Source organism: Gorilla gorilla, chromosome 7 (assembly GCF_029281585.2).
Source record: "Gorilla gorilla gorilla isolate KB3781 chromosome 7, NHGRI_mGorGor1-v2.1_pri, whole genome shotgun sequence".
NCBI classification, from domain to species: domain Eukaryota; kingdom Metazoa; phylum Chordata; class Mammalia; order Primates; family Hominidae; genus Gorilla; species Gorilla gorilla.
Genome location: NC_073231.2, coordinates 114,814,260 through 114,886,348, shown reverse-complemented (window position 1 = coordinate 114,886,348; position 72,089 = coordinate 114,814,260). Strand labels below are relative to the sequence as shown.

At 37.5% G+C, this 72,089-nt stretch overlaps 1 long non-coding RNA gene across 1 annotated transcript; it reads right to left on the bottom strand.

Annotated features, from left to right (window-relative positions):
- Positions 1 to 47,821: 47,821 nt before the first annotated feature.
- Positions 47,822 to 70,852, bottom strand: LOC129524002 (uncharacterized). Its single transcript, XR_008667658.1, has 3 exons — positions 70,793 to 70,852; positions 49,832 to 49,883; positions 47,822 to 47,884 (listed from the first exon to the last, which is right to left on the bottom strand). It is a non-coding gene; the product is annotated as an uncharacterized lncRNA (long non-coding RNA).
- Positions 70,853 to 72,089: the final 1,237 nt, after the last annotated feature.

The window sequence follows — 72,089 nt, the reverse complement described above, 5'->3', positions numbered from 1 at the left end:
ATATAACCATCCTTTCTTCTGCAGACACCAAAGTAATGCAAGCTTACTTTCACACATCTGCCCCGACTGCCTGCTCCTGGCCACCATCTATGGCGCACTTAAGACGAATGCTTCCCTGTGGAAATGGCTGCTTGTGCTCTGTGTGCCGACACCTTCTGCCACAAAAAATTTAATTATTTTTATTTTCTTTCCACTGCAGTTTCTAAATGTTGACACGGTGATTTCAGGACTAGTCTCATCATTTTCAGATCTTATGATGGCCATTTTTTATACTTCATAAATCCAGACAGGCAAAATTTTGCTGAACATTATGCAGCTGTTGGGTAGCAGAGAACTGCCCTCTCAGTGCTGTCGATGAAAATACAAAGTTTTTTCCATTTATTTCTGGCTCCTGCTCCTTCAGGAAAGTATGGAGCTGAGGAATATTTTTAAAGAAGGAAGTGTGGAGAATATAGAATAGGAATGTTCTATTTGTGAAGAAATTTGAAAATTATCTAGGGTTTTTTCTATGATGATTTGCTTTCTTTTTTGTACATGATTGATTTAAAAATCTTTCAAATCTGTTTTCCCAAGAGGGCCCAAATCAAATGGACTTTTTCTTTAGAGATACCAGCCACAAAAAGAAAGGCTGCACCAAAATATTTTCTCCAGTGTAGACTACACATACATCTATTTGGAGAATTTCATAGTGGAGACCACTAACCATACTTTTTATTGCTGCTTGAAAGTTGTGTCAGACATTTTCTGAGATTAGTTATTTTCATAGGGTTGTGATTCCTATGAAAACTTTTTTAGATTTGTGATTCCGTACTAAGTTGTATTATAATTCATTTTTTAATGCTTAATTATTTATTCATTAGATGCATAAAAACAAGACTTTGGGAGGCAGTTCTAATCCTGGCCCCATCACTTACTAGTTTTGTGATTTGGGGTAAATTTAAACTCTCTTTGCTCAGTTTCTTCCTCTGAAAGAAATAAGAGGGTAATAATTGCACCCACCTCATACAAATATTGTGAAGAATAAAAATGATAACAGACATAACACTCCTAGAATTATGCCTAGCACAGAGTAAGAATTTAGTAAATGTTATCTCTTTTCATTCATTTATTCATTTAGCCTTGACTTCGTGTGCCTCATAATGCTCAGGCATTGGCCCTTTTTATTTACTAGCTGTGTGACCTTGGGCAAGTTGCTCAACCTGCCCGAAACTCAAGGCTTCTCATCTGTAATATGAGGATAATAAGAACATACCTAGTGGTGTTGGTGTGAGGAGAAAATGTGCTAATAAATTTAAAGCATTTACATCAAGGGCTGACACATAGTAACTGTTCAGTAAGTGTTAGCCATTATTATGTTTGTAATGTGCCAAGGCCCTGTAGTAAGTTCTGGGTTTCAGGGGACAACTGCTGTCATTGTCCACTTACAAACTGGTAAATGAGATCATTAAGCCAGAGTGTGATCATTGTGATGACAGAGGTGTGTACAGACAGTGCTTAGTTGAAGGTAACAAAAATAAAGCCTTGTCTTTTGGCGTCTAAAGACAAAACTTAAACATTCTACTGTTATAAACTTATGGAGATAATTGAAGGTGAAAAAAATTAATGTAGACACAAACTTTACACTCTTCACAAAAATTAACTCAAAATGGAACACAGATGTACAATGCAAATGTATAAAATCTAGAAGATAGACACAGGAGAAAATCTAGATGACCTTAGGTTTGGTGATGACGTTTTAGTTGCAGCATCAAAGGCACAATCCATGAAAGAGTTGACATCCTGAGCTTCATTAAAATTGAAAGTTTCTGTGCTGCAAGAGTCACTGTCAGGAGTATGAAAAGACAAGCCACAGACGGGGAGAAAATATTTGCAAAAGAGATACCTGATAAAAGAATATAGTCCATAATAGGCTGGGAGCAGTGGCTCACACTTGTAATCCCAGCACTTTGGGAGGCCAAGGCGGGCGGATCACCTGAGGTCAGGAGTTCAAGACCAGCCTGGCTAACGTGGCAAAACCCCGTCTCTCCTAAAAATACAAAAATTAGCCATGCATGGTGGCACGTGCCTGTAATGCCAGCTATTCGGGAGGCTGAGGCATGAGAATTGCTTGAACTCAGGAGGCAGAGGCTGCAGTGAGCTGAGATTGCACCACTGCACTCTAGCCTGAGTGACAGAGCAAGACTCTGTCTCAAAAAAAAAAATTGTTTCCATTACTGGGTATATGCCCAAAGGATTATAAATCATGCTGCTATAAAGACACATGCACACGTATGTTTATTGCAGTGCTATTCACAATAGCAAAGACTTGGAACCAAGCCAAATGTCCAACAATGATAGACTGGATTAAGAAAATGTGGCACACATACGCCATGGAATACTATGCAGCCATAAAAAAGGATGAGTTCATGTCCTTTGTAGGGATATGGATGAAGCTGGAAACCATCATTCTTAGCAAACTATCGCAAGGACAAAAAACCAAACACCGCATGTTCTCACTTATAGGTGGGAACTGAACAATGAGATCACTTGGACACAGGAAGGGGAACATCACACACCGGGGCCTGTCATGGGGTAGGGGGAAAGGGGAGGGATAGCATTAGGAGATATACGTAATGTAAATGACGAGTTAATGGGTGCAGCACACCAACATGGCACATGTATACATATGTAACAAACCTGCACATTGTGCACATGTACCCTAGAACTTAAAGTATAATAAAAATAAAATTAAAAAAATAAAAAACAACAAAAATTGTCCATAATATACAAAGAATTCTTAAAACTAAACAATAAGAACACAAACAACCCAATTAAAAATGGGCTCCAAAAAAGACCTGAACGGACACCTCACCAACAAAAGATATATAGTTGGTAAATAAGCATATGTAAAGATGCTCCACATCATACATCATCAGGGAAATGCAAATGAAAACAACAGTGAGATGCCATTACCTACCTGTTAGAATGTCCAGATTCCAGAACACTGACAACACCAAATGCTCATGAGGGTGTGGCACAACAGAAACTCTTATTCATTGTGGGTGGGAATGTAAAATGATATAGCTACTTTGAAAAACAGTTTGACAGTTTCTTATAAAGCTAAACGTCCTTGTACCATACAATCTAGAAATCATGCTACTTGGTATTTACCCAAAGGAATTAAAAACTTACGTTCTCCAAAATTTGCATGCAGGTATTTATAGTAGCTTTATTTATAATCGTCAAAATTTGGAAGCAACCAAGATTTCTTTCAGTAGGTGAATGAGTAAATAAATGGTGGTACATTCAGACAATAGAATATTAGTCTGTGCTGAAAATAAATGAGCTACTAAGCTATGAAAAGCCATAAAGGAAACTTAAATGCATATTACTAAGTGAAAGAAGCCAATCTGAAAAGGTTATATACTATATAATTCCAACTGTATGACATTCTGGAAAAGGCAAACCTAGACAGTAGAAAGATCAGCGATTCCCAGAGTTTGGGAGGTGGGAGGGGTAAATAGATGGAGCACAGACAATTTTTAGGGCAGTGAAACTATTCTATATGCTGCTACAGTGGTGGATACATGTCATTATACATTTATGCAAATTCATAGAATGCATATCACCAAGAGTAAATCCTAATGTAAAACTATGGACTCTGCATAATAGTGATGTGTCAGTGTAGGTTTATCAATTGTAACAAATGTTCCACTCTGGGGAGGGAGGATGTTGATAACAGAGGAGGATGTGCATGTGACGGTGCAAGATGTATGTGGAATATTTCTGTACTGACCTCACAGTTTTGCTGTGAACCTAAAATCACTTTAAAAATTAAAATCCACTTTTAAAAAGCCCCCTATATATATAATTATTGCATATTCTAATCCTTGATAAAAGAATCAACTGGTGATTATTAAGAGAATATTTCCCAAAGTGTTTTATCAAAAACACAAAGTCCTGGCTGGATGCAGTGGCTCACGCCTGTAATCCCAACACTTTGGGAGGTCGAGACTGGAAGATGGCTTGAGCCCAGGAGTTTGAGACCATCCTGGGCAACATAGTGAGACCATGTCTCTATAAAAAATAAAAAAATTAGCTGGGCATGGTGGCATGCATCTGTACTCCTAGCTACTCAGGAGGCTGAGGTGGAAGAATTGCTTATGCCCGGGAGATTGAGGCTGTAGTGAACTGTGATTGCCCCACTGCACTCCAGCCTGGCTGACAGAGTGAGACTCTGCCTTAAAAAAAAAAAAAAAAAAAAAATCAAAACACAAGTCCTGCTAATCTCAAGTGATAAGGATTTTGTGGTTTAAATACTTGGAGAAATTATGGATTACAGATTTATTTACTGCAGAGCACTTCATACTCTTTTAAAATAGTAAAGTGTATTGGGTGTCTCTTGGCAGGGATAGAGTATGAGCATTTCCCAAGTTTATTTGATCATGGTACTCCCTCTTTCTCTCCCCCCCCCCCACCTTTTTTCTGCTCTCTCTCTCTCTCTCTCTCTTTGTGTGTGTGTATTATTCTGTGCCTTTGTCCAGTAGAATGCATTTTGGGAAACGATGATCAAACGTTTATCTTTTTATATTCTCATCTAACACTCATATAAGTCTGCTGCATTGCCTCTTAGCAACGTCCCTGCTGGTGTTCTGAAGGTCAAAATATAATATTGTGCCAGACACAAACATGTTCTCCCTATTTTCTAGACCTTAAAAGAGTACTAGAGATTTTCTTTTGAACTGCCTACAGTGAGTTAATCATGAACATCTGAAAATATTTTTTAAAGGAAATCTTTCTCAAAGCATCAGATTAACACTTTGAAATTGAAAAAAGAGCAAATAATAAGAAAAAAAGTGATAGTTGAAATCCATTGCAAATATATACTTCCCAACAGTCTTTCATCTTAGATTTGAAAGAATCCTGTTTTATGCATTAATAAAGATTTCCCCTCTGCCTGCTTCAAGCTCACTTTCAGGTAATCCTTGTACAATGTTCATAACCAGAAAGATATGTTCATAACAATAACTATTCATGTTGTTTAGGCAAGAATATGTTGCCTGAAAGCAAATGTATCTTTTTGAAGAATGAAGCAAATGGCAATGACCAAGGTCAGCTACTAGAACATGCTACCCATGGCCATGAGTTGTAAAGTGCCTACACAGATCATCAAGAGTCCACGTGGCATTTTTTTCAAATCGAGGTCTACCTAGGAATTCAAACAAACAAAAAAAACACTTTTGGTCTAAACTGTTGTTTTTATAGCCACCCCTGAAAAAGTGCATTCACGTATTCCTGCAAAAGCTCAAATGCAAATTAACATTTCTAAAGCTTGTGAACAGTTTTATGGCAAAACCCACGCAATGCTGGCAGGCAGCTTTAGTCAGTCTTCTGTCCTGAACTCTGAGTGAGTCATGGAACTGAGGGATCTATCTAAACCAGGGCTTCATAGCTAAAGCAGATGGCAGGCCTATTTGTACGTGGCAGTTTGGGGATAATCATTCAGTTCTTAATAGAGAATAAAGATGGATTTAATAAATTTAGTAAAGCCTGTAATTAAATGAGTTAAAGGTCTTTAAAACTATCCAATAACTGATTCTATTTTTCTAATTTGTTCCCTCAAACTAAATTTGATTTATCAGGCCGACACAGCTCCATGTACATTGAATTATTGAAGAAAGGCAGCAAAATCATTCCAGAGCATAGAGCTTGGATTGCACAGTCTTGAAGGAAAGAAAAGAGGAACTAGAGCCTGCCCTTTAATAGTTCAGTTACTTTTAATTTGTCTTCAAAGCAGCAGTGTGAGTTTAGAAATGCCCGGTTCTGCTCTTTCTTTACATTATTGGGAACTTATGATTTTTAAAATATTTAAGACATGAATTGTAAAGGTGCTCCCCTTTTTTTTAACAGCATGTACTTCGCTGTTCAGACTTAATTGCTTAAGAATATTCTGTGAGAAAAAAATTAGAAGTTTAACATTTGTATGTATTTGTTCATCAATACCATATTTCTCTTCTGGTCACTCCCAGGGATCTTAACCTGATAGCTATAAAAACTTAAAACCGGCCGTGCGCGGTGGCTCACGCCTGTAATCCCAGCACTTTGGGAGGCCGAGGCAGGTGGATCACGAGGTCAGGAGATCGAGACCATCCTGGCTAACACGGTGAAACCCCGTCTCTACTAAAAATACTAAAAATTAGCCGGGCGTGGTGGCGGGCGCCTGTAGTCCCAGCTACTCGGGAGGCTGAGGCAGGAGAATGACGTGAACCCAGGAGGCGGAGCTTGCAGTGAGCCGAGATCGCGCCACTGCACTCCAGCCTGGGCGACAGAGCGAGACTCCGTCTCAAAAAAAAAACTTAAAACCTACCTGAAACCTAAGACCTACTTCAGACCCTATGCTGTAGAGCTATTCTTAGTATCTCATTTTGCAGAAGAGGAAACTGAGGCAAGCAGGTGGTAAGAAATTCACCCAGCATTGCCCACTTAGTGTGGAGCAGAGCTGGGATTTGAACTTGCGTGCTTTGTCCTTGGAGCTTCTACTCTTGGTGTTGATGCTTAGGGCCTCCAGGATGCCTACAGCATAGAAGAGACTCGTTCTGAAATCCCTCCAACTCCTTGAGCCATTGATTTCTCATTGACCAAGCATGATGGAAAAAAGCAAGCACACATGTGAGTGCCAAAAAATGCCACAGTCTGAGTGGAATTCTAAAAGATGAACTCCCAAATGTTTTGAACCACGGTAACCACCTTAGCTGTGTCTTCTTCCCTCATAGCTATTTTGTAGTGTTCACTGGGGTGCATAAATGCCACTACATTTGTAAGACGTTAGCCCCATTACGTTGTGGTCACTTTCTGTATATAGTAATCAACATGGCTAAGTGACAAGCTAATGTCAACCAACTAATTTTCTTTTTTTAATGCTGAAGAAGGAAGGAAGTAAAAGCAAAGATGGAGCACTGCATTGGCTTCATTAAGATTATGCTTCTAGGAAAATGTTGTGATGGTAGAATGAATAATTATCTTTAACACCCACAGACGAATAGTGGGTAGTTCAGTCTCACATGCTGTGACATAAAACAGATACTAACTCTGTGGTCAAAGTAAATTCTACATAGCTCCCTCTATTTCTGTAGGTCCCCAGGATTCCTGTCAAGTTTCTTTTCTTAGAGATCTTTCCTTCTCTTAACTGCAGAAATGCCCTCGGATAAATGAATGAACCCCTGTTTGATTGGCCTCTGCACTCTCCACAATCTGGTTCAAATTATGGTTGTTTCTTGTGGATTGCAATGTGCCAGCCTTGGCCCTATTGAAACTCCTTTTTGAATGAATCTCTAGCTCATGTGGTTGGTACTCTCAGATAACCAGCATCCAGAGTCCCACCGAGCTTTTATAACACTCTGCACAACTTTTACAGTAATTTTATGCCTTCGACTGCAAAATTTGGGTATCTTTTATTTCCACTGCCGCTGCTTCAGCTTAAAAGTTTGAGGGTTTTATAACCTTCCCATTGTAAGTGCAGAGCTTCAAAACTATCGACAATGTTAAATGAAGCCACCTGTCACAAAATTAACTGGTGTAAAGCTCATCATTATATTTGATAACATTTTCATCTCTAGGAAAGAAAGCAATGTTTCATCTTGGTAAGTATGATTTGTATAGACAGTCTTTATTCCTGGCAAATGTTGCTATCTGCCTCCCAGTATTCTTTTTCCCTTAAGCAATAGGCATGCCTCTAGGCTATAATTCCCAGCTTCTCTTTAAGCTCTGAGATGTAAATAGAAGTTGCTCTTTGGGACTTCCAGAAGGGCTTAAAGGAAGCAGTAAGCTAAGAAGTGAGCTCTTCGGATTTTTTTCTCTCCCTGGGGAGCAGGTGTGATGGCCGGAGATCTAGCAGCTATCATGGAGCATGAAGTAACTCTGAAGATGCTAAGGCTTATCTTCATAGAAAAAACCTAAGTCCCTGATGTTCATAGGCAGACCTATCCTAGCCTTCCGATTTCTTTATTTCTTTTGTGTGAGAAACAAATATATTTCTATTTTGTTTAAGGCTATTAAACTGTTTTTCTTTCTTTTTTCATCTTTTTGGCTTAATACTATTTACAGACAAACTCAGTTCTAACCAATAGAGCAGTTAATTTAAGTGAATATTCAATCAAATGTTTAATGGTATGGTATAGTTAAGATGTTAATAAGAATTTCTTTATTAAGACTTCTAAAAGAATACAACATTGTTCCTCAAGTTTCTGGTCTAAATTAGGGTGAGTTTTTAATAACTGACAAAAAAGAATGTAACACAAAGTTGTCATGACCAACTGGAAGATGTGGGGGACAGCTTTGAAAAAGGTCAACTGGCCTAGGCTGAACGGCAGTTCTCAGAATTCCCTTGCCTGTGTGTTTACAGAGAGAGTGGGCCATGAGAAAGATCTCTTAGAATATTTGGAAAGCAGAAGCAAAGCCTTGGGGATTTTGTAGCTTACACAATGTTGTTGCATATCGTGGGGTCATCTCGTTAGCGTGAGGCAGCAGCCAGGCCTGCAACTACTCCACCTTCCTCTGGATCCTCCTTCAGCTTCTTGGAATCCTGGGCCACATGTGTGTGCTTAATACCATGCTGAAAGGCTGGGATTTCTGTAGACACCCACATCATCAAGGTCAGAGGCAACAGGAACTGACATAGACTTCAGTCTGTCTTTGTGGACTCCAGCCCTTATATAGGGATTCTAGCTTTTTCTTGCTTTCCCTGACTGATTGACATAGTTTGAATACTTGTCCCCACCCAAATCTCATCTTGAATTGTAATCCTCAATGCAGGCAGTGGAGCCTGGTGTTTAGGTCATGGGGATGGATCCCTTCTGGCTTGGTGCTGTCTTCGCAATAGTGAGTTCTCACAAGATCTGAGATCTGGTCCTTTAAAAGTGTATGACACCTCCCTGCCCCATTCTCTCTCTCTTGCTCCCATTCTCACTATGTGATGTTGTTCTTGCTTCCCCTTTGTCGGTTTTTGTTGTTGTTGTTGTTTGAGACAGAGTCTCACTCTGTCGTCAGGCTGGAGTGCAGTGACGTGATCTCGGCTCACTGAATCCCCTGCCTCCCGGGTTCAAGCCATTCTCCTGACTCAGCCTCCCAAGTAGCTGGAACTATAGGTCCATGCCCAGCTAATTTTTTGTATTTTTAGTAGAGACGAGGTTTCACCATGTTGGCCAGGATGGTCTTGATCTCTTGACCTCGTGATCTGCCCTCCTCAGCCTCCCAAAGTGCTGGGATTACAGGTGTGAGCCACCACGCCCAGCCAGCTCCCCCTTTATCTTCTGCCATAATTGGAAGCTTCATGAGGTCTCCCCAGAAGCTGATGCCACTATGCTTTCTGTACAGCCTGCAGAACCATGAGCCAATTAAACTTCTTTTCTTATAAATTAGAAAAGAAGTTTCTAATTCTCAGGTCTCAGGTGTTTCTTTATAGCAATGCAAGAATAACATAACACACCCACTTTACCTTTATCTTTTTTTCCTGACTAATGCGTGAGTGGACTTCAAACTGTCACTAAGTACAAAGAATATAATCTTACAGAAACCACTTTGCCAGCTCTCACAATTGCAGAAGGTCAAATCCCTGAGACAAGTTCTTTCACATTATAGGTTGCTCTAGTTGTTCTGCTTTTCTGATTGCATCCTAACTGATACAATGCACCCTTCCAAAATAGTTTGAAATTGAGGAGGAATAAATAAATGTAAGTTATGCCAATTAGGGATAAAATGCCCAAAATAGAGCTAGACAGAGTGGAAAAGCAGGAGTCCTCTGTGTCATTTTTGATCTTCCTCCATGATTATTTAATTCAGCAAATATTTATTGGCTAATAAATAAATGTAAGACACTGTGCTATGCACTAAAACTTAAATGATAGGCAATAGATTTGGTCTTTCCAACCTGGTATTTATTGTGCTGGGTATTGGGCATACAGTAATGTACAAAACAAATGCTCCCATGGAGGCATTGTAGTTCTCAACTAATATTCCAGTTGGTTGAGGCATTCAGTAAACATGTACAGGCCGGCGCGGTGGCTGACGCCTGCAATCCTAGCACTTTGGGAGGCTGAGGCGGGCGGATCACCTGAGGTCAGGAGTTCAAGGCAAGCCTGGCCAACAAGGCGAAACCCTGTCTCTACCAAAAATACAAAAATTAGCTGGGCTTGGTGGCACGCACCTGTGATCCCAGCTACGCGGAAGGCTGAGGCAGGAGAATAGCTTGAACCTGGAAGGCAGAGGTTGCAGAGAGCTGAGATCACACCACTGCACTCCAGCTTGGGCAGTAAGAGTGAGACTCCGTCTCAAAAAAAAAAAAAAAAAAAAAAAAGCTATGTATTATATATAATATGTACATATCAGACTGTAAGTGAAATAAAGAAAAATCAAGTAGAAAGAATAACCCCTACATTGCATGATAGTAGCAAAGATTTAGAGACAATATATGCAAAGTGCCTGACTCAGGGTAGATCTTCCAAAAACCATAGTTATTGTTTTTATTAGGATTGTGGCAGAAGAATAAAAAGGAGGAGGATTGTGGTAAAAATCCGTAGAGGAGGAATAATTAGAATTCAGTAACTGATTACTTTTGTTGAATTCTGGCCTCTACAATATGAGAAAATTAAATGAACAAAAGGCATTATTCTCTTTATTGATGAGAGAGTAAAAGAAAAACTTTATTGGGAGAGCCAGACAAGATAAGGCAGCCTGAAATGTGTCAGGAAAGAGTGTAAATGACCATAAGGGGTAACAGGAGAGTATCCATATGGTTAAAACCCTATGTACGTTGCTGAATCTATATCTATCTGTGAAGTGCTCTAATGAGAGATTTAAACAAGGTAAAACAAGGTTTCATTTCAGCTGGAAATAATCATCCCGCCTTGAATAACTGCAAGTTATTCACCTTGAACAGCTGCAAGTCACTGATTATCTCCCCTTTGTGTGATGAGGGTGAGCCACACCGAAGAATTCGTGAGGTCTGCATAGAGGGTGAGAAGGCAGCCCCAGCAGAGGCCGTGTGGAGGTGAGGAGTGCTGTGTCTGACCAGATGGTCACCATGACCTCAGGTGACTAGAGAGGACGTTTCAGCTTAGTTGGCTGAGTGAGACATCCTTGATTGTATTCACATTTGTACTGTATTATGTGGAAACCAATTCTTTAGCTTTCTAGTGAAACAAATATTGCTATTCTGGCAATATTTCCTTGCAGAAAACAAGCTATGAAAAGGTTAAGATGAAAACACAAAATCTTTTGATTTGAGGCACTGAGGAAGCATATTATTAACTAAAAATATTTAGAAAATAAGGCATTGAGATATAAACAAAATCTATTTTTTTTACCCTGGTGTATACCAGAAATGTCAAAAGTCCTGACATCCTATTTTGGTAAAGAAGTTATTGAAGACTAAACATATTTGAAACCTGGACGTAATTTGAGGTTAAGGTTTTCAATAGGAGATTCTATGAAACTTACGGGGAAATGAATGCATAGAAAGGTAAGCCTCGGCCGGGCGCTGTGGCTCACGCCTGTAATCCCAGCACTTTGGGAGGCCAAGACGGGTGGATCACGAGGTCAGGAGATCGACACCATCCTGGCTAACATGGTGAAACCCGTCTCTACTAAAAATACAAAAAAATTAGCCGGGCGTGGTGGTGGGCGCCTGTAGTCCCAGCTACTTGGGAGGCTGAGGCAGGAGAATGGCATAAACCCGGGAGGCAGAGCTTGCAGTGAGCCGAGATAGCGCCACTGCACTCCAGACTGGGAGACAGATCGAGACTGTGTCTCAAAAAAAAAAAAAAAAAAAAGAAAGGTAAGCCTCTTTTCTAAGGTAAATGGAGAGACTAAGCACAGTATTTTTTAGGAAACCCTTGCTTGACATTGTGACCCAGGATCACCTCCACCAAAACATTTATAATCCTCAGATACCGCTCTCTGAAGGCAGTAACCAATCTTATTCAACATCTTGTCCTTGGAACCTACAACAGTGATTGGCTCAAAGCAGGAAAAATGATAAAATACTTCCTTTTTTTTTTTTTTTTTTAAATGTTACTTTAAGTTCTGGGATACACGTGCAGAATGTGCAGGTTTGTTACAAAGGTATACATGTGGCATGGTGGTTTGCTGTACCTGTCAACCCGTCATCTAGGTTTTAAGCCTCACATGCATTAGGTATTTGTCCTAATGCTCTCCCTCCCCTAGCCCCCCACCCCCTGACAGGTCCAAGTGTGTGATGTTCGCGTCCACATGTTCTCATTGTTCAACTCCCACTTATGAGTGAGAACATACGGTACTTGGTTTTCTGTTCCTGTGTTAGTTTGCTGAGAATGATGGCTTCCAGCTTCATTCATGTCCCTGCAAAGGACATGAACTCATTCTGTTTTATGGCTGCATAGTATTCCATGGTGTACATGTGCCATATTTTCTTTATCCAGTATCATTGATGGACGTTTGGGTTGGTTCCATGTCTTTGCTATTGTAAATGGTGCTGCAGTAAACACACGTGTGCATGTGTCTTTATAGTGGAATGATTTATAATCTTTTGGGTATATACCCAGTAATGGGATTGCTGGGTTAAATGATATTTCTAGTTCTAGATCGTTGAGGAATTGCCACACTCTCTTCTACAATGATTGAACTAATTTACACTCCCAACAGTGTAAAAGCATTCCTATCTCTCCATAGCCTCGCCAGCATCGATTGTTCCCTGACTCTTTAGTGATTGCCATTTTAACTGGCATGAGATGGTATCTCATTGTGGTTTTGACTTGCATTTCTCTAATGACCAGTGATGATGAGCTTTTTTTTCATATGTTCATTGGCCGCATAAATGTCTTCCTTTGAGAAGTGTCTGTTCATATCCGAGGTGCTGCTCTAGACTTTTCACCTGTATCCATTCATGTGGTCCTCACAACACTTGTATTTGGTAGGTGCTATTATTATTTCTCTTTTGCAGATGCAGAAATATAGGCACAGTGAAGTTCCACAACTAACTCAGGGTCACATAGTTCATAAAGGGACAGCCAGAGGTTTGCTTTTAGAAGCGAGGTGCATACCAGCATATTGTACCACTTATTTAAAATGGCTATTCTAGAAAAACAATATCTTTAAAACTATGTAAGAAAATGCCCACTTGTGAAAGTAACACTTAAAATGATGTCTTCTTGTCACCTTTGAACTGAGAAGACATATGTACTACAGATGCTTAAGGGAGGGATTGGATATTCTTTTATGGCAGAGAATATTGGAATATTGGAGATATGGCAGAGAATATTGGAATACCACAGGAGGTATGAATTTTTATTATTGACTATAAAATAAAGTTGCTTATGGATATGGTTGGACATGAAATATTTGTGAAAAAGAACAAAACTTTCATGTGAAATACTTCATTTTAACTTCTTAGTTTTAGTTACCACCATGAATTGATAGGAGCACCATTAGCAAATTTGTACTGAGTTTTAAGATCAGCAGAGATAACGTGAAGCTTTGCCTTTATTAACACCTTGTCTGCATGACCATTATTACTTTGGATAGTCACAACAGCCCTACTGTGTAAGGACTAATATTTCCTATTTTAGTTTATAAATGAAAACCTTTAATATTTGACTGACCTGCTAAACTTACGCAGAGTGAGAGAAAACCAGGACATTATTTGAAACCAGAAATTAGGAATTAAAAGTCCAATGCCATTTTCACTTTGCTTCATATTCTAATGATTTGGATATTTTATAGACAAAATTGGAATAAATTTGTCCAATATGAATAATGGAGAAAGGTCAACTGTTCCAGCTTGCGTAGGATCTAATAGGTTCTCTTGATGTGGGACTCTCAGTTCTTAAACCTAGAAAATTCCCAGAAAACTGGGATGAATGCATCACCTTCTGTAAACCTGATTGTTTACTTGACATAAGAAACAAAACAAAACAATTGTTGGTTGTAATAGCCATGTGTGTATATTAAGAAAAACCATGAAAAGATTAGCATGCTATTAGGTGGGTTGTGACTGAGCATGAATTAATAAGGAGATGAGAATATTTATTATTCCCAAGAAAAGCTGGAAGAAATAAAGATGGCAAAGTGTAAATGCTCCCTTTTCAACTGATTATAAACACAGGATCATAAAGTCTAGGAAGATGGAAAAGCTTTAAGGGAAGGGAAATTAGTGATCAGTGAGGTTTGCAGTATTGTTCAGAGACAGGTGGGATATTTTTCCTGATTATTTAATGGGAGTCTGATGAAGCTTGGAACAAAACCACTTTTTTAGAATTAAATTGAAAGGATGAATGCAATTCTATAGTTATATCCATATGGAGTTGGAGAATTAACTTTACAACTCTTTCAAAATATTAGCTAACATTGTTTGCAAGCCTACCTCTTCCCAGGCACTGTAAATGTTTCACATTCAATTCTCACCACAATTTTGTGAAGAAGGTTCTTATTCCCATTTACATGATACATGAGGAAACAGGCAAGTCTATGGCAAAGCTTTAATACAAATTAAGCCAAATAGTTCTAGATTCCATGTGCTCAGTTTCTATGCTGCATCCAGTCAAGGGTGTGGCAGGAAGTGGGGGTACATCTGTTTATGGATGGCTCTCTCTTTGAAATAGAGTGGTCAGATAATCAGACACGAGTAGGCAAGGGAGTCTCCTGGAAAAAGAAATCTTGGAGACATTGTCTACTGATATAGTAGTGTTTACTGACAGTAAAAAAGGCAATGGGCTATACTGGCTTTTGCTATACTGGCTACTTGTGGTTGGGTTTTCTTTTAAGTCTTAAAGGAGACTTATTAGGCCCGAGTCGGAGATAACCATGCTCGGGATTTTTCCCGCTGACGAACATGCACAGTCCTCCAAAAGCTGGCCCTTGGGCAGCCTTTTGCTCATTATAACAGTAAAAAACACACCCATGGGTGGAGATTTTAGATGCTAATGAGACATACGACATGTGTGCTAGCATGTGCAACCACAGAACATGTGTGCTCAGAGACTTCCCAAAACACCACATACTATACATCTCTTAACTAAATTCTTCTTCCAAATTAAACAAAAACTCAAAAACTGAAAATTACCACACTTCCTAATAACAAAATCACTTCCAACTGTGCAAGAAGTAAGGGAGAGGGAAGGAGCAGGAGGGGGAGGAAGGTTAGGGGTCAAATCTTGGAAGAAATACTGACTGACGCATTCTTAGTGGGTATCTTGAATGCATTGTTCTCCCTTTCTCCTTGTGTTCTTATCAAGCAGGGTCCTACCTTCCATAGCAGTCTTCTAGCTTCCTTTACCTCTACCTCCTTAAAATGCCTAAATGAGATTTGAAGGAAAGAAAATGTCAAATCTGTATAGCAATTCCTGTCCCCTCTATACACACAGTTTTCCTGAGGAAATCTGTGGTTCATTCTGCATTATTTTTCTGTTTTAAATGGAATTTTGTTGAGGTAGAGTTTTCATTATTGGAATATGATAGAGAGTTAATGTCTAATTTACTATAGCCATGCTCCTTTAGAAAGATTCTTTATAATTTTTGATATTCAAGATGGAGATGAATGTTCTCTGTGGTTGCTTATACTGAGAGCTACAGGTGTCAGTTTATTTTTATAGAATATTTGCATAAGAGCTGTAGCACACAGAGTATATTTCAACTATGCAGCCATAAACTTTAAGAGAAATATTCATTCTTGGTCTTTCTGTTAAGAATATTTTAATGGGCTTTTTAAATAGGGACAGATTATTTCAGACTTTTCCAATGATGATGAAGTATCTTTTTTTATTATGAAAGAAAGAAAGGTACTGACATTTGGGTACTAGGAGTAAAGTTGATACGTATTCCAAATGATTAATTGCATGTTTTAAAGCTTACATAGGCTTGGCACTTGTGGGTATAGAGGAGAAAGCAGAAGCTTTGGAGTTAGAGACACTTGAATTTTTACCAACCTATCTAACTTATAGTAGTGTGATAATTATATCACGGAACTAAAAAAAAAAATCTAACATATAGTAAACAAGTAGTAGGCATATGTTTATTACATTGACTTACTGTCAATATGTCTCCTAACAGCTCTAGATTTCCTTATGGGCAAAAGAGACCAAAAAACCAATTATTATTAGTAAGGACACATTTATTAAAGTTTTCCCTGCCTCTGAATTTAAATATGTCTGCTTATACAGACCATCAATTTGAATGTGCTCTTCCATCCTTAGACAAATGTGAATATGTTGAAAGAAAGTGTTGTGCTTATAGGTTTCATTCAAATAGACTTTAATTCAAATCGTGTGTAATTTCAAGTCCAGCCAGAGCCCAAGACTTTCAATTGCTTCTTAAGGGCTGGTCAGGAAATAGTCACTGGAAATATACCACATGAACCCAGAGATGGCTTCTTTAATGTTCTAGTAATTAAGAATTAAATCTGTGAAATACAAAAATTTTTCAGCAGTTAAAATATAAGCTTATTAAAATTAATAAGAGTTGACACTCGACAATTTCTCTTCTTGCAAGTCTTTCTCAACTGTATCTGGACAAGGCAATAGGGATCTAAGAGCAACAGGGAAGGATTAACTTTTTTTCTAGTGTACTTTAAACTTGATATTATTACCCTTAAGTATTCAGACAAAGAAAATGCATGGTCTTGTATATGCTTGTTTTTCCATTTGTGTGAATCACCTGGAAATCCTCCCAAAGTACAATTATTACTAATAAATTATATAATTCAGATTTCCTTCTCTTAAGGGAGATAGTAAATTCCTAAGGGCAATTACAAGAAGCTAAATAATGGTTGCCCTTTAGAACCTTTCTTTTTTTGTGTTCCCATTCCTTCTGCTTTTATTTTTGTTCTTTTACATCTTCATTAGAGGCATTTATTGTAATTGGACATTTTTAATTAACATGAAGCTCTCAGAAACCATTGCTGCAGGCACAAGAAAGAAAATGTTAATTTTCAGATTGAGTAACAGTATTTTTAAATTAAAGGATGATTTTATGGGCTTCCCAACCATGACAGCTAGGAAAAGTTACTAAGATTTTTATGTGTTTTAAAGTATTATGTTTGCATAGATTCAAAATGATAGATATATTTCTTGTGATACCCCCATAAATCCATGCTTATATGTGGAAGGTGGCTTAATTCTTTATTAAGTCAATTTTATAACATGCTAAAGAATGCCAACCCGCCCTATGAAAAAGGAAGCCGTTTACTCAATAACTTTGTGATGCCAAATGATTGTGTTGACCAGCTCTGACTCAGAATTATACCTCTAGCTTCCATCATTTATTAACCGCCTTACTCTTAATTCTTGCCAGAGTGGTCTATTTGCAGTTCCCAGAACTTGTCATATTTTCCTAGGTTTTATTTTTTCTTTTGTGTATGCTTTCACATATGTTGTTCTCTCTACTGGAAACATTCTCTCCCATTCAGTGAAATGCCCACATTCCCTGGCTAATACATGTATCTGTGATTCAATCATCCATTCATTCTTTGGACATTCAAGTACGATCCAGCACTAGTGTGTGTACAGAGTGTGGGCGGGAGAGGGGTATAGCAATGAATGAGACACTCATGGCTCCTCCCGTAGGGGATTTACAACTCTGACGGAGGGTGGTTTCTACATTATTTTTCTTCTTGTGTTTCTTCTTAGCTTTGCTCCTGATGGGATGAGTTCGTTAGTCTAATAACTTTGACCTTAAGTTTAGAAAGACTTAACACTAGTCACAGAAAAAAGGCTTTTTTGCCTCCTAGATTAATTTACCTAAGAAACCAATAAGCCAACAATTCTAAGGGTTCCCCCATCATCTTCACAAAAGGATCAGCGGGGGCAAGGCCGTTCCTGCCTTGACCACTATCACCTCTGTGGAACAGGAACACTGAGTTGGTGACAGAGGAATAAAAAGCAAGTGAGGAAGAAAGAGGATAGAGGAAAATCTCCGATGCTCGTCTGGTCTCTGAATTAGAAGTCTCTCCTTGGAGTTAGCACACCATTTTGCCCTCATTATAGTATATTGTAATTACCTGTCCCTTTGTCCATTTTCCCCAGTATGTTCTAAGTTCCCTACCAACCTTTGCATTCTCAGAAACTGATCTGGAGCTTAGCACATAGCAGACACTCTATAAATATAACTAATGGATGATCCAGAGCAGCCATTAGCTATGGCCGTGAAGGTAACATGCTGCACAGCTGCAGAGGCACCATTTACATAGATTATAGTGTGAATGGGATTCTGCATTTGCACAACCATATGCTGTGACCCTGGAAATGAACTAACAATGTTACTGTCTAATAAATGATTATCTGTGGTAGCGAGTCTAACTTAAAATACTTAAATGAATAACACAAAAATGATTCAGACACATATAAGGAAAACTACAATCAAGCGAAACAAATATTAATGTACAAAACACTATAGAAAAAAGATTAACTGTGGTGTGCTGGGCTGGGAAGACTTCATAAATGAATTGATGTTTAGGCAGAATTTTGAAGGACATTATAAAAAAAAGGTAACAGTATGTCCCGAAGTGCATAATCATAAAATGCCACAGCAGGTTCTGAGAACTGTAAGTAGCATCATATAGACGGGGAGTAGGAAAAATTAAAGTAATAGTGGGAAACACAGCTATTTAGAAAGACAGAAAACTGAATATGAAGGACCTTATGTAAATAACATGGAAAAGGGGCTTGTATGTAATTCTAAAACAACAAAGAGTCATTGGAGAATGTAATGTGGTTTTACAATGAATACTCTCGTAAGGATATGGAAGATAGGTTGGCTGTGTATAGATTTGTATGTGTGTGTAAATATGTGTGCACACATTTAAAAAATCAGCTTTATTGAGGTATGATTTACATACAATAAAATTAATCCATTTTAAGTGCACCATGCAATGAGTGTTGACTACATTACACATTCCCAGCCTCTGGCAACTGGGGATTTGCTTTCCATGCTACAGGTTTGCCCTTCTAGTATTTAATATAAATGGAATTATACAATATACATATTTTTGTATTTGGCTTCTTCCAGTTAGCATAATGCTTCTGAGATTCATCCGTGTTTTATGTGTCAGCAGTGTGTTCCTTTATATTGCTGGGCAATATTCCACTGTATGAGTATACTGCAATTTGTTGATATCTATTCACCAGCTGATGGACATTTAGGTTGTTTCTATTTGGGGCTTTGTGAATAAAGCCATTATGAATATTCAAATATAAGACTTTGTGTGTTCATATATTTTTAATTTTCTTTTGGGAAAATATCTAGGAGTAGAATTGCTAGGTCATAGTATCAGTGTATGTTTAACTTTATAAGAAACTGCTCAACTTTTCTAAAATGACTATACTATTTTTTATTTCTAACATCTGTGTATGAGAGTTTTAGTTGCTCCACATCCTTACCAACACTTGGTTTTGTCAGTCTTTAGTTTTAGCTATTCCAGTATGTATGTAGTGGTATTTTGTTGTGTTTTTAACTTGTACTTTTCTAATGACTAATAAAGTTTTTGAACCCTTCAGTTGCTAATTCCTATAGCTTCTTTTGTAAAGTATCTATTCAAATCTTTATGGTCGTTAAAAAAAATGGGTTGTCTTTATTTTCCAGTTGAAAGAGAAAACAATATGTTTTAGAAACAAGTGCTTTATCAGATATATATTTTGTAAATATTTGTTCCTAATGCACTTTTCCACTTTCTTGATGTCTTTTGAAGTATGTTTTTAAAATTTTGATAAAATTCAGTTTATTAGTTTTTTATGGTTCTTTGTATTCTCTCTAAGGAAAATGGTATAACCCAAGGTCACGGATCTTCTCTTATGTTTTCTTCTAGATGCTTTATAGTTTGGTTCTTAAATTTAAAGATAGGATCCTTTTTTATTTTTTTTTTCTGAGATGGAGTCATGCTTTGTCACCCAGGATAAAGTGCAGTGGCATGATCTCGGCTCACTGCAACCTCTGCCTACCAGGTTCAAGCAATTCTCCTGCCTCAGTCTCCCGAGTAGTTGGGATTGCATACATGCCCCACCACACCCGGGTAATTTTTGTATGTTTTAGTGGAGATGGGTTTCCCACATTGACCAGGCTGGTCTCAAACTCCTGACCTCAGGTAACTCACCCGCTCGGCCTCCCAAAGGGCTGGGATTACAGGCGTGAGCCACTATGCCCAGCCTTAAAGGTATGATACATTTTGAGTTAACTTATTTATAATGTGCAAAATAAGGGTCAAGATACTTTTTAGTCTTCTTTTTCACAATCTCTTTGGCTAGAGGTTTATCCACTTTATTATTTTATCCGAACAGTCAGCTTTCAGTTTTATTGATATTCTCTAAATTTTAAATGTTGTATTTCATTGATTTCTACTCTTTCTAATTTCCCTTGTGCTTTATTTGGGTTTAATTTGCTCTTCTTTTTCCATTTCTTAATGTGGAAGTTTAGGTCATTGACTTTAGACCATTCTTATTTCATAAAATAAGCATTCAATGCTTGCAATTTTCTGCTAAGTACTGCTTTAGTGGCAGTCACACAAATTTTATGTTGTTTTCATTTCCATTCAATTAAAAATATATTCAAATGTTATGTCAGGTTTCTTCTTTGACATGCATGTTATTTGGAGTTGTGTTGTTTAATGTCCAAATTGTTAAACATTTGTAAGATGTATTTCTGTTATTGCTATCTGATTAAATTCTGTTGTGTTCAGAGTGTATACTTTGCAGGATTTCAATTTTATTTTAACAATTATTGAAAATGTTATGTAACCCATGATGAGTTCTATTTTGACAAATGTTTTCTGCACACTTGAAAACAATGTGTGGTCTTCAATTGTTCAGTGAAATGTTTTATAAATGTCAATTGTTCAGTGAAATGTTTTATAAATGTCAAGTAGGCCAAGCTGGTTGATAGTGTTCAGGTCTTCAATAACCTTGCTGATTTTCTTTCTACCAGTTCTATCAATTGCTGAGAGAGGACTATTGAAATCTTCAGCTATAATTGGTAAATGTATCCATTTCTTTTTTTCAGTTTTATCAGTTTTTTTGCTTTATCTGTTTTGAAACTCTACTGTTAGTGAATATTTAGGGTTGTCATAAGTGAGTTCTTTGTTATAAAATGTGCCTCTGTATATCTGATAATATTCCTTATTCTTAAATCTACTTTGTATATCTGATAATATTCCTTATTCTTAAATCCACTTTGAAAATAATATATCCATTCCAGCTTTTTGGGGGAGCTTGGAGTTTTATGGTATCACTTTTTCTATCATTTGTACTTTAAACCTATGTGTCTCTTTATAGTTAAAGTCAGTTTTTTGCAGGCAACATGTCATTGGGTCTTTTTAATCCAGTCTGATAGTCTATGCCTTTTTGGGGGGAATGTTTAGACCATTTACAGTTTGTGTATTTATTGTTATGTTTGAGGTTTTTGGTTTTTTTTTGGGGGGAGGGGACAGAGTCTCACTCTGTCCTCCAGACTGGAGTGCAGTGGAGTGATCTTGGCTCATGGCAAGCTCCGCTTCCCGGGTTCACACCATCCTCCTGCCTCAGCCTCCAGAGTAGCTGGGACTACAGATGCCCGCCACCACACCCAGCTAATTTTTTGTATTTTTAGTAGAGACAGGGTTTCACCATGTTAGCCAGGATGGTCTCGATCTGCTGACCTCATGATCCATCTGCCTCGGCCTCCCAAAGTGCTGGGATTACAGGTGTGAGCCACCATGCCTGGCCTGTTTGAGTTTTAAACTATAATCTTGTTATTAATTTTCATTTGCCCAATCTCCTATAATCCCCTATTTGTCCCTTTGTTTCTACTCTGTTTTCTTTTGGATTACTTGAAGTTTTTGTTTTACTTTAATTTTACCTTTAATGCTGGCTTATTAGCTATATGTGTTTTAATTTTTTAGTGGCTTCTTCAGGGCTTATGATATACTTTTTTTCACTTATGGCACTCTACCTTTAAAAAATATTATACTATTTCACATGTAGTGCAGGAATCTTTAAATGGCAAACCTGTTTTTGATGCCATTGTTGTCATACATCTTACCTCTACCTATGCTGTATACCTTATAATACATTGGTCTTATTTTTCTTTAAACCATCAATTATCTATTAAAGGAATTAAATAAATTGGAAAGAATGTCTTTCATATTTACCTACCTACTTAGTATTTCCAGTGTTCTTCATTCCTTTGAGAAAGCTGGTATCATTTATTTTCTTTATACGTAAAGAACTTCCTTTAAACTTTCTTTTACTGTAGGTCTGCTAGCAATAAATTCTCTTCGTTTTGGCATGTCTTAAAAAAAGCCTTTATTTCCACTTAATTTTTGAAATAAATTCTTGCTAGGTAAAGAATTCTAGGTGGAAAGTTAATTCTTTCATTACTTTAAGTATGTCTCTGAATTTTCTTCTATCTTGGGTAGTGTCTTATAGCATTTTGTGTTGCTATAACAGAATACCTGAGACTGGGTAGTTTATATAAAAATGAAGTTTCTTTGACTCACAATTCTAGTGGCTGGGAAGTTCAAGATTGGGCATCTGGATCTGGTGAGGGCCACAGGCTGCCTCAGCTCATGGTAGAAGCCAAAAGGGAGTTGAGGTATGCGAAGAGATTATATCATGAGAAAGGAAGCAGATATGAATAGGTGCCAGGCTCTTTTTAACAACCAGTTCTTGAGGAAACTAATAGAGCAAGAACTCACTCACCCCTGAGGGAGGGCATAAATCTATTCATGAGATATCTGCGTTTATCACCCAAACACCTCCACTGGGGATCAAACTTCAACATGAGTTTGGAGGGGACAAACACCTAAATCATAGCAGGTAGTTTGTGATGAGAAGTCTGTGGTAATTCTTATCCTCATTCCTCTATATGTAATATTCCATGCATACAGACCTTGGGATTTGTTAAGTTTCCTGGAAGTATAATTTTATAATTTATAATTTTCTCTTTTCTTTTTCTGAGATTTTAATAATAGATGTCACTTGATAATGTCCTATAGGTCACTGTGTTTGTTTCTTTTTCAGTTTTTTTCTTGTCTCTCTGCTTTATTTTTAATAGTTTGTATTTCAAATTCATTGATCTTTTCTTCTGCACTATGTTGCTCTTAATCGCACCCAATATTTTTTAACTCAGCTCTTTCTAGGTCTGTTATATCTTCCATCATATTCATGATTTCCTCTACCTACTTGAGTGTATTGTTCATGACATTCATGTTTTCCTCATCATATTCATGTTTTCTTCTACTTATTTGAACATATAGGGAATATTTAATATAACTATTTAAATATGTTTGTCTGCTAATTCCTTCATCTTGTTATTGGTACATCTGTTTCTATTGATTGGTTTTTTTTTCTTGTTATGTGTCATTTATTTTCCTGCCTAGTAATTTTTTATTGAGTACCAGGCATGTTTGAATTTTATATTTTCAGAATTGAGTTTTGTTGTATTATTTAAATGGTGTTGGAATTTGTCTCAGCATATGTTTAATTGGTTTCAGTTTCATGCCTTTCCAGCTTGCCTTCAAGATATGTTAGGGAAGATTGAGAGCAATCTTTTTTATTTTTATTTTTTATTTTTAGGCATGTAGCCCAAGGAGATTGTGCACATAATATAATAGGGCTTGGTTAATGTTCTTGTGTAGTTAGTGTCTTATTCATTTTGATAGCTCCAAGTCTGAGTGTAGTGCCTAGCATTTGGAAACTTCTCTACAGATATCTGTTAAGTGGGAAAACAGATGGATTAATTTTTTGATTTGTTTAGTTAAAAGAAAAGAAGCTTCCTTTGAATTAAACAAAAATATTTTTAAGTTTGTCAACAGGTAAATAAAACTACTAGTAGATTATTGCTTGAATATGTTAAAACAGTTTTCTAACAAGTGTGCTGGTATATAATTTTGGCTACATTTGAAAACAACTAATGAAAAGTTATTCACAAATAACTACTTGTTTATAAATGGGTGTCTAGGTACTGAAGAAGCTTTAGGAGAGTAGAAACAACACTGGTCTTCAAAGCAAAAAAACTAAAATTGAATCCAGATTCCCTTAATGATTAGCTGAGTGATCTTGAGCAAGTTACTTATGACTTTCAGAGGTATGCTGATATGGTTTGGCTCTGTGTCCCCACCCAAATCGCATAATCTCATCTTGAATTGTATTCCCACAATTCCCACATGCTGTGGGAGGGATCCAGTGGGATATAATTGAATCATGGGGGCAGTTTCCCCCTACTGTTCTCATGGTAGTTAATAAGTCTCACGAGATTTGATGGTTTTGTCAGGGGTTTCCACTTTTGCATCTTCCTAATGTTCTCTTTGCCTGCTGCCATCTATGTAAGACATGCCTTGTTCCTCCTTGCTTTCTGCCATGATTATGAGGCTTCCCCAGCCAAGTGGAAAACTGTAAGTCCAATTAAACCTCTTTCTTTTGTAAATTGCCCAGTCTCGGGTATGTCTTTATCAGCAGCATGAAAACAAATGAATACAGTAAATTGGTACCAGTAGAGTGGGGCACTGCTGAAAAGATACCCGAAAATGTAGAAGCCACTTTGGAACTGGGTAACAGGCAGAGGCTGGAACAGTTCGGAGGGCTCAGAAGAAGACAGAAAAATGTGGGAAAGTTTGGAACTTCCTAGAGACTTGTTGAGTGGCTTTGCCCAAAATGCTGATAGCAATATGGACAATAAGGTCCAGGCTGAGGTGGTCTCAGATGGACATGAGGAACTTGTTGGGAACTGGAGCAAAGGTGACTCTTGTGATGTTTTAGCAAAGAGACTGGCAGCATTTTGCCCCTGCCCTAGAGATTTGCAGAACTTTGAACTTGAGAGAGGTGATTTAGGGTATCTGGTGGAAGAAATTTCTAAGCAGCAAAGCATCAAGAAGTGACTTGGGTGCTATTAAAAGCATACAGTTTTAAAAGGGAAACAGAGCATAAAAGTTTGAAAAATTTGCAGCATGACAGTGCAATAGAAAAGCAAATCCCATTTTCTGAGGAGAAATTCAAGCCAGCTGCAAAAATTTACATAAGTAATGTGGAGTCAAATGTTAATCCCCAAGACAATGGGGAATATATCTTCAGGGAATGTCAGAGGTCTTCATGGCACCCCCCCACCCATCACAGGCCCAGAGGCCTAGAAGGAAAAAGTGGTTTTGTGGACCGGGTCCAGGGTCCTTGAGCTGTGTGCAGCCTAGGGACTTGGTGCCCTGCATCCCAACCATTCCAGCCATGGCTGAAAGGGGCAATGTAGGGCTCAGGCCATGACTTCAGATGGTGCAAGCCCCAAGCCTTGGCAACGTCTATGTGGTGTTGAGCCTGTAGGTGCACAGAAGTCAAGAATTGAGGTTTGGGAACCTCCACCTAGATTTCAGAAGATATATGGAAATGCCTGTATGCACAGGCAGAAGTATGCTACAGGGTTTGAGCCCTCCAGGAGAACTTCTGCTAAGGCAGTGCAGAAGGAAAATGTGGGGTTGGAGTCCCCACACAGAGTCCTTACTGGGGCACTGCTTAGTGGAGCTCTGAGAAGAGGGCTACCATTCTCCAGACCCCAGAATGGTAGATCCACTGACAGCTTGAACCATGCGCCTGGAAAAGCGACAGACACTCAACACCAGCACATGAAAGCAGCCAGGAGGGAGGCTGTACCCTGAAAAGCCACAGGGGTAGAGCTGCCCAAGACGATGGGAACTCACCTCTTGCATCAGCATGACCTGGATGTGAGACATGGAGTCAAAGGAAATCATTTTGGAGCTTTAAGATTTGACTGCGTCACTGGATTTTGGACTTGCATGGGGCCTGTAGCCCCTTTGTTTTGGCCAATGTCTCCCGTTTGGAATGGCTGTATTTATCCAATGCCTGTACCCCCATTGTATCTAGGAAGTAACTAACTTGCTTTTGATTTTACAGGCTCATAGGCGGAAGGGACTTGCCTTGTCTTGGATGAGACTTGAGACTGTGGACTTTTGAGTTAATGCTGAAGTGAGTTGAGACTTTGGGGGACTGTTGGGAAGGCATGATTGGTTTTGAAATGTGAAGACATGAGATTTGGCAGGAGCCAGGGGCAGAATGATATGGTTTGGCTCTGTGTCCCCACCCAAATCTCATCTTGAATTGTACTCCCATAATTCCCACAGGTTGTGGAAGGGACTCAGTGGGAGATAATTGAATCGGGGGGCGGTTTTCCCCACATTGTTCTCGTGGTAGTGAATAAGTCTCAAGAGATCCAATGGTTTTATCAGGGTATTCCACTTTTGCATCTTCCTCATTCTTTCTTTGCCTGCTGTCTTCCATGTAGGATGGGACTTGCTCCTCTCTGCCTTCTGCCATGATTGTGAGGCCTTCCCAGCCAAGTAGAACTGTAAGTCCAGTTAAATCTCTTTCTTTTGTAAATTGCCCAGTCTTGGTTATGCCTTTATCAGCAGTGTGAAAACGGACTAATACATATGCAAACTATGGCCCAAGGACCTGCCATCTGTTTTGTAAATATAGCTTTATACGAACACAACCAAAACCATTAGTTTAATTATTGTCTATGGCCACTCTTACATTACAGCAGCAGAGTTGAGCAGTTGTGACAGAGATGAAATGACCCACAAAGTCTAAAATATTCACTCTGTGGTCCTTTATTTAAAAAGTTTGCTGACCTCTACATTGGAGCCTCAGCTTCCTTATCTGTAAAATAGGAATGATAGTGCCCTCTGTGCAGGATTATTGTCAGGATACTTACTATGTTTATATGTATGAATATCTTTAGGCTAGGTGTGGTGGCACACGCCTATAATCCCAGCACTCTGGGAGGCCAAGGTGGGCGGATCATGTGAGGCCAAGGATTTGAGACCAGCCTGGCCAACATGGCAAAACTCTGTCTCTACTAAAGATAAAAAAATTAGCCAGGTGTGGTGCTGGGCCCCTGTAATCCCACCTACTCGAGAGGCTAAGGCATGAGAATCACTTGAACCCGTGAGGCCAAGTTTGCAGTGAGTTAAGATCGCACCACTGCACTCCAGCCTGCTTTAAAAAGCAAGACTACATCTCAAGAAAGAAAGAAAGAAAGAAAGAAAACCTTTAGTGTAGTGCTTAGCGCATAGCATTGCACAACAAATGCTTATTAAATTTGAATCTAAAAGTTCCACCCTCCTTCTGATGGTTGCTTTAAAAACTGAGCTGTTGTCTTTTTAATCTTACTTTTACAAGTTGAAACAGTTAAATATAAAAAAGTAAAATTTCTCTTTTAAAAACATTGTTATTTGCTTATTCATCATGACTTTGTCAAACAATATAACCTTTATGCATCTTTGTCATAAACGATTAAATAACAATAGGAATTTTTAAATGCTGTACTTAATGCAGTGCTGAGCACCACAGACTTTTCTACAAACAGAAAGGAGGTAATGGAGTATTTCTGAGTTTTTAAGTGGTAAAGTTTATACTTATTTTTATACATCAGCAAACATAAAAACTTGTAAAGTAAATCAAGACTAGTGGTGTTTCTTTCTTGAATGGCACTGGTGAAGATACGAAATTATTTTTTATTTCTGTGCTTGATATTTAGAAATATATTGATGAAAAATGAAAGGTAATCTGAAGACAAAAATCAGTAGGAATATTCTATATAAGGTACTGTTCCAGCTACTGCATAATTCTCAGCTGCTTATGCCAATTATGACAAATAGGTAAATAGGAAGAGGTGAGTCACCAGGAGATATTTCCTCCTCATGGAATTGCTTTTATTAAATTGTGCTCTACTGTGATCATCAGCCTATATTGAGGTAAAATGTAAGAACATTATTGAACACATTATCCTATCTGATTTTAGTGCAATAATCATGGTACTTGTCCTAACAAATTGCTGTTTCCATGTTATGGATGCTGTGCTTTGAGTAACTGAGCAGGTTTCCATTTTCTAGTGAATCTGGTAGAACACTCAGGGTCAAATTGTGTAGAGCAATCATGTAGTTCTATTATGTGCACTGTAACATCATTCCTACTAGGATTTTGTTTCCTTTGTTTCTTCCTTTTGCTCTGCTTTTATTTATGCTAAGTGTATTTTATGTAACTTTGCAAGCCACATTCAATTCTTTCTAGAACAAGATTGGTTATAACTAGGTAGGTAATAGGGGAAAATAGCGAGTAAAATGCTAATACAGCTATTTGGTTCTCTCCTTGAAATCCTTAAAAATAGCACAACCAAACAACTTCCAGCTTACCACTTGATAAATCTCACAACTTAAAGAGAGGAACATAATTGCTTAGATCTCTACATCATGTAAAAAGATTGAAATAATTTTTGTTGCAACTGATGCACTGTCTTTTAAAGTAAGCCTGTGATTTAAAGCAAATTCTTCTTTAAATATCAAAAAGAAGGAATGCTTACGGTCTATATTTAAATCGTTCAGTCACACTAATTTTATTTGCTTGACAAATATGTTTGCAGTTAGTTATATTTTTAAAAGCTGTGCAAGTGGAAGTATAAAAAATTACTTAGTTTTGCTCATGAAAAATTCTGTGTCATTTATTAAACTAAGTGGCTATTTGTTAAGCACTACTATGCATCAAATACTTTTCTCAGCACTGTGGATACAGCAGTGAAGAAGACAAAGATCCTTCCTTTTGATACTATAGAACACCTGTATCATCGTAGGTGGTTCTAAGCATTGAAAAACAACTGGAACAAATGTATATCAATATTACCTTATTGATACTTATCTATGAAGTTTGATGCTACAAATGCAAGACATTTTTAAAGAGATTTGTTACTTATTAGAGGGAAATCATAGAACTCTCATTTGACTTTCAAGGTACAGAGTCAGGTAGATCAAGGAAAAATGAGATATAAGTCCTAATGGCATGTGACTCACTCAGTGGCTTTGGTCCCCTGAAAAGCCATTGGTCTAGAGGTGGTGCCATGATGTTTTTCTTTAAGAGGGAGGCTCACGCTTCCCTGGAGGGTGACTAAAAAGACAGATAGGAAATTAAGACTGGTAGAACCAATAAGTATATCTTGGAGTAGGCTAAAGTAGAGGGAAAACCTATAAGTAAGTAGTTAGGGCTAATGTCTAGTCAGTGGAAGTTAAAGATTAACAGAGGATAAATGGAGCTGTGGCATCAGAAATTACTGTCTGACTGTAAAAATAAAACTTGTATTTATTCATACTCCATCTGTTGTTTCACGCCTTTTCCTTTTGTTCAACTTACTCTACTGCCAGGAATTCTTATACCCTTATCCTTCAGGGACCTTGTCTGAGATTCCAGGTTGAACAAAATATTCCTTACCAGTTCCCACACTACCCTGTAGCTATCTCCATTGTTTCTTTCACCACATTACCTATGAAACTTTCCTTTGACGTGTGTGTCATTTTTATTAGACCAAGACGTTAAGTCTTAAGAAAAGATTTATTGAGTTAAACTGAATGAATCAGGCAAACAACAAAAAAACAGGGAGCATGAAGGCGTTATAAATACCATGGATCAAATACTCCAATACCTACATGGCCTGGAAGACAATAGAAATAAATGAATGTATGCTCCATCTAAGGGAAACAACTGTTCCAATCCAGCCAGTTGTCATGTGGGAGCGCAGCCTCATATTGCCAGATTGGAGGTTTTGGAGAAGCCAGAATGATGGATTTTTAGTGTAAATATTCCTATCTCAGATGTTAGTGGCAATAAATCCAGTTTTAGATATTCTCTTTGGGCCAAACAAAACCTGGCTGTTTCCAGAGTGTGGCTACAACTTGTGTCTGGGCCATAAGATTTCTCCTAGAGTTTTTCACTTACAAACTATAGATAACCATGCTTGATATCCCAGACCAAAAAAAAAAAAAAAGAAAGAAATTTATTGGAAGAACACTGGAGTAAAGGATACTCAACACATTATAGGAATAGCAGAGGCTGGGCGCAGTGGCTCATGCCTGTAATCCCAGCACGTTGGGAGGCTGAGGCAGGCAGATCACGAGGTCAGGAGTTCGAGACCAGCCTGGCCAACATGGTGAAATCGTGTCTCTACTAAAAATACAAAAATTAGCCGGGCATGGTGGCGCGTGCCTGTAATTCCAGCTACCCAGAAGGCTGAGGCAAGAGAATCACTTGAACCCAGTTGGTGGAGGTTACAGTAAGCCAAGATCACACCACTGTACTCCAGCTTGGGCGACAGAGTGAGACTCTGTCTCAAAAAAAATAAATAAATAAAAAATAAAAAATAAAAATAAAAATAAAGGAATAACAGAATAACCAGATCCAAGGCAGTACAGAATCTGGGTAGTGCTAGGGAATTTTGGAGGCAAAAACCAATGGCCAGTTGCTTTAGACAGCAGCAGAGGAGTATCTGCGCTCCAGGAGGCTTCTGGTTGTGACAAGCAGCTATGACTTGAATTATGGGTAGAATTGCCAGATTTAGCAAGTAAAAATACAAGACATAGTTAAATTTGAATTTCAGATAAACAGCCAATAATTTTAGTATAAACTTATGCTAAATGTGTATTATGTAATTTATAAGTATATTCCATGCAATATTTTTACTTTGGCAATCCTAATAAGTCAAAGTCAGGGTCTGATTTGTTTGATTTGGGTCACGTATTTTTCCTTAGTCTCCTGGGTGCACCATCTAGGAAGACTGTAAATAATGGAGGAAAGATACATCTCCAAACGGAAAGGAGCGAGGAATGTTAAGATGTCAAAACAGATGTCAAACTGTATCCACCCATTCATCATCCATCCATTTATCCATCCATCTGTATTATCTATCATCAGTCTATACATTTATCGTGGCTGCTTACACACACACACACACATAATTGGGTGACATTGAAAATATTGTTTAAATGTTGAAAAGGTTAGATCAAGGTCCTCTGCTGTGCTGCATTTTACCTGTTTAGTTCCTGGATTGTGGCAAGATCTGTGCTTCCCATGGAGGATCCAGGAAAGCTGTAGGAGGGGAATAAGGGATCTTGGTAGCAGCTATTTATTGCTCAGTATAGAGGTATTAGATGGCACAAGGATAAGCCTTTAGGAAAGTTACTGTGTTTGTTTAGAAAAAAATACCTTGATGGGATGTTTTGACAGACTGGGCAGTGTTATTAAATAATGGAGGAAGAGGTAGCTAAAATATGCTTTGTAAGAAGTTAACATGAAGTTGAGTTTATGAGGAAGAAGTTAGAGGGGAGGGGAAGAAAAATATAGAGAATAAGGATGCACAGTCACTGGCTGGAACTTATGGACAAAGGTAGTCAGTGAGGAATGCTTGGTGGCATGAAAGCTAAAGGACTTACAGACAGAGTCTGACTCTGCCACCTAGGCTGGAGTGCAGTGGTGCCATCACAGCTCACTACAACCTCAAGCTCCTGGGCTCAGGCACTCCTCTCACCTTAGCCTCCTGAGTAACTAGGACTACAGACACATACCACCACACCTGGCTAATTTTTTGTTTTGTAAAGAAGAGGTCTTGCTAGGTTGCCCAAGCTGGTCTTGATTTCCAAGCCTCAAGCAATCCTCCCACTCTGGCCTTCCAAAGTGCTGGAATTACAGGTGTGAGCCGCCATACCTGGCCCAGCTAAAGGACTTTTAAACAGGGATGTTAAATATTACATTTTAAATTGGTTACTGTGTTAAAGTAGCATACAAAATACCTTATGAAAATAGTTTTGCAAGAAATATTGTAAAAGAAGGTGTGTTCTGTGTCTGGGATGGCAAAGAAAAGAGAGAAGAGAACAGTCCCGGAAATAAGAGGTGAGTGAATTTGAGAATTCGTGAGTGCAGCAATTCACAATGTAGGCACTAGGAGAAATGCGGTCTATCAAGAATTCTTTTGAATTTGTTATATATGGTGGGAGGGAAATCCAGCGTTTTATAAAAATTTAGTTAAATACTGGTATATAGGGTAACTCCAGTTGATATTTGGTTCATATGTATGACTCAGAATAGGTAACTTATATTCTGCAGTTGTAGTTTATTAACCCCCAGTGCTTTCTTTCTAAGCATTGTTATTATCTCTGTTCTCAAAGGTGGTTGAATCACTCAGTCCGTTTTCTGGTTTCCAATAATTTCTCCTGTGTCACTCTTTATTCCAAATCCTCAAATCTTCAGTCCTCCTCTTTCTTGTGAGTTGCATAGGTTCTTTGATGCCCTTTTTGTTTACCCAGAGTCTAGTAATTATGATACAAGGACTTTCTATGTTAATTGAAAGATACTCTCTGCTCCTGATATATCTGCTACTGTTCATATTCTGTTGTATTTCTTTAATTTTCTCTTTTATATCTACATATTCTACCATATATTAATACTACCATGAATTAAGAAGCAATTTCCTTCTTTTTGGAGCATACGACTAAGAGCATTGGCCTTAGATGAGAGCACCTGGGTTAAAAACATTGGCTCCACCACTTATTATCATGTTTCTAGATCTCTGTGTCTCAGTGGCCCCCTCCTATAACAAAGATTTCATGGTAGTGCCTCCTTCATAGGTTTCTTCTTTTTAACTGGGTCTCAGATCCATAGAATTGAATTAATTATGATCCTTGATTTATGACCCAGTCTCATTATTGTCCATGCAAGGCCATTTCCTAACCAGTTATCTAGGATAATCACCTATAAAACTACCACCAGAAATTGAAAAAATGAGAATATTGATAATGGCTAATATCTCCCTATATGTTTCTTTCCCATCTTGTCCCTCTTTCTCTCCTCTATGTAAAGGCACCACTATCTCAAATGTGGTGCTTATCATTTGCTCACTTTTTAAATAATATATTTCTATTACATCTAGTCACTCAAAACCTTTTGGATGTTTTTAACTTTATAAGAAAAGGTAGCATAATGCACATAATCTTTTGTGACTTTTTTTTCACTTAAAATTATATTGCAAAGAGTCATCCATGTCTTTGTGTCTAGGTATAGTTCATTTGTTTTGACTGCTACATTTTAGCATATGTGCGCACCACAATATCAGAATTTATTTATTCATTTTCCTTTAAACTTAGTTGTTTCTAGGTTTCTGCTACTATGCAACAGGGCTGCTATAAACATCTTTGTATAGATTTCCTGGTACCTATGTGCCGGAGTTTCTCTTAGGTATGTGCTTAGCAGAAAAATTTCTGGGTCATAAGCTCTGCATATCTTCAGCAAAGCCAAACTGATGTCTAAAATCCTGAGATGTTTGGAGTTAATTTTGGAGTATGGTTTAAAGAAGAACTTGATTTTATCTGTTTTCCTGTTGATAACTTTATTCTAATTCCATTTGTTTTTCATTTTTTAATTTTTTGAGACGGAGTCTTGCTCTGTTGCCCAAGCTGGAGTGCTGTGGCACGATCTTGGCTCACTGCAACCTCTGCCTCCTGGGTTCAAGCGATTCTCCTGCCTCAGCCTCCCAAGTAGCTGGGACTATAGGTGCTCACCACCACGCCTGGCTAATTTTTGTATTTTTTTTTTTTTTTTTTTTTTTTTTTAGTAGAGATGAGGTTTCACCGTGTTGGCCAGCCTGGTCTCGAACTCCTGACCTCCAGTGATCCACCCTGCCCCCCTCCCCTTCGGCCTCCCAAAGTGCTGGGATTACAGGCATGAGCCACCGCATCCAGTCTAATTCCATTTATTGAACAGCCTTTCTCCCCAAATGGCCTGGCATGCCCAAAGTTTCACATATGTGTGGGTATGTCTCTGAATTCTATATTCTACTGGCCAATTTTTCTGTCTCTGTACCAAGATATAATTGTCATAGCTTCAAAATGAGCCTAGCTATTTAGTAATGTCTGAGATATTTTGGACCCATTCTCCTTTCATATTTATTTTAAAATCAATGCTACTTCTCATAAACATATATACCTCTTTACTTAGTTTTTTAAAATGTCTTTCAATGAAGTCTATACATTTCCCAAAATATTTTTCAAATATTTTGCTAAGTTTAATTCTATGCCTTTTATTTTTGGGGTATTATTTCAAAGGGAAGCTTTTTTAAAAAATGATTTTCAAGAGTCATTCCTATTGTATAAAAATGGATAGCCACGTTAGTAACTTCTTCCATTATTTCTAATAAATTGTCTGTAGATTCTTTTGGACTTCCTATGTAAATGATAATGTTGCCTGCAAATAAATGTTTCTTTAAGAATTTTCAATCCTTATGACCTTCCTTACTGTTTCTTGCTTTAATTTTTTGGCTAAGTCCTCCAATAAAATGCTAATAGAAATGGTGAAAATGGCATCTTCATCTATTTTCTATTTTTTTCCAATTTAGGGTGATGTGTTCTGTAGGGTATATTGTTGTTTAGATATCTTTTATTACTGCAATTTATGGAGAGTTTTATCCTGAATTTAGGTTCATTTTTATTATTTTTATCAGAGGCGTTTATGAAAAAGGGACTGTGGCTTTTCCTGTAATGTCTTAGCGTAGTTAATTACATTTATAAATTCTATAAATCATCTCCGCATCCCCGGAATATACTCAAGTTATTCGTTACGTACCATAACTTTTACATATTGTTCAACTGAAACAATTCTTATTTGGTTTAGAATATTTTGTACTTATGATTAGGAGAGAAATTGAGCTTGTTTTTCTTTGTCTGGCTTTGCTCTCCAGTTCGCTTTCTTCACAGAGTTATTTAGTAATATTTCATCTTTCTCTTCCTTAAAAGAGTTTGTAGGAGATTGGTGCCTTAGAAATTTAACTCTACTTGCCTACAAAACTATCTGAATCTAGTGATTTCTTTGTGGAAAGATTTTTGGCTTTTTTTTAATGGTTAAAGAATAAAGTTTTCATTTTTTGAGTCAGTTTAAAATTATGTTTTTCTAGGAATTTTTTCAATTAACTGTTCAAAGGTGGCATATAGTTGTTGATGGGATTCATTTATTTGTTAGATATCATTGTAATCTACAGCAAGATTGCATGATTTTTCAAAGTTGACACTACTGACATTTTGGGCTGCATAATGCTTTGGGGTGGGGGCTGTCCTGTGCATTGTAGGATGTTTAGCAGCATCTTTGGCTTCTACCCACTAGATGCCAGTAACACTCCCTAAATAATGATGGTCAAAAATGTCTTCAGACATTGTCAATTATCCTCTGGAAGAGCCAATCATCCCTGGCTAAGACTCACTCATAGACACTCTTGTGGCCTTTTTGATTCCTACCATTATTTGTTTGTTTCTTCTTTGCCCCCCCTCCCCAATTTATATGCCTTGCCAGAAGTTTGTCCATTTTGTTAGTCTTTTCAAGGAATCTGGAGGGTTTTCAAGGAATCTTTGGGTTTACTTGTTATTTTACTAACTTCCTAAGTTATATACTTAGGTCATAGACTTTTAGCCCTTCTTCTCTTATTTTATGTTCATTTGAAGTTAAAAATTTTTCACAAAGCATGACTTTTGTTGAATTCAACAAGTATCTTTATAATCATTCAATTATAGACTCACCTAAAATATAAGATCATAAAAGATTGAAAATAAATAGAAAAGTAAATATTGAACAAATAATTTTTTAAAGCTGCATATTACTATATCAATACTATACAAAACAGACTGTAAGAGATAAAGCATTCTTAGTGATAAGATCTCTACATATTGATGAAAGTTTCCATTCACCGAAAAGCTACAAAAATTCTAAATATGTGTGCTCATATTAAAAAAGTACATATTTGAAGGAATTTCTGACAGACATATATAATTCTACCACCATAGTGGGGTATTAAATACCTCTCTCAAGTATTGACATGTCAGGATGATTTTTAAAATTAGCAAGAATATAGAGGAATGAACAGTAGGATAACAAATTTGACTTTGCAGGCATAGATGGTATGTTGCAAACAACAACTACAGAATGCACATATATATGTTTTCAAGTACATGTAGAACATTTACAAAAATTGATCATGATATTAAGAAATGTCAAAGAATAGGTATCATTTAGATTACATTAACAAAGAAATTTTGCTAGAAATCTATAATAAAAATATCAAAACCCACATGTATTTGGAATTTAAATAACTTATTTCCAGATAACTTATAGGAGAAACCATAATCAAATAACACTTCATTTCTGTCTCCCACAAACAGTTCTGATAATAGATTGTCTTCTTTCCTCATGGATAAACTTTGGGTAACCAATGAAACAGTGCTAAATGTATAGCATGTGGCTCTTGGTCAGGGCCAAGAGGGTGGGGTGGTGAATTTGTAGTGCCTGGTGACTTCCATGGTTAAATACTCCCATCATCACTGACTTCAAGCTACTGGTGTGACATCACTGCACGTGGGTAGAACTGGGAAGAGACGTGCCCAATGGCCCTTGCCAGGCTCCAGCAACACTAACATGACCCATAACTTCAGTTTCAGTCCTGTAGTTACTTTAAGTGCAAAGAATATCCATTCAGAAATTAGAGTCAGAAGGCTTCAAAAATAGTCAAAACCTGACAATGATCTTATATTAAATGTTGTTTCCTCACAGTCTCCTCCAGCCTGCCAAGATCATTGGGAAAAGGGGCCATCTCCTCTTTGCCTTCCTCCTTAGAGATCTCAACAGCAATATAGAAGAGCGAGAGAGTAGAGTAACTCACTAGGGTAGGATGGGGAGTGCAATTGGTGGAAAAGATCACATGATACTCACAAATGTCTTAATCTAAAAGGAACCTTCTGAGTAATAGATGTACAAATGCTGAACCTTTTTCCACTGAAGATGGAATGGGTATTTTGGAGCCTCCCTTATAGGATCTCTAGCTTGATCTCCTGTGAAGTGGCAATGGCTCATCTTTTGCTGGCCACTCCTTCCACAGTGCTTTGTTCATTCATCCAGTCCTTCAATAAATGTTTATTGAACATCCGTTCTAAACAGTAGAACAAGCATTATCCTAGGTACTAGGAAAACAGCACAAACAAAAAACAAATACCTGTATTTTCCAGGTTAATTTTTTGTTTTGCAGGAAAAAAAAAAAAATGACACACGCTTTGACCCACCTTAAGGGGTCATTTTCAACAATTGGAGTCACTTTCACCAGGCTGCGGAAACTTGTCTTCTCCCTACCATCAAAGCAGCTCCTGTGCTTGTCTCTGTTGCCTTCCAGATTTCCATAGACAGAGATCAGAGCTCGATCCACTGTGTCTCTAATATCAAAGGCTCTCTAAGTGATCTTGTTGAATCCCCCAAACCTCCTTCAATCACTAGACTTGTCTTAAGAAGGCTGGACCCATCCACCATTCTCACTTGAAGAAAGAGGGGTTGGTGCTCAAAACGTAGACTATGCCAAAGAAATCTTCCTACAAAATCCTTTACCTCATTGCACTCTCTTGGAACTGTCATCACCCCTTTGTAGAAAAATTTTTGGTTTTGGTTTTGCAAAAACCAGCTTTCAGCAAGCTGATTTCTAACAAATTTCTGCATGTGGTTGTGTCTTGAGCGACCTCAGTATCTTATGCAGTACTTTTGACTTCACTCTAAACTAGAATGCCTGGGTTTAAATTGGAATCTGAGACTCATGACAATAGCTGCGTGACACTGGACAAGTTACCTGGCCTGTCTGTGCTTCAGTTTCATCCTCTATAGAAGGTTTTACAGAAGTTCCTGCTTCGTATTTTTATCATGAGAATTAAAGTCAGAAAAACTCTTAGAAGAGGGCCTGGCCCATTATATGCTATTGGTATTTTATAGCATTTCTCTATGCCTCAGTTGAAATTTGTAAATTAGTATCATGTTGGGTTATCCTATTTCCTCATAACCTCTTTTATTCTCCTGTCCTTAGACTGATTTGGATTCTAACCTATAATTGCCATCGAGGCACCAATCCGTACCTAAACTTTGGATACTGATGACATTTTCTTACATAAAAGCTTTTCTTCCTTCCTGCTTACTAACTACAGCTCACATAATTATGAAAAATGAGTCTCTTCATCAAATTTCCCTAAGCCTATGTTTGAAAAAGCAGTATCTAAATAGTTTCCAAGCAAAGCGAGTGTGGCAACAATTTTTCTTTTTTAGTGGCAGCTAGAAATCAAAGCTTTATGAGGGAGGAAATTAGTAGTAACTTTCAATGCTTGTTTCTTTATTTTGACTCTTAAGCAGATAATTCTTCATTGATAGTGACTCTTTCGAAGCTAAGGCAATAATTTCTTATAATGTTAATGATGTTGTGAATAATACTCCATTCTCAATTTGTGACATATTCAAGGAAACACATCTTTATTTAATTGCTTTTTCTCTGATTTCTCAAAGGTTCTAATAATTTTGAGTGCACAATGTCATTAGAATCATAATTGAAATAATAGGAAATTAGACCACTGATTTCTTGATGTGAGACTTCTGGAATTGCAAAGCAACAAAGTTCAGCATTTTACCTACTTAATAGATTTCAGTTGCCAGAAAAGTACTTCTGCGTTTTACCTCACTGAAGGTCATGGAATCTTTGAATATTCTCTGGTAGAGATCAAGCCAGGTTGTAATTCATAGAGCTTTAGGTCATTTTTGTGAGCAGAAAAATTCCCAGCTATAAAAAAAGTAGAAAATTCCTCTAAGGAGTAAGAACCTCATATATTTCAACAACAACAAAAAAGCTAAAGCTGTTTTTGTGGAATGGTTATGAAACTCCACACGGTACAAAAATTTAGCAAAAACATTTTTTCTGCATTAGTTTTATCAACCAAATAACTGATTTTGTAATTTTTTCTTTTCCTGCTTGTTTGAGTCAATCAAATCTATCTGTCATTTTGGCGTTATAACAACCATCAATTCCTGAATGTATTCTGTGGGTTGCTTACTGGTCCTGTGGGATACTCATTCATTCCCTCATGCACTCAATGCTTACTTATTGAGCACCTGCTCTGTGTCAGGGATTGATATTGGGGATAAAGGAGCAAACAAAACAGAAAAGATCTTTACTCAAAAAGTTTACATTCTAAGAATAGAGATGAGAAATAAGCTAATAAATAAGTGATCCTATAAAATATCATGTAATGAATAGTACTGTGAAGAAAAATAAGAGAGAGTAAAAGGCTAACATGTGAAGAAGGAACTCGTTTTATGTAGGAAGTTTTCTTTAGAAAGGTTAAAAAAAATGTTGTGGGAAAATGACATTTGAGCAGAGATAAGAATAGAGTGAGTGAAGCAAAAGGATAGCAGTGGGAAGAATCCCTAAGACAAAAGGGTGTGTGGCATATTCTAGAAGCAGCAAGGTAGTCAGCGTGACCTATGAAGGCATGCATGAGGCAGATATTGATCAAGGTAAGAGACCAGATAATGTAGGGCTTTGTGGATCTTGGTTTGGACTGTGATTTTTATGCTGAGTTGATATGAAGCCATTGGAGTCATTTTTGAGCAAAGGAGTGACATGATCTGATTCATGCTTTAAGTAAAAATTTCCCTGTGATTGCTAGTTGGAAAATATGGGGATTGGGAGTGAGGGGAAGGATATTAATAGAGTTTTTTTCCTAAGGTTTTTGTTGTCAAACAAGTTTTGGAAACACTACATTAAGTAAGAAAATATGAAGGAATTTTTCAGAGTTAATATGTTCATATATCTTGTATATCTCAAGTAGTTTGTAGAATATGAAACATTCTCAACTGTAAGCCCAGAAATCTTTTCTGAGACCCTCTTAAGAGATTAGTGTTCCATTGTGATTTAGGGCAATGATGATGTAGACACCACCTAAATAAATCCTCTCTCTTCTGAGAAACATAGAAGCTTTCAAATATCACTGAGAAAAAAGTTTTCTGTTAGAGTTTCTCATAATTTATTCTATGACCTTAATATCTGACCCTGGTGAGATTGTTTCCTGTTTTCAGCAAGGCTTTGTTAGAGTCGATTTTTTTCAGAGTTCTGTGCAGAGTATCAGGACACTACGTATAATTCTAAAGCCTACATAGTCTTGGTCTATACCTGTAGTGTCCAGCTTTTGATTAAATATCTACCTTTGTTCATTTACCAGAGGAAATAGGAGCATAATGGAATCTTGCACATAACTGGGAAGACAAGTCAGGCTTCCCACAGAATGGCTAGTTTTTAATGGGTGGAAGAACTCTGGATTTGTCAAGAGAAATGTTATGCCCTTTTGGGTAGAATGTTACCCTGGAGCCAGTTTTTCACACTAGGAAGCATGCTCATTATTTTAAAAGTAGTTCTTTAGCTAATGGATACAGTATAATCATGGAAACCTTAGATTATGCTCACCCCCGTGACATATGTGTTTCCTAATTATCTGTGAAAGCAAACTTAACATGTAACTGTGTCATTATTCATCACATTTAAATGTCCGTGAACAGACACTGACTAATTATCTACCAATTTTTGCCTATCACTTTGTTGAATTAAAATGTTTTTAAAGGTTAATTGTCAAATCCTTGGGGAGAATAAAGACTATCTAAAGGCTAAGTTTCCAAATTAAGTAATATGTCCTTATCTCATTTAAAAACATTTGCTTAAGGTGGTTTGGATTTGCTTTGTAAGGGGTTTGGTCGCTGGGAAAACTTAAAGCAAGAATAGTTGTACAAGGATAGAGTGAAATCACCCACATCCTTGGGCCCAATTAGGCTTGTTGCCTTTCCTTGGGAAAGAAGGTAAAACATGCAGCAAATAGAGGGGCATCATGATATGATACAGGGCTTTGGGATCATGGGCCCTGCACCTGGAATCCCAACTTCGTCACTTCCCAGATGTGTGGCTCCAGGTTGTTATTTGCATTCTAAGTCTCCATTCTCTCTTCTAATAAGGAGATGGCAATAGCTCCTTAGTGGGGCTGTTGTGAAGATAAAACAAGATAATCCATGTGCAACTCATTTCTCCCTATCCCTGGGCAGAGTGTTTGTGGTTGCCAGTGTGCCAACCTTGAAGCAGAACTTAGCTGGTCACATTTACTAGAAGGAAACTGCTGCAAAACATTAGTGAGCAATATATATTTCACTAAATATTTTGGAGGAAAGCTCGAGGTGGGTCTTTACATGGCACAGGATATAGCATTTTTCTCCAAAACTCTCAGTTAGTTATTTCCTGTTGAGTGGGCAGAGACTGCTCATGGTAATAATATGCCCATACACCTCTTCTTCCTAACAGTAACGGAAGCCTCAAGTTTTATCTGAGAACATGCCTGCTCTCCTAAAGAGAATGATGATTTGGGATTTAAGTTTTGTGTACCTCTCTTGCATCCAGGTGGAACGATGTAACCATGTAACCAACCACGAACAACAATGATGTGTGTAATTGCCCATACTGTCAATGTTAAAGCTGTTTATCTTAGACACTTTTCCCCAAATCTCATATCCTGAAGAGTAGGAACAAGTGAAACAACTTTAGAAACCATTAAGTTCCCAACTATTTATTCTTAAACTGTTAAGTGCTAGCAAAATAAACCAACTCATTTAAGTCACTACATTTTGGGATCTTTTTGTTAAAGCAGCTTAGTCCGTATTCTAACATATTACCAAGTTCAAATATATTACCAAGGACCACAGAGGGCTTTGAGTACATCCAAGTGAGCTTTGTGGTTGACCTTGGCACTTATACAGAAATTGCCAATGAAAGAAAAATAAAAAATAACAGGAAATGAAGACACGTCTGTTTGGAGGCCCAGCTACCTGATATGTTAGGTTTGGTCACCTTAATCAATCTAATAAAACTAACTAACTTAATCAATCTAATAAAACTAGCCAGTGTCAGAGCTGGAATTTGAATCCATGTCTTCTGATACCAAGCCAGTGGTATATTCATCATATTATATTGCTCTGCTCTCTCTTTAAGCAAGAACTAGGACTTGAAGCAAGTGAATTCCAGAGTGTATCGGATACTATCTGAATTCAATCTGATTAAATATTCGATTAAAAGATGGAGGTACACGGTTCTTAGGAGTCTCTTATTGTACCAAATTCAACTCTTTTTGTTTCACATCAATTTCAGGAATAAGAACTTCAGAGGTCTGGCCCTGATAAAGCATGCCCAATTCCCTATGAGGCAATGGCCCACAATAAAAGACATTTTCTTATTTTCACAAACCAGCATGCATGATAGCATGGTCTTGGAAATCTATGTTAGAATAAAGTCTCTCAGGCAAAATGTATTACTCCCAGTTGTACATTTATTTTAATACAAAAACTAATTTGTCACCATAAAACCTACTATTGAGTTCTTGTACTGCCTCTTAAAAGCTATGTAGCTTTGGCAAATCTCAATCTCTCTAAGCAACTGTTCAGTCATCACAAAATGGGCATTATAATACTTGCCAGGCCAATTCTCCTATCCATGTTTCGCTAGGTTATAAACTTTTGGGGGTTAGACACTGTGTTTTTCTGTGTGCCTAGAAAGTATTTGACACAATGGAGAGATCAATTCTTCACTGAATTTATGAAATTAAAATATATTAATGAATATGAATGTTTCTTGGAAATTCTAAAGGTAATTGAAGGTACTATTTTAAAATAAAATTTTTCTATTTTAGAACAGTTTTAGATTTATAAAAAATATACACTTGTGATGAGAGAATGAAGAGTTTCCATAAAATATTTACTCAGCTTTCCCTAGTATTAACATCTTACATTAGCATGACACATTTACTACAATTATTAAGCCAATATCAACACATTATTATTAACTAGAACTCATACTTATTCGTATTTCCTTAGTTTTTACCTAATGTCCTTTTTCTCATTCCTTGTTCTAGAATCTCATCAAGAAACCACATTACATTTAGTCATCATGTCTCTTTGGGCTCCTTTTGACTATGACTGTTTCTCAGATTTTCCTTGTTTTTGATGACCTAGACAGTTTTGAGAAGTAATAGTTGGTTATTTAGTAGAATGTCCTTCCATTGGAATTTCTCAGGATTAGAGGAGAATTATGTGTTCTGGGAAGGAAGACCACAGAGGTAAGGTACCATGTTTATTACATCATATAAAGGGTACATACGATATAAAGGGTACATACGATCAGCATGACTTATCCTTGTGGGTTTGAACTTTGATCACCTAGTTGATGTAGTGTTTGTCAGATTTCACCACTGTAAAGTTACTCTTTTTCATCCCCTTTTATTATTCTGTATTCTTCAAAAGGAAGTCACCATGTACGTCCCACACTTAAGTAGTGAGAAGTTATATTCCATCTCCTCAGTGGTGAAGTACTTGCGTAATTTGTTTGGAAATTTATTTACAGGAAATCTGTCTATTCTCTCCCACTTATTTACTTATTCAATCATTTATATCAGGGTATACTATGGATATTTATTTGATACTGTGGGCTATGATCCAATACTATTTTGTTGCTCAATTGTAAGTGTTAATTTTCACTATTAATGCTATTACCCAGCAGAATATATGGTGGATGAGTATTCTGCTGAATTCCATTTGGTAGTCAGAAAGGTGATTGTGAGGTTCAGGATTTGTGTCTATTTTGCCCACCTCTATACTCTCAGAACCTAGCTTGGCTCATGTCACGTGCCCAACAGATACTTTTGAATTAATATCTGATACTGCTGAATTATAAGTGCCAATGGTTATAAAGATCATGGGTATAAAAATTAGTTGTTGCAGAATTCATAAACAGGATCACAAATGTTTGGTAGTCATAGAAACAACTTGCAAATGTATCACCGGACTCCTGAATGTTCTTTCCCACCCACACCACACTCTCCCATCTCTTAGAATAATCACAGCTGGAGCAGAAAATGCTTCTCTTCAGTGAACTCCATCTCTAGGAACCACAGAGAAACATCCTATGCAACACTGAGAAGGCTCATGTATTTTGTAAAATTCTCAGTTAACATAAAATGACCTACAGAGTTCTCCCCAGCCAGGTTCTGAAGTCGAGTGCAAGCACATGGCTGAGAGAGCAAGCAGCCTGTGAGAAGAAAGCAAAACCGTGCTTCTTACCAGCCTTCAAAGCGCCCTTTATCTATCAGTGGTACAAGCACTCAGAGTTTAGAAAGGGAGCTTTGGACTATGTATCCTGTCATCCACAGTAAGATAATGAATCTTAAAGTTCCAACTGATGCCAGTTAGAGCAATATAGGCATTAAGTTAAGTGGAGTCCACCCCTCTGGTGGTGATCCACAGTAGATATTTGTCTACAACCAGGGACAAATCCAAGCATTGGCTTTGATTTATCGTGTCTGGCAGTTTCTGCTGCTGGGATCTTGGCCAAAGCCAAACTCTCTTCCTCTGTCTGTCTTTATCCATCTCATTTCTCAGTTAACATTTTGAATTACTCTTCTTCATGAATCCCTAAATATGACTTTTGGAATTTGACTTATAACAACTTTGTTCCTCCCAACATCTGTTACATTTTGCTTCTATAGTCAAGATTTTGCCAAATTCTAATGCTCTCTGGATCAGAAAAATCTGGGACTATATTATAGCATTATTATAGTATGCAGCCCATTGTAGGGGATAAATAAATAATAGACATTCATTTATCTGAAGGTATGTGAGGAGCCCTTTTCATGGTGTCAATGTAATAATATACAAATAAGAAAACCAAGTGGGAAAATATATTAGAAAATGACTCTTTAGGAATTACTCATATCCTTCATTGATCAAAGGTTAAGCAGATCAAGGTTTGGTCAGTTCATATTAGCCACTCAAATTCCATTTCTATGATGTCTAGGAATAGTTCAATTAGTGAATTCATTAAGACACAGCAAAATTGAAGGAGCTGAGACCAGGAACTAGACTCCCTCCTAGGTATGAGTCAATAATGGGAATAAGAAATTTTATTTTGGATTTCACCTTAAATTCTGAAATGAGTGACATCAAATAGTAGAGGCAGAAGTTGATTTATTCAGAAACAGAAAAGGAGCCAGAAAACCAAATCTGGAAATTAAGAAAATATAAAGTAACAGAAAAGATAAGGAAAAATCAAGGTAGAGTCAGGAATCAAGTCTAGTGGGTGTGAGAATTGTTCAAATAACCAAGACAAAACTGGGGTCTTCGTATAGGAAAAATTAACTAAAGATTTGTTTCAACTATAGCCACTTTCTAGAGTAAGTTATAGTTTGTAAGAATAAAATTTTATCATAGCCTCCCGTTTCCACACTACTGCCTCTGCAAACCCACTCTATTGACTTATCTTTCTCTGCTCCTGCAAGAAAGCTTAGGTAGATTCCACAGCTTCTCTGCTCATTCTAAATTGTTTGCATAAACAATCTCAATTTTTAAGATAATAAACAATCCAGTATAGCCTAATATTAAAACTCCAAACCCTCTTTCAGTCTAGAAACATCTACACTCCTCCTCATCCCCACCCCAACCCACCTGTTGAGCCTGGATTCAGGTTAGGGACCTGTAGTGGAAGAAAAGCCAGGATTAGCTGCTTCTCCACCTCTCTCTAAAACTGCCTGGCCTCTTTTCCTCCCTCATTTATAATTCTGCTTCAAAGGCTATAGGGGAAGAGCAAGGGCAGCAGAGTGAAGGGGAAAGGGATGGAGGGATGCTTTGATGAGTAGTTTTCATCCATCATTTATGCCTTCTAAGATGTCAGATACCCAATCATTCTTTCTCTGATTGTTACTTTTGTAGATATTTGGAGGTGTCTTCCTCCTCTGGAGGCACCCCTAGCAGTTTCCTTAATAAAAGTGATTTCTCAGCAGGCTGGCTGCCCTGCACCTTAGCTGGATCACCACATCCTTCAGGGAGTTCCCAGGGTATTCAAGTCTAGCTCCTTTCATAGGGTCCACACCAGTCTCATTGTTGAGGAAGTGCAGAGGCCTCCAGGCAAACTTATTTTGCCTCCATTGGCCAGCCCCCTACCTTTGGACTTTGATTTTTCCAGAGATCTGTGGCAGTCTTGGAGTGGCTCCTTTGAAATCACCCTCACATGGCTTGAGAAGGTCAGTGACAGTGAGGCCTGGCAACAGTCTCACAACTCTCTTCTAAAGAAATTATCTGTATAGATTTTTAAACCAATTTCATCACATCTACCTCTCTTATATAGCCTGGAGATGGACAATGGGCTAAGCATCACAAAATTGAGGTCAGTCTCTTGGCAGGTCATGTGTAGACGGTCCAGTGCTTATTGCTTATTGTTTTTGGCCTTTGGAGCAGGGCCAATATTCCAAGTCCACAGGAAAAGTCACATCTAACATCTGGTTACCCAGCAAGATGCCTCTATAAAGACTTTTTCTATGACAGTACAGTATTTTCCGCTGTTATTTCATTTCCCTTTGGGGATCTTCAAGGTGCTTGATAGCTTCCCAGGCACTGTGTAAATTTCTTCTTCTAAGACATTATAACAGCTTCATGGTTAAAAGTACATGGTTTCTCTTTCACCATGTTCAGCTAATAAGTTCTGTCCCTTATTTTGTGAGTTATCCTATAAAAACTATTTAATTCTCTCTGTGCCATACTGTCAACATTTATGAAATGGTCATAATACCTAACTCATTGGGTGGTTGTGAAGATTAAACGAAATAATGTATGTAAAGTGTTGACCTCAGCAGCTGGTCTACAGAAAGCGCTCAGTAAAAGGTGGCTTGAAAAAGGTGACATTGTGGAATGGATCAGCCTGTTTAAAGCAAGGATTTTATTTTATTTTATTTTATTTTATTTTATTTTATTTTATTTTATTTTATTTTATTTTATTTATTTTTGAGGCAGGGTTTCACTCTTGTTGCCCTGGCTGGAGTGTAATGGCATGATCTCCGCTCACTGTGACCTCCACCTCCCGAGTTCAAGCAATTCTCCTGCCTCAGCCTCCTGAGTAGCTGGGATTGCAGGTGCCCACAACCATGCCCAGCTAATTTTTTGTATTTTTAGTAGAGACGGGTTTCGCCATGTTGGCCAGGCTGGTCTTGAACTCCTGACCTCAGGTGATCCACCTGCCTCAGCCTCCCAAATTGCTGGGATTACAGGCATGAGCCACTGTGCCCAGCCCAGGAAGTCTCCTTTTATGAGGCTCTAGGGGAAGTTAAACAGGGTTCATTCTCTGTACTGAAGGTTTGGGCTTATGGTTACCCTGCTGTAGTAGAATAGAAGCAAAGTTATATTGATATATGCATGGCTTAGATAGTATATTTTAGTGAAAAAGCAAAATAAGCCAGAGATATTTTGACAGATCATCTTGCTTTAAGAATTTTATATGTATATATACACACACATATGTATAGTTTTAATGATCAAATCTTGTTTCTATGTATGATGAATTGTTTGAGGAAATAACTAAGTTCTGCAAGGCTACCTCTTTGGGATCTAGGAGGAGATTGTCTGGGGTAAGCACAGCATGTGGTGAAATGCATCTGAGTCGAAAGACTGGGAGAAAAAGCCTCACTGGTCACATTTTGAGCATGATTGTTCTACCAGCTATGAACTCACTGTTCAGATTCAGTCTCTATCTCATCTTCAAGAATATCCTATGAGACTTTCCTATTCTGCTAAATTTCACATCTAATATTTCTAAAGAGGCTGTCATCGATCAACTCTGTTATTCTAACTTTAATAGTCATAAATGTGGTTTAATAAACTCCATTTCAGGAAAGCCACAGACGCAATAGGCCTCCTCTACACCCTCCGATTTGCTACCAGCAGGTATATCTAAAGTAATTTAACATGGGTTCTCAAGTTCTTTTTTTTTTTTTTCTCTTAGCTTTCTCTGGCCTGCACAGATTAAGTTCTCTTTAGGAATCTATTTCCTGACATTCAGTACTTTTACTTTGGTTTTTTAGGTAGTAGTCTAACTACATGGAAATCAGTTGCATTTAAGAATGGTTTAAGGTAACATTCATTTAGACCTGAAAGGGTATTCAGATACTCACCTGCAACCCAGTTTAGGAGAAATTATACAGCTAAATTATACAGGTTAGAACAGGGTTAATATTGATGGATTCAAGTCAATCCTTTGAGTGTGGAATCTTTCAAGACCTCCAGAGATATATTTAGAAGGAGCAGAGCCTGGAGTGAACCACCGCTGTGCTCCCTCTTGCAGCCCTCCTCATAATATTTGGTATATAAACTTGTTTAGTATAGAAGCAAGTATATTAAAATGTCTTTAGAACCTGAAAATAAAGAATAAGTAAAAAGACAAATGAAGGTTGAGTAAAATGGAAGTTGGGAGAGAGATTCTCATCTACCTTGTTATGTGATGAACACATGGAGGAGTGAATTGGAAGACAGATAGACCATCCCTTCCCCAATTCTCATTTATCCCAAGAGGAGGGATAACATTTAAAATGTGTTCTCTTAACAAAAAACCTGGACATAACTGTCCTAATTAATCATAGAAACAAGAGGAGCACAACTGCTTCTGGGGAAAAACCAAAATGCCTGTTAAGAGTTTGAAGTCTGATTTTGTTACTCGGGAGTTGTGTGAGCTGAGAAAACCCCTCAATATCTCTGAATTTCACTTTTATCTAATATAAAATGGGTACATTAATGCATATAAGCAGGATTTTGTTATCATTAAATGAGATAATATATAATACAACTTTATAGACAAGGAGTAACCATTTGAATAGATTATATGTTATTTTCATCACTTCACAGGGGGTCTCTTCAATATAAAAGATACAATGTAAGTTTCAAAGATAGGGGTATCTAAGTTCAATATTCATCAGAACGTATCAGGGGTACCTTAGCTATCAGCAAACATCAGGCTCTGGTATCTTCTGTGCGAATTAGGCTGTAACATAAGAAGTTCATCCAGACCCAAAGGCTATTTAATAGCCAAATAAATTCATTCATTCAAAAACATATATTGGGTGCCTGCTCTGTAACACTATGCTAAGTGCTCTGGATATAATTTTTGCTTGAGCAAAGGTATCTAACATAAATAGGATTTATTCTGCTACAAGTGATATCAATGGAGATAATCAGTTCCAGACATTCGAATTATGGTTGCACTTCTGACCTCATCTGCTCATTACTAATAAAGGGAAGGAAGTTTGCAAGGGAGCTCTAAATATATGCTGCATCCAGGTGTAAAATAATAGGAAGGATGGGGACTGTGACATACTAGAGAGCTCAAATCCAACCTGAAGATAGTCAAGTTTATTTCAAATTCAAGTTAATTAGAAATAAACTACACTTTCTGATATGATTCAGATGTTCTCCCAGCTAATTCTCATGTTGAATTCTAATCCCCAGTTTGCAGGTAGGGCATGGTGAGAGTTGGTTGGATCATGGCCGTGGATTTCCCATGAATACTTTATCACTATCCCCTTGGTCATAGTGAGCTGTTGCTTGGTTAGTTCATGGGAGATCTAGTTGTTTAAAAGTCTGGGACCTCTCTGCTCTCTCTTGCTCTTGCCATGTGATGTGCCTGCTCCCATCTCACCTTCTTCCATGAGTAAAAGTTCCCTGAGGCCTTCTCAGAAACTGAGCAGATGCTGGTGCCACACTTCCTGCACAGTCTGCAGAACTGTGAGTCAATTAAACCTCTTTTCTTTATAAATTACCCAGTCTCGGGTATTTCTTTATAGTAAAACAAGAATGGCCTAATACACTTCCCAAATAAAAGATGACTGCAAGTTGAATTTGGACTGGTCATTCCAGATGTATGGGTCTCTATTATATGGTCAGTTAGAGATTGTTTTTGCAAGAAAGAATTTGCAAATTCTAACATTCTCCAATGTTCTTGAGCTTTCTGTTTTTTAAAAATCATTCTTACCAATATTGATACATGGCAGGTATAGTTGAAAACAAGAACTGTGTAAGTCACCTCTTTTCAAATTCCACTTCAAATCAAAGAGAAGAAAGAAATGAGATCTGTCTCCAATTGAGGTTCACAGAAGAATCATGCTCTTTTTGATAAAACTCATCAGAAACACAGTAAGGCTCTTGCTCCCAGCCATAATGTTAGGGCCTGTTGGGTTGGCAGTAATATTTAAAAAAAACAAAAAAACAAAAGAACAAATGATAAGGTTTTCTTTGGCCTGAATAACAAAACACAGGACGGTCACCAGCCACTACTAAGAACTCACATGCTTGTGGGCTGTGCTACTTACTGTGAAAAGCATGCCAAGCGCCTTTGATGAGATATCCATTTGGAATCATTTCCTAGCGGAAAAAAATAAGCAGAGTTTAATTTCCTGTAGAAGATGAAATTTTATGTTGGATGATAATGGCATAGACAGAACTAGTAAAGACAAACATGTGCATAAACATCGATGCAGTTCAAGAGGTAAATGCATTTAATGGGCATCACGACCAAAGATAACATTTTTTAGTTTAGTAAAGTTTCCTGTAAGAGTCAAGAATGAGAGAGCATTGGCACAGTTTTCCTTGTCATGTTAATAAGATGGCAAAACAATTCAACTTTTTGGATATTATTGTGTTTCCATAAAGAAAAATCTAGGATGTTTATGATGTGTATTGCACATTCAGATGAATGCACACAGCAATACAGCAATCCACAAGCCACTTCTTGAGAATCTCATGGCTTCCTCCCAAATTTTCTCTAGTGCTAGCCTCTGGCTTGTGTGACAGGGCTCAGTTTCCTAAAGCCTTTTGGGAATTTTCATCTGGAGGTTTTAACGATGTTGCAACCTTTACATCCTAAGACAGAACTTAGCATATTGGCCCCAGGTCTTCTTATCGTTCATACTTCCTATTCTGGTTACTGCCATTTCTATTTGTCTAGTCTCCCAGGCTAGAAACCTTACAGTTTTCCCTTTTCTACATGCATCTAACTGGTCATAAACATTTATTTTATTGTTACAATTATTCTTCATCAAAAATGTGTTTTGAAACCTAAATATGTTATTTATCTTCTTTGTCACCTCCTTAGTTCAGACGCCCATTACTTCACATCTGGATTTTTGGGAGGTAAAAACAAAATCCTAAGTAAATATGTACAACTGCATTTTAAACATGCAGAAATAGTTGGGGATTAATACTATACATCATACAAAAAAATCAGATAATAACAAAGCAGTGTGTATGAGTGCACAGAGCTGGCCTAGTATTCTCAGCGAGGTCTCAGTCTTTCTAGCAGTTGGGCTGGCACTCATGTCAAGGTGTTTTCTCCTTTGAGCATAAAGCATTTCACAGAACACCACAATGAAATAAGACAAAAATGAGAATTCTGCATAATCACGCCTGAGTAGAGACCAACAGAGGAACACTGAACAAACCACAGAAAACATCAAAACAGAAAACCCTTTCCTGGCTAGTATGAGAGACTAGTTGATTACTAACTATAGGCTAACTCCACTTTGTTCCCCCATATCCTAGATAAGATTTGTTAAAATATGCAACCACAGAATTACCTCTATCTTCTGAGAGCAGATAATCTAGAGCAAATGCCCATTTCCTTAATCTCTCATCAAAATCACCCAGTAAACACCCATCCCCTATAAGTCCCTGTCAACACTTTCTTACTAAAACACCCGAAATCCCTCTGATGTGTGCCTCCCTTGTTGCAACAAGACAATAAATTCAGCTTTATTTGATTACATGTGTGTTTCTGACGGTCTTTGACAGGGGCCAACACTGGTATTAAAATATAATTGTTTACCTGAAGGTTCTTATATCAGTCAAGGATGCCTTCGAATGCAAATAATATAAAATCTGATTTATAGTGGCTTGTGGGAGCGAATTTTTTCACATTACAAAAAATCCAGAGAAAGGTGGTTGCTAGATAGGTTCTTTTCTGCTTATTATCTCATGATCATGTGACTGGTTGCTACTGTACTTTCAGACATCTCTTCAGAATGCCAGGCAGAAAAGGGGGTTAAGGAGTGAAAGGTTTCCTTCTTACGAGTCTTTTCTTTTTAAAGATGCTCTCTCCTGCAGACTTCATTATGTCACATTAGCTGGGATCGACTCAGACAAGGAAAATGAGAATTATATTAGAATTAGTTAGACCAGACTCAGGGGCTGGGAAAAGGATGTGTCTTTCTAAAACCAAGGAATCTCTTCAGGTTCTCTGACAAAATCAGAGTTGTCAACAAGCCAAGTAATGGCTTTCTATTTGATATGTGGTAAGGCAAAAAGGCTTTAAGTGATCTGACCAATGCCTAATAGCCTTTCCTTGTCTTTTTCATTCTCATTTCATTGAATGAGAATACTTCTGTCAATTTTCTTTAACATTTATAGCTCCTTTAAAAAGTCCATATATTAGGAAAAAATGAAGTATCTTTAGGATATTTGTCAATGGTCTTTTGTATATCAAAGGAATAGCCATGACTTTTAGGCAAGTTAGGTCAGAAAATTCTCGAAAGGAAGTATGTGGGCTGGGAACTAATTTAGCTTACCAAAACACTTTCCTTCCCTCCACTTAGTGGTCAGGTGGGGAGTTTGCTCTGTGTTAGGACAGGATAAAAGGGTTTCCCTGGTTCTCAAAAATCAATCCATTTGAAGCACTCACCCAAAATTTCTTTTGCAAATTAAAAATGCTATTTGTTTCCTGGAATAGTCCAGATCTTGTTACTTCTCCATTTAAGAACTTTTAACCTTTCTTCTTATCATACGTAATGCCTTTCTGATAACCCAAAATGCATTCCTGAACTTCCAATATTATATTACCTTGTCATGTTTTTGAAATGTCAAAGATGTGTTATTTAAACATATCCTTTTCTTAATAGAGTTGTTGCTTTAATGTGACTGTCTCAGGTTCCATGTTTTTAAAATATAATTGCTTCTCAGGAAACTGATATATTGATTATACAGAACATTTGGAATCAATGAGTTATAATCACACTTTACTCACAGTCTTTGGTTCATTGTCGTAAATAAAGGACAACCATGAAACAGCAGCATACCAGGACTGGACTTATATATATAACAGAGCTCTGTTACAGTTGCACTAAATCACCACTCTCAGGAAAAGATGGATCATCAGAAATCAGAATGAGGATATCAATGGGGAAAAAGCACACAATTTTCCACTTTTGCCAAACTTGATTTTTGCCTATGGTAGATGTGTATATACAGCCACTTCCAAGGAATATTTGAGAATTTCCTAGAAAAGGTTTTGGATATGAGCTCTGAAGGTAAAAACAAATTTTTGTTTAACTTTCCTTCTTTCCTCTCTTCCTCTGCCTTTCCTTCTCTGCTTCCTCCTTCTTTTTCTTTTGTTCTTCAAAGTATCCTTAAATATGTAAAAGTTCTGAGAATCAAATTGTGGAGTGTTAGACAGAGTTCTCTTCTGATTCTCTCAAAAGGAAGTTACATAAGGAGAATATGCAAGTGAAAAAAAAAAGGAAGAGAAGTGGTGTTAGCAGAGGACGTATTGTCCTTTCTGGTAGTGGTTTGCTTATAAGGGCTCAGTCATTTGAAAAGATCTTCCACAATCCCTCCTACTTAAACTGCAGACACATCAAAAGTCAAACTAACAGGAGCTAGAATATAAAAAATATTTAAAAAATACAAAGAGGCATATATATATATGTGTGTATACATATTATATAAGTATAAATAAGCTATTTGAATTACAGAGAATGTGCAGAAAAATTTTGATTAAAAAAGATGCATGAAAACCTAGTAGATTTCAAAGAAAACCCTGAAAGTTTCAAATTATCCCGGCATCTTAGTATTTTTCTTTTGAAGAATTACCCTTTGGTAGTCTCATTAACTTCAGTGGACTGGACCACATGTACAATCCACCTCTCATACCTGGAAGCTTTGTGTTGAGAACCAGTCCTCTCTAAGACTCTTGTATCAATGGCAAGTGCAGTACTGCTCTTACTGCCTGCTCTTGAGGATTGGGAAATCAAGAGTTGTACCAGCCGTCATGAAAATGAGAAGTATGCTACCTACATTTTGAATTATTTAGAGGAAACACATTCTTTAGCTCAAACAGATAAGCATTTTAGTTTAAGTGACAATACTAAATGGCATGCTTCTTATTTTCCAAAGCAAGACAGACAGATATTTTTAACCCTTTGAAGACCAAGGAAAGAAAAGAACCCCTAATTTTTCTATAATTCTAAGCTTCATGTTAATATGAAATATTCTATAAAACAAAGCTGGTAAATTCACCCACATTTGGTCAGAGAGGTTTCAATGTTTTAAGAATGAAGTGAATAAGGTATTTGTTTTTTGGAAAAAATAGTCCTTGCTTTTGAAGTGTTTATGGTAAAAACAATAAAAGTCATAGATTTGTATGGTCATTATTGTTACTCAATTTTTTTCTCCCCAGTGATTGATCAATAGTAGGAGCTAAATACACCTGTGAAAGGATGGAGAACATGACATTATAAGATTTACAATCTATTGTTCTAAAGAAATGCCTTCATAGGCATATTATATGAAAGGGCTCAGACTCAAGGACAATGTTTATACTTAACAAAGATTGTTATATTAATTCATGAAAAATAGTGTGTGTAGAATTTAAACTTCTGAGGAAAAAAAGTGGAGATGGGTGGTATGGAACCTAGCTCGGCATTGGTTGGGTGGAGATAATTGAAATATCAGTTCTACCATTATGTTTGTTCCTATGACACAACAAATCTTTAGTAAAGAGTACAGAAGCTATTTACTGCCTGGTGAGATTAAATTTATAGCAGAAATCAGTGATGGAGCTAAGCTTTGCATCCTCTTTTAAATGACATGGAAACAGAGTAATTCCAAACAGATGAGATATACCTGTCATGAGGAAAAGTGATTAATTTATTTCAGAATGAAATTCTTACTTTGTCACTCAATATGCTATAAATCTGGTTCCAAATTGTTTCTTTATTCTGTTTTCCAACTTGTCCATATCCATGTTACTTTGCCAAATGAAACAATTCATTTCTTCCTGCATGCATTTTGTACTTTCCTATTTCTGTGTCTTTGCTTCACCTGGACTGCTCTTTTCCCTTTTTCCAAATCCAAATATTATATACCCTTGGAGACTAAATCATGTGTACTCTTCACGTCCTCTAAACAAACATTTCATGCATAATAGACCTCCTTCATGCTTTGTGTTCTTTCTCATTTGCAGACAATAGAAGGCACTCTAACTGATTTAAGTAGAGATTTATTACAGGATATGGGAAACTTAATAGTTATTAGAAGAGTAGAAAGAGCAGGATAATCCTCAAAATGCCACAGGACTTGCTTGGTATAGGGACTGCTTTCACCAACCACCCCATGCTCTTACTGTTTCTTTTGCCAGGTAAGCCAGAAAAATTATTATCTACAACTGCACTTCTGGCCAGAGTATGGAGATTTGTGGCAGGAGTATGGACGAATAAAGATGAGTTTCTAGAAGAAGTAATGCTTGTGATGCTGGTGTTGTTTTTGTTTTGTTTTGTTTTGTTTGTTTGTTTGTCTGTTTGAGATGGAGTCTCACTCTGTTGCCCAGGCTGGAGTGCAGTGGCACCATCTTGGCTCACTGCAACCTCCACCTCCTGGATTCAAGTGATTCTCCTGCCTCAGCCTCCCATTTAGCTGGGACTACAGGTGTACACCACCATGCCCAGCTAATTTTTTTTTTTTTTTTTTTTTTTTTGGAGACAGACTCTAACTCTGTCACCCAGGCTGGAGCACTGTGGCATGATCTCGGCTTGCCATAACCTTCGCCTCCCAGGTTCAAGTGCTTCTCTTGCCTCAGCCTCCCAAGTAGCTGAGCTTACAGGTGCATGCCACCATGTCCAGCTAATTTTTTTTTTTTGTATTTTTAGTAGAGATGAGGTTTCACCATGTTGGCCAGACTGGTCTTGAACTCCTGACCTCAGGCAATCCACCTGCCTGGGCTTCCCAAAGTGCTGGGATTACAGGTGTAAGCCATGGTGCCCAGCCACAAGTAATGCTGTTGTTGTTAACTATGAATGGAAGGGAGCAATTAATGTGTGGAAAGAGAGGGTGAGTGAAATTGCTTGCCAAATGAAGGAAACTGAAATTAATTAGCATGGCTGGAGTGAAAAGAGTCATGAGGAAGTTACTGAGACTGGAGAAATCTGATGGGCGCCAGGCCTCAGCGCCTATGTGTGACGCCTGTGGAGTTTGGATGTTACCTTACCATCTCCATGATGAGGTTACAGTGTGTGCTTTTAGACAGCGTTGTAACCCCAGCACTCAGCACAGCACCAAGCACATAGTATTCCATTGGTTGCTGATTTTTAAATATCATTATTTCATCTGTATTTAGTGATTGACTTACTTGAAAAAGGGCTTTCTCTTTCCTCCAATTTTTTTAATTTACTGGTTTCTTTATTTTAATCAGTATGGATGCTTATTTTATTCAATGGGTTATAATCCATTACTATAATGAGTTGTGTTGATGCTGCAATTGTCCGAGATTTGACCGCTAGTAACCTCTTCAGCTGGCTCCTGCATCCTTTGACATGCCTCCATCATTCTGAGTACTTCCTTAGTTTTTGGCAGAACAAAGTGTTCTGGATTAAAGAAAACTAAAGGATCATGGCAATGGAATACAAAGTGGATCGTGGCCTAGTTCCTAGACCAGAAGAAAAATACTTTTCTATAAAAGATATCGTTTGAACAAATTGTCAAATTTAATTAAGTTCTATAGATTAGATAATAGAATTTTAATCAATATTAAAATGTTAATTTCTGGATTGTCTTTAGCTAAAAGGATATTCTGTTTTAGGGAACTGTACACTGCTATGTTTACAGGTAAATAAGCATCATGAGTATCTTGTCTTTAACTTATTCTCAAATGATATTTATTGGACAATAACAATAATTATATGGATGGAAGGCAAGGAGGAGCAAGTCACATCTTATGTGGATGGCAGCAGGCAAAGACAGCTTGGGCAGGAAGACTCCCCCTTATAATAAGCATCAGATCTCATGAGACTTACTATCATGAGAGCAGCACCGGAAAGACCTGCCCCCATGATTCAATTACCTTCCACCAGGTCCCTCCCACAAAACGTGGGAATTCAAGATAAGATTTGGGTGGGGACAGAGCCAAACCATATTATTCTGCCTCTGGCCCCTCCCAAATCTCATGCTCTCACATTTCAAAACCAATCTTGCCTTCCAAACAGTCCCCCAAAGCCTTAACTCATTTCAGCATTAACTTAAAAGTCTACAGTCCAAAGTCTCATCCAAGACGAGGAAAGTCCCTCCTGCCTATGAGCCTGTAAAATCAAAAGCAAGTTAGTTACTTCCTAGATACAATGGGGGTACAGGCATTGGATAAATACAGCCATTCCAAATGGGAGACATTGGCCAAAACAAAGGGTTAGGCCCCATGCCTGTCTGAAATCCAGCAGGGCAGTCAAATCTTAAAGCTCCAAAATGATCTCCTTTGACTCTATGTCTCACATCCAGGTCATGCTGATGCAAGAGGTGGGTTCCTACGGTCTTGGGAAGCTCCATCCCTGTGGCTTTTCAGGGTATAGGCCCCCGCCCTCCCAGCTGCTTTCATGGGCTGGCATTGAGTGTCTGCAGCTTTTTTAGGTACACAGTGCAAGCTGTTGGTGGATCTACACCATTCTGGGGTCTGGAGGACAGTGGTCCTCTTCTCAGAGCTCTACTAAGCAGTGCCCCATTAGGGACTCTGTGTGGGGGCTCTGATCCCACATTTCCCTTCTGCACTTCCCTAGCAGAGGTTCTCCATGAGGGTCCTGCCCCTGCAGCAGTCTTCTGCCTAGGCATCGAGGTATTTCCATACATCCTCTGAAATCTAAGTAGAGGTTCCCAAACCCCAATTCTTGACTTTTGTGCACTGGAAGGCTCAATACCACGTGGAAGCTGCCAAAGCTTGAGGCTTGCACCCTTTGAAGCCACAGCCCAAGCTGTACATTGGCCCCTTTCAGCCATGACTGGAACAGCTGGGATGCAGAGCACCAAGTCCCTATGCTGCACACAGCACGGGTACACTGGGCCTGGCTCACAAAACCACTTTTTCCTCCTAGGCCTCTGGGTCTGTGATGGGAGGGGGTGCCATGAAGACCTCTGACATGCTCTGGAGATATTTTCCTTATTGTCTTGGGGATTAACATTTGGCTCCTCATTATGCAAATTTCTATAGCCGCCTTGAATTTATCCTCAGAAAATGAGATTTTCTTTCCATTGCACTGTTAGGCTGCAAATTTTCCAAACTTTTATGTTTTGCTTCTCTTATAAAACTGAATGCCTTTAACAGCACCCAAGTCACCTCTTGAATGCTTTGTTGCTTAGAAATTTATTTCACCAGATACCCTAGATAATCTCTCTCAAGGTCAAAGTTCCACAAATCCCTAGGGCAGGGGCAAAATACTGCCAGTCTCTTTGCTAAAACATAACAAGAGTCACCTTTGCTTCAGTTCCCAACAAGTTCCTTATCTCCATCTGAGACCACCTCAACCTGGACTTTATTGTCTATATCATTATCAGGCTTTTAGTCAAAGTCATTCAACAATCTCTAGGAAGTTAGAAACCTTCCCACATTTTCCTGTCTTCTTCTGAGCCCTCTAACTGTTCCAACCTCTGCCTGTTACCCAGTTCCAAAGTTGCTTCCACATTTTCAGTAATCTTTTCAGCATTACCCCACTCTACTGGTACCAATTTACTGTATTAGTCTGTTTTCACACTGCTGATAAAGACATACCCCAGACTGGGAAATTTAAAAAAGAAAGAGGTTTAACTGGACTTACAGTTCCTCTTGGCTGGGGAAGCCTCACAGTGATGGCAGAAGGCAAGGAGGAGCAAGCGCAGGGAAACTCCCCTTTATAATTACCATCAGATCTCACGATACTTACTCACTATCACGAGAACAGCACTGGAAAGACCTGCCCTGATAATTCAGTTACCTCTCACCAGGTCCCTCCTACAACATGTGGGAATTCAAGATGAGGTTTGGGAGGTGACACTGACAAATAATATCAATATATATCTATACACTCTATGTATATATTAATGTATGCATGTAACATAAATTTAACATATATATGAGAAAGAGAATGATAAAGTAAATGTAGTAAAAATGTTATTATTTGGGAAACCTGAAATAATGATATATGAAAATTATTTTTTTGTTTTTATGTAATTCTGAACATTTTAAAATATGAAGTTAAGCAAATAAACAAAAAATTATATTGGCTATGCTATAAAGAATAAATTGCAGGGAAATTAAAGTGTAGAAGAAAATCTAAGAAAAGAATCTATTCCAGTGGTCTGGGGAGAAATGGTCGTCACGTGGATTGGATGTGTGGGAAGTGGGTATGTCCAGATGTAAACAGACTGAAGGTACACATTGGAAATAGAACTGACAGGACTTGACTATGGATGAGAAAACAGACATAAGGGTGAAAAAAGGGAGACATAAAAGATGATGCCTGGGTTTGGGCCTTCAGCAACTTGTTGAATGGTAGTGGCATTTATATGGAGGAAACTTGGAGATGGAAATTTTGCAGAGAAGAGAACATCATGAGCTTTTAGTTGTATGTACAAATTTGAGGTAGGTATTAGTCATCCAGGTGAAGCTATATGGCATACACAATCAACTCAGGGAGGAAGTTTAGGGTGGAAGAAACTTATGGGGGTTGCAAGAAGAAAGATGGTATTTAAAACAATAGAACCAGGTGAAATTATCTAGAAAGTGAATTTGAAGGGTGAAGGGAAGACTGAACCTTAAAGCACTACATTAAATCAAAGTAGATAGACATGATCTGCCACATAATTTCTGAACACCAGTGCAAAACGAAAATGCAGGATCCTTTGTTAAAAAATTATCAAGAATTTCAACGTGGCAATGAGAGGCATTAAGTAAAGCCTGAGGGCCTTCTAAGTGGTGTGGGGGGTTGGGAAGGGGGTTGTGACTGTGTGGGTTGCACACTCATGAAACCAGCACCGTGGATAGAGAAAGGAGGTCCAGTAAAGGAGATGGAGAAGAAGCATTCAGGGACTTAAATTTCTGAGAATGCTGATCTCCCAAAAGCCAGATTAGGAGAATTTCTAAGGAGAAAGAATGTTGATTGTTTTGAATGTGTTTAGGTAGGTTCAGATGAAGTAGGAGAAATATCTGTGAATTTGGCAGCATGCTTATTTGACAGCAGTCATTAAGAATAATATTGGACAGAGAGGTCAATAGAGCAAACTATAGTAGGAAGAGGAAGTGTAATCAATCTTTTTAGAGGAAGTTTTCCTTGGAAAATGAGCAGTGAGGTTGTGTGGTAGATGGAGGGAAATTGGGGTTTTTATTTTTAAAATGAGAAATGAAAGAATTTGTAGGCTGATGGTCATAATCCAGTAGAAAGGGAGAGAGCCATGATGCAAGAGGGTGAAACCTCTCAACACAATTGGATGACTTAATTGCTTGAACACAGGCATGAGTGAGGGCTGGGAGAAAATTTTTTCATGGAACTGTTGTATTTCTGCACAGCTTGTAAACAGGGGCACTAACTTACTTTGTTGTGGACTATCTTTTGAAAGATGTTTGTGCAGTGAACAGACTTGGAAAATAGAAATGATGTCTCCCTCCAGAATGAAGGATTGACATATTAGTTCTTACTGTCTAGCTTAATAAGCATAATATCTTGATTGGAATGGGTATGTTAATGCCCATTATACACAATTCAGGTCCCCTAAGAGTAGGTCTCTCTCCTGGAATGCAGTCTAAAGAGTGTATTATCTGATTCTCTTTGTGTCACCCTGTGGGAACAGGAGCTGAGGGAGCCAGAGGAACAATTTTGACACTCTGGCTACCACTACTGCTGTGAGTAATAAAACTGTTCTTTATTTCTGATCCAGGAGGCTTGGCTTCAGCCAGCATCCATGAAATTGTGGCAGGCTAACCTGTTAGCTTGCAAATAGAGTAAAAATAGATACTTCGCAGTCTTTGACAATGAGCTCCAGAAAAGGAGCAAGAAGTCAGGTAATTGAAGGTATTTTAAGGGAAAAATTAAAATGCTGGGATTACAGAATCTAACTTGAAAAAAGGAAAATGAGAACAGGAAGGTGTAATGGATAATTACCCTGCACGTGCATGCATGTATGTTTGTTGGAGAGCTTTAATAGTGGAATAATTGTTTGGGTGTATCTTTAGGTGGAGGTATTAGGTTATGAAAGGAAGTCAAAGTGTGTAATGCTTGAGATCAGTAAGCAGAAGAGGCATAGTTGCAGGAGATGAGAAGCTGTAGGGTACATCTGACTATGCAGTGAGGGACTGAAGTGGAATGAAAACAAGGTTTGGAGATTATTTCTGAGAATGTTTTCAAGGAAGGGTTTTCAGGTTATGATCCCAAATAATTACATCTACCATGGTAGGATCCTAGACAATTACTCCTCGCTGTAGCTCTTGAGGATGGTGGTGGAAGTGGGCAGGGTGTGTGTATGTTTATCCTCTTTTGAGAACAATCCTCTCCCCACTGATTCTCTGCCCTTGTCTGTACCCTGAGAGACTGACCTCTGCCAATTCTATCACCTGGGCTCAGCCTCCTTACTGTGGTCGGCCAAGGAAAATCACTGATTGAAGCTTGGAAGACAGGAGAGGAGAAAACATTTTGTATATTGGCTTTCCTCCTCCATTTCCTCTTGGCTTTGCCATGGTTCTGGGAGTGACTATATCCTTCTATAATTTACAACTTCTGTCAGGCAGCCTGTCTTCCACAGCCCTAGCCCCCAGAGGGGCTCTAACACCTTTCCCTCTAGAGTCCTATCAAGCCTGTGAACCAGAAAAGTTTCCAAATACTGCTAGTTCCTGTGTGCCTCAAAATCACGCGTTGGTTCCCTTAACCCTTCCACACCTCAATAAACAGCCCCTTCTTTAGACAATCTCTGCAAAGTTCCCAGCTGAGTGTGCCATCTGTTTCCTGCTGGGACCCCCAACTGCTGTAACTATATGGGGTGGGGAGTGTCACGAGGTGGGTAGGCAGAAACCATTCTTGGCCAAAATAGAAGAGACACTGACAAAGCACTTGATCACAGTTGTATAAGGGAATAGTGTCTCTTCTATTTTGGGCAAGACCCAGAAGAGATGTTTTTGCAGTTACTCTCGAAGTAATATCACATATAATTATTGTGTCCTTGAAATATTTTAACATCAGATAGTGTAAATTTTGTAATGACTATCTTTTTTCATAATTTTCTTCACTTCAATTTTTTTTTATTTTAAAACACTTTTTGTAGAGACAGGGCTTTGTGTTGTTGCCTAGCCTAGTCTTAAACTCCTGGCTTCAAGTGATCCTCCTGTTTTGGCCTCTCCAAGTCCTGGGATTATAGGCATGAGCCACCTCACCCAGTCTTTTGCTTTTTAACTTTATTGGTTCTTGTACATGGATTACTTTCAAGTAAAAATAAATTCACTATATTGACCTGTGCTATAATTGCATTAAAAGCTTAGTTACATGTGCAGAGATGTATCTGTTTTCGGAGAGAAGAGTGAGAAATGACTGATAACATTTTCCCATTCAACAATATCTTCTTGCTCTTTATCCTATCTTTTGTAATAAGAGCTATCTATGACAAACCCACAGCCAATATCATACTGAATGGGCAAAAACTGGAAGCATTCCCTTTGAAAACTGGCACAAGACAGGGATGCCCTCTCTCACCGCTCCTATTCAACATAGTGTTGGAAGTTCTGGCCAGGGCAATCAGGCAGGAGAAGGAAATAAAGGGTATTCAATTAGGAAAAGAGGAAGTCAAATTGTCCCTGTTTGCAGACGACATGATTGTATATCTAGAAAACCCCATTGTCTCAGCCCAAAATCTCCTTAAGCTGATAAGCAACTTCAGCAAAGTCTCAGGATACAAAATCAATGTACAGAAATCACAAGCATTCTTATACACCAACAACAGACAAACAGAGAGCCAAATCATGAGTGAACTCCCATTCACAATTGCTTCAAAGAGAATAAAATACCTAGGAATCCAACTTACAAGGGATGTGAAGGACCTCTTCAAGGAGAACTACAAACCACTGCTCAAGGAAATAAAAGAGGATACAAACAAATGGAAGAACATTCCATGCTCATGGGTAGGAAGAATCAATATCGTGAAAATGGCCATACTGCCCAAGGTCATTTACAGATTCAATGCCATCCCCATCAAGCTACCAATGACTTTCTTCACAGAATTGGAAAAAACTACTTTAAAGTTCATATGGAACCAAAAAAGAGCCCGCATCGCCAAGTCAATCCTAAGCCAAAAGAACAAAGCTGGAGGCATCACACTACCTGACTTCAAACTATACTACAAGGCTACAGTAACCAAAACAGCATGGTACTGGTACCAAAACAGAGATATAGATCAATGGAACAGAACAGAGCCCTCAGAAATAACGCCGCATACCTACAACTATCTGATCTTTGACAAACCTGAGAAAAACAAGCAATGGGGAAAGGATTCCCTATTTAATAAATGGTGCTGGGAAAACTGGCTAGTCATATGTAGAAAGCTGAAACTGGATCCCTTCCTTACACCTTATACAAAAATCAATTCAAGATGGATTAAAGATTTAAACCTTAGACCTAAAACCATAAAAACCCTAGAAGAAAACCTAGGCATTACCATTCAGGACATAGGCGTGGGCAAGGACTTCATGTCCAAAACACCAAAAGCAATGGCAACAAAAGACAAAATTGACAAATGGGATCTAATTAAACTAAAGAGCTTCTGCACAGCAAAAGAAACTACCATCAGAGTGAACAGGCAACCTACAACATGGGAGAAAATTTTCGCAACCTACTCATCTGACAAAGGGCTAATATCCAGAATCTACAATGAACTCAAACAAATTTACAAGAAAAAAACAAACAACCCCATCAAAAAGTGGGCGAAGGACATGAACAGACACTTCTCAAAAGAAGACATTTATGCAGCCAAAAAACACATGAAAAAATGCTCATCATCACTGGCCATCAGAGAAATGCAAATCAAAACCACTATGAGATATCATCTCACACCAGTTAGAATGGCAATCATTAAAAAGTCAGGAAACAACAGGTGCTGGAGAGGATGTGGAGAAATAGGAACACTTTTACACTGTTGGTGGGACTGTAAACTAGTTCAACCATTGTGGAAGTCAGTGTGGCGATTCCTCAGGGATCTAGAACTAGAAATACCATTTGACCCAGCCATCCCATTACTGGGTATATACCCAAAGGACTATAAATCATGCTGCTATAAAGACACATGCACACGTATGTTTATTGCGGCATTATTCACAATAGCAAAGACTTGGAACCAACCCAAATGTCCAACAATAATAGACTGGATTAAGAAAATGTGGCACATATACACCATGGAATACTATGCAGCCATAAAAAATGATGAGTTCATGTCCTTTGTAGGGACATGGATGAAATTGGAAACCATCATTCTCAGTAAACTATCGCAAGAACAAAAAACCAAACACTGCATATTCTCACTCATAGGTGGGAATTGAACAATGAGATCACATGGACACAGGAAGGGGAATATCACACTCTGGGGAATGTTGTGGGGTTGGGGGAGGGGGGAGGGATAGCATTGGGAGATATACCTAATGCTAGATGACGAGTTAGTGGGTGCAGTGCACCAGAATGGCACATGTATACATATGTAACTAACCTGCACAATGTGCACATGTACCCTAAAACTTAAAGTATAATAAAAAAAAATGTAAAAAAAAAAAAAAAAAAAAAAAAAAAAAAAAAAAAAAAAAGAACTGTGTACAATTTTTTTGGAATGTGATCTACACTTTTTGATTACTTTTGTCTTTAGACACCTCATATATTGTTTCTATTATGATGAATTATTTTTCTCTGTTATGTTTTTCAATATACATTACATATTTTTCCATTATATAAGAAAGGTACTGATTTTGTATATTTTAAGAAATGCAAGCATCTTATTTCAAATAAATAGAGACTAGATTTTTTTCAACAACTTGTAATGGAACAAATGGGTATTTAACTGAAAAAGAATGTTTTCATCTCTATTGCTTCTTCAACAAAATAAGCTCTTGCTGGATCAAAAATTAAAATAGGCCAGATGTGGTGGCTCAAGCCTGTAATCCTAGCACTTTGGGAGGCCAAGGCAAGCAGATCACTTGAGGTCAGGAGTTCGAGACCAGCCTGGCCAACATGTTGAAACACCATCTCTACTAAAATCGCAAAGAAATTAGCTGGGTATCGTGGTGCACACCTGTAGTCCCAGCTACTTGGGAGGCTGAGGAACAAGAATCACTTGAACCCAGGAGGTGGAGGTTGCAGTGAGCCAAGATCATGCCACTGCACTCCAGTCCGAATGACAGAACAAGACTCTGTCTCTAAATAAATAAATAAGTAAAATAAAACATAAAAATTAACTCTTATTAGTCCTTCGTTGGATGTGCAGTTTGCAAATATTTTCTCCCATTCTGCATGTTGTCTGTTCACTCTGTTGATTATTTCTTTTGCTGTGTGGAAGCTTTTTAGTTTAATATATCTATGTCACAAAACTGTATGTGTACTCCCTAAATTTATACAAATTCTTAAAAAATTAATTCATAAAAGTAGTAGAGGAAACATGAGAAAAAATTAGAAATAATTTTATTCGAGTAAGGAAGGTATCTCAAAGTATAATAGAGACATCAAACCTATAAAAGAAAATAAAGATTATTTTGACTCTATGTCTACATTTTTTGATATCTATTGGAAAGAAAATTTCAAAGACAAATCACAAACTGAAAGAAATATTTTTAACACACATGACAAGATACTAACTTATATAATGTATAAAAATCACCCAGAATTCAATAAGAAAAGCAACATCTTAGTCAATAAATAAGCAAAGAAAATGAATGAACTATTCACAGAAAAGGAATTAAAAATGGCTTATGAAAATATGTAAATGGTCAATTTTTTTAAACCATAAGAGGAATGCACATTGTTTTTTCAATGAAATACTATGTTGACTTCTATCAAATAGGAAAAGATGAAATAGTGATAGTAGACCTGACCATTGAGGGTATAGTTAAACAGACACTTTTAGGGATTATTATTAAGAGTATAAGTTGATAGAGTTCATTGAATGACAACTTGGTATTATCTAATATTCATTTTATTGCTCAAGTACTTTAAGCTAAATTTTAGAAACCACATAAATGTCTATCAGTGGAAATTGATTAAATGCAATAGTATGCATGTGTTTAAATATCAAACTACTTGATTTGTACTGATCTATTTCCAGGATAAATTAGGTGAGAAAAGCAAAATACAGGAGAAAGTTCATAATATGCTACTAAATATGGGAGATTATCTTTCTATGTATTGATCAATCTATCATCTGTCTGTATTTATATTTAGCTATCTAGCTATCCATTCCTATACATGACAAGAATATATCAAAAAAAAAAAACTAAATAACTATGGCTACCTCTATGGTAGGGAACAGCAAATTGTGGGACAGAAGTGAGAAGGAGATTTACGTTTTACTATGTATCCTTTTGCATTATTTGTTTATTTTTACCATTGAGTACATTCTTTACCTATTCAAAATTAATGTGTTTATTTAAAAATAAGATACAAATCAGTTACTATATAAAATTATCTCGTGGTCATAGTTACCTTTTCTGGATTTTCTGAGTAGACATGAAAACAAAAGAATAATAAACAAGAACACAGGGTCACAAAGAAACTCTGGGAGGTGCTGGATATGTCTGTTCCCTTGACTGTGGCATAGTATCATGCAATGGCAGTTTGCATATGTCTGCGCTCATCAAATTGTATACATTTAATATGCTCAGTTCCTTGTATATCAATTATGCCTCATTAAAGCTGTCAAAATATTTTTAAAAAGATAAAATCAAGGAATAAAAAAAGAAAATCATCTTGAGTTTGTATTGATGATTCCAATTCAAATTCAGGACCAGAAGCTTTCCCCTTAATCTCATCAATCTTACTAACAATCTCGTTTATCTCCCTTCTTCTTTGTCAGAAATTTAGATCTCAACATAATTGTTTACTTGATTTATCCCAAAACATATACACAAAAATATCAGGATAGCAATGGTGACACTACCTTCACAATACAATCACTGAAAACAAGCCTAATATCTTTTCTAATTGTTTTTGTCCTTTCTTATATCTTGTTAGGGATGTACAGTCAAATGTGTGAATTTTCAAGCCATTTGGATTCTTCATCTCTATTGGCTATGCCATGAAATGGTTACACAACTAGATTCATTTGTTTAGTTTCCTTTTTATATTTAGGTATTTTAATTTTTATCTGATTTTTAATAATTGTATATGGTATTGAGTGGTGTCAGTGTAAAATCAACAAAACAAACTATATTTAAAGAATTTCAGCTTCTCTACCTCTTGATTTTATTCTCCCCCTCTTATAATATGTAACCATTAAGAAAAAAGGTTATTAGTTATTCTTCCAACAAAATCGAAGGTGTGTGCATTATATATATGGGTGTGTGTCTGTGTGTATTTATATATTTTCACTGCCTTTCTGACATAAATAGTACTCTATTATATATTTTCTCACTTTCCTTTTTTAATGTAGCCTCACTTTTACACTTTTTTTAACTTCCTTAGTGATCTCCAGTTTATAGCTGACGGTTGGACTTTGTAAAAATATATATTTTTTTATTTTTCAAACTCAGGTCTTTTTTTCAGCTTAGGAGAATTTTCTGGTATTATTATTATTATTTTTTTTTTCTTACGGGCTCTCATTAAATTTCTTTCAATTCTCCAGTAAACTATCATACATATGAGGGATTTTCATTCTCCACCTGTTATAACTCTCTCTTTTCACTTTTGACTTATGGTTTAAAAAATTCTTTTTCTCTGCTTTCCTAGAAATCTTGAATTCTTTAGGGTAATTTACTTTTCCTCTGAGATATGTATGTCATTTACTAATTATCATAAATTCTGCTGTTATGGTTTATCTTCTAATCCCATCTCTTAAATATTCCAGCTCTATTTCTGTGCATTATCAGCATCTTCTCATCTGTAATGCTGCTTACCATTTTATCAAGTAGGTAACTCTTTAAAATTATGTTTTATTTCCTTTAGCAAAGCATTTCCTAAAGTTTCTTTGTCTTCTGCACCTTAAGATCAATATAGTTATATTTTTAAGTTCCAAAATCTTTCCAAATTTTTCATACAGCATTTTTCCATTTCTTTGTCTTTCAATGAGAAAATTTTATCTCAGCTTTAGGTTTGCCTATAGATAAAGCAAGTGGATTTGTATGGTTCTCCTCAGCATTTACCTTATTGTAAGAATTCTTTTCAGAAATATTACGGTGGGTGTCTGTTTGATATATTTAAGTCTTAGCCAAGATTTTAGTATTCCATTCTTCATTTCACATAGATCCATTGACTAAGTTAATTCTCCTTGTACTTATTGAGAGGACTAAAATTTATGCTTGTGTAAACTGAAGCAGTTAGTAGGGCATTCTTTCTCTATCAGATAAAGTAAATGAATAACTATGACTCCCTTTGTATGCGATTTCCATGGTTATTCCAAGCCAGTTCCCACTGCTGATGACAGATCCCTGGATGTTAATTGCCACTTTCTCTTCTCTGACCCCAGCCACATTGCCTAACTGGGAATTGGAGTCCTGGCATGGATGTAGAGAGTATTAATAAAGAATGAAGTGAAGCAAAAATATTTCTGCTCCCCTAAAAGTACTGAGTAGCTTCATTCCCTTTTTGAGCAAAGATTCCCAAAGTTCTTTTAGCCAGGGTACACAGTGAGAGACATTTTCTTTGCTTTTGTTTTCTCCTACATGGTCCCACTTTACTAGTTTATGGTTTCATCTATGCATTGGTTAGTGGCAAGTTCTTGACAAATGTTTCTAGTTTTTAATGATTGGGAATCAATGATCGTTTTTAGTTTTTATAAATATTAATTTCAATATAAAAATAGGAAAGAAAATTACTTATTGCTAGCTTTCATTCACTCTATCCCTTCGTTTTAAATAAATTTAATCCCAAGACTTTACCTCTAGATATAATTTTGATAAAACCCAATTTTTAATACGAAGTGGTTTAGTTTCAACATGAAGATAACTTGTATGCATTGGCAATATCCACAGTCTTCTATGCGAGACTGAGTATGTTTCCAGAGATAACTTTAACTGCAAACTCAAACGATAGTGATTTGAGTCACTTTCAGAAGAAATGAGTTTTTTTAATGAATAAGACAAGGTTCTTTTTCATTAATTGATTGACTAGTTAATTTTTCTTTTTGATACTTCCATTTTTAAATGTTCTTTAAGATTGCACTTTTAAAAGTTTGGTTTTAATAGCATTGAATTATTTGGATTCTATATATTTATCTTTTTCTCAGAAAGTAAAAATTTGATGTTTCATTTTCAAACCATTTTACCATGATGCTTAATGATCCAATTACCTATTGCTGCATAACAATTCATCCTAAAATTTACTGGCTCAAAGTAAGAGCAATTATTTGTTTTATCATGAATTTGCAGTTTGGGCAAGTTTTGATAGGTAAGTCTTTTTTTTTTTTTTTTTTTTTTTTTGAGACGGAGTCTCACTCTGTCTCCCAGGCTGGAGTGCAGTGGCGCGATCTCGGCTCACTGCAAGCTCCGCCTCCCGAGTAGCTGGGAGTACAGGCGCCCGCCACCACGCGCAGCTAATTTTTTGTATTTTTAGTAGAGACGGGGTTTCACCGTGTTAGCCAGGATGGTGTCGATCTCCTGACCTCGTGATCCGCCTGTCTCGGCCTCCTGAAGTGCTGGGTTTACAGGCGTGAGCCACTACGCCCGGCCTTTGATAGGTAAGTTTTATCTCTTACCTAGCAGAGTCAGCTGAAGTGGCTCAAATGGGGCTGGAGGAGCCAATCCTAAGAGAGCTTATTCACAAGGTTGGCAAATTAGAGTTGGCTGTCAGCTAGAAGCTGAAGACTTGAGATCTCGGTTTTTCTTCAAATGAGTACCTCCATGGACTGCCTGGGTTTTATCATTGCATGGTGGTTGAATTTCAGAGCAGTCATCCCAAGAGAACTAAACAGAAACTTTATGATCTTTTATGACATAGCCATAGGAGTCATGCTAGTAGCTACATGACAATTCACCACCAAGGGGAAGAAACACTAGAATCAACCTCTTCATAGAATGAATGTCAAAGCTGCATTATAGGAAGAGTCTGTAGAGTAGAAATATTGTTATGGATTTTTTAAAAAATACAACTTGCTATGTTTAGTAAGAAAAATAACAAAATAAACAGTGTTACATTGGATTCACATTTAAAATAAAATAAAAGTTTGCCTACTTCACCATGCCAGGCTTTCCAGAGCTCGATTCTCCAATTCTGCCTCCAATACCATGTAATGATAATAGGCTAAATTCTTTGTAGTTAATGAATATTGAAATAATTATCCATCATCAATTTGTCAACTTATATACTTACCTTTTTAAGAATTCTTCAATATACTTGCCTTGCTCAAGCAGTTAAAATAATTGATTATATAGATATTATCCTAATCTATGTCTTTCTTGCCTAAATTACTGCAACTCTTAAAGTTGCATCAACCATTTAGTTACCAATTATGTACTGTTTTATATTTTCAAGTGTCTTTCATTAACTTTTAAGCTTAAATCTAATTTCCCTTTGTTAGGAAGATTTCCTTACCATCCACAACTCATTAAATGCTCCATACTATTTCTTAGCTTTCTCCAGTACGAAACACTGCTTCCCCTACACAGCAATGACCCTGTGCTCCCTGACTGTCAAGTCTTGGGTCAGAGTTCGTCACTTACTTTAGGTCCTTTATATGCTAAAATCCTCACTGCTCTTTCACTATTCACTCATTTTGGCACTTACTCATATATTGCCTGTCATAGGCTTCCTGTTTCCTCAACATATCTCTTCTGCCTGCTCTCAAATGCCTATAATTTCCTTAGTTGGACAAATACCAACCAGCTAAACAAACAACAAGGAAGAAAAATTTAAAGTACACAGAAAATACACTTAACATTAAATGCACGTATTAAACCCTAACTAAGATAAAATCTACTGATATATTTCTTCAGAACAAATTTAACTAAAGGAGATAAGGAAATAAGCAGTAGATTTTGTTATTGCTGTTGGAAGATGGGGGTAGGAAAACGAAAGAGAAATCATAGGATGTCAGAAATAAACTCTTACCTCATCACAATTTTCCCATGGGCTATCTTGTATCATGATGTAACATCTTCATAGATGTAAGCCTCACTCTTCCAGCATGAATGTAAGCTCTGCAAGCGCTTGGGCTGGCAGGACTGGGAGCATATTGTGTTCAAAAATACTTCTTTTACTGATCAAAATAAACATAAAGATCTGTGAGATTAAGAGAGCACTCTAGTCTCTTTGTAAAACCTAGCATTCGGTAGAATAAATAGTAAAGGATAAATATGTTTTACTCAATTATTTCTCTGTAGCTGAAGAAATAATACATTGTCCTCTAGGACAATTGTTGAAATGATCCCTGATCAATTTGTACATAAGGTTTTTTTCTTTTTATTGAGACAGAGTCTCGCTCTGCCGCCCAGGCTGGCGTGCAGTGGAGCAATACTGGCTTTCTGCAACCTCCGCCTCCCAGGTTCAAGTGATTCTCTCACCTCAGCCTCCCGAGTAGCTGGGACTACAGGTGTCTGCCACCATGCCCAGCTAATTTTTGTATTTTTAGTAGAGATTGGGTTTCACCATGTTGGCCAGGCTGGTCTCGAACTCCTGACCTCAAGTGATCTACCCACCTTGGCCTCCCAAAGTGCTGGGATGTATACAAGTTTTTAAGAGACTCTCCTGTTAGGTGCAAAAAGACTGAAAATCAACTCTAAGATTCCTAATTATCCATCATTATCTTGCTTAGTAACGCCTGAGTAACAAAAGTTTCTTTCCTTAGTTCCGGTGACAGTGTAAGTTATCTTAGGTATCATCCATAATGCAAAGATAAAGATAGAAAAATGGCTAGGGAGAGAGTCATGGCTGTGAAGGGTGAGATGTGGCATCATCTAGGAAGGTCAGGCCTGTTGAATTGAACCAGATGGCCCAATAGAGTACTGCCTTCTGCCTAGGACTTCACTGCTATAGTGAGTGGACACAATGTAACTGGTATTTTAAATTTAAAGAATGCTTTGCACATACCAAACTTGTCACACACTTATTGTCCATTAGGTACTAGCTCAGATAAAGATGATCAAATATTTCTTTCTTTTTTTGGAAGGTGTTATAAGCTGAATTGTGCAACCTTCAAATTCTTATGTTGAACTTCTAACCCTCAGTACTTCAGGATATGACTGTATTTAAAGATAGAATTTTTAAAGAGGTAATTAAATTAAAATGAGGTCATTACAGTGGGCCCTAGTCCAATATGACTGGTGTCCTATAAGAAGCAGAAACTTGTACACAGATGGGTACAGAGAAAAGACAATGTGACGACACAAGGGGAAGTCAGCCAACCCCA